The sequence below is a fragment of the Mya arenaria genome, chromosome 5 (genome assembly GCF_026914265.1).
Source record: "Mya arenaria isolate MELC-2E11 chromosome 5, ASM2691426v1".
Lineage (NCBI taxonomy): Eukaryota > Metazoa > Mollusca > Bivalvia > Myida > Myidae > Mya > Mya arenaria.
The window spans coordinates 43,847,943-43,908,853 of record NC_069126.1 but is presented as its reverse complement, the minus strand read 5'-3'; the positions used below and the strand labels follow the sequence as shown (position 1 = coordinate 43,908,853).

General features: G+C 33.9%; 3 protein-coding genes across 7 annotated transcripts in view; all 3 read left to right on the top strand.

Moving 5' to 3' along the window:
• The window catches only part of LOC128235732 (uncharacterized), a 7,380-nt gene extending 716 nt beyond the window's left edge, over window positions 1–6,664 (top strand). The window contains exons 2-11 of the mRNA XM_052950534.1: window positions 1–83; window positions 532–732; window positions 1,680–2,093; window positions 2,371–2,418; window positions 2,979–3,101; window positions 3,336–3,360; window positions 3,521–3,585; window positions 5,458–5,482; window positions 5,617–5,717; window positions 6,307–6,664. The exon at window positions 1–83 is cut by the window's left edge and continues 158 nt beyond it. Coding sequence (XP_052806494.1) covers window positions 1–83; window positions 532–732; window positions 1,680–2,093; window positions 2,371–2,418; window positions 2,979–3,101; window positions 3,336–3,360; window positions 3,521–3,585; window positions 5,458–5,482; window positions 5,617–5,717; window positions 6,307–6,338 — 1,117 coding nt within the window. The 3' untranslated portion in view covers window positions 6,339–6,664. The remainder of the gene's footprint in view (window positions 84–531; window positions 733–1,679; window positions 2,094–2,370; window positions 2,419–2,978; window positions 3,102–3,335; window positions 3,361–3,520; window positions 3,586–5,457; window positions 5,483–5,616; window positions 5,718–6,306) is intronic.
• Window positions 6,665–16,022: 9,358 nt separating this feature from the next.
• Window positions 16,023–28,677, top strand: LOC128236016 (uncharacterized). 2 transcript variants are annotated; one of them, XM_052950807.1, is made up of 12 exons: window positions 16,023–16,353; window positions 16,746–17,056; window positions 18,588–18,722; window positions 20,451–20,475; window positions 21,107–21,183; window positions 21,433–21,457; window positions 21,703–21,779; window positions 21,955–21,970; window positions 22,277–22,338; window positions 22,633–22,657; window positions 23,413–23,504; window positions 27,037–28,677. In XM_052950807.1, exons 2-12 carry the CDS (start codon window positions 16,984–16,986, stop codon window positions 27,048–27,050), a joined length of 621 nt encoding a protein of 206 aa, XP_052806767.1. In that variant the 5' UTR covers window positions 16,023–16,353; window positions 16,746–16,983; the 3' UTR covers window positions 27,051–28,677. The 2 variants fall into 2 exon arrangements, with proteins under 2 accessions (XP_052806767.1, XP_052806768.1); XM_052950808.1 differs by lacking the exon at window positions 18,588–18,722.
• A 6,290-nt stretch (window positions 28,678–34,967) lies between these two features.
• Window positions 34,968–52,354, top strand: LOC128236014 (uncharacterized). 4 transcript variants are annotated; one of them, XM_052950806.1, is made up of 12 exons: window positions 35,007–35,093; window positions 35,987–36,161; window positions 38,561–38,785; window positions 39,380–39,583; window positions 44,428–44,652; window positions 45,239–45,439; window positions 48,866–48,988; window positions 49,265–49,289; window positions 49,453–49,517; window positions 51,181–51,205; window positions 51,345–51,439; window positions 52,015–52,354. In XM_052950806.1, the coding sequence occupies exons 3-12, from the start codon at window positions 38,596–38,598 to the stop codon at window positions 52,044–52,046; spliced, it is 1,185 nt and encodes a 394-aa protein (XP_052806766.1). In that variant the 5' UTR covers window positions 35,007–35,093; window positions 35,987–36,161; window positions 38,561–38,595; the 3' UTR covers window positions 52,047–52,354. The 4 variants fall into 4 exon arrangements, with proteins under 4 accessions (XP_052806764.1, XP_052806765.1, XP_052806763.1 ...); XM_052950804.1 differs by lacking the exon at window positions 35,987–36,161 and having other exon boundaries at window positions 34,968–35,093; window positions 51,184–51,205; XM_052950805.1 differs by lacking the exon at window positions 35,987–36,161 and having other exon boundaries at window positions 34,968–35,093; window positions 52,019–52,354.
• Window positions 52,355–60,911: the final 8,557 nt, after the last annotated feature.

Genomic DNA, 60,911 nt, shown 5'->3' with positions numbered 1-60,911 from the left:
GTACCAGCCGTGGTGGAGGGTGGACCTTCATCAAGACTTCTACATCACCAGTGTCGTTGTATATAACCGACTGGACTGCTGTAGTAAGTGTATAACGCTGAACCAGTATCTCAATAAATCTGATCAGTGGAATCATTGTCAATATATTCGCGATAAGAGAAAAACGACAAACATATAATCAGTAAATGATAAAGACGCCATCTATTTAGAGGGTAAGTGAACACTTAATAAGTAACAACTGAGGGCATTTACCAACTAGTGAGCACTAGGCCTCTACCTTGAATTAGATGACAAACTAAAATGGCGAGTTCAAAGCCTCTCCTAAAAGACTAAAAAAGGCCTTTCAAAATGTCTAAATTTCATTTATGTCTGTTTTCTTAATCAAGCATTTGAATTAAGGTCGAGATTTGTTTTTGTTTTAACCCTTAAACACCCCATATCTATCATCAAGTTTAGGTGCATTTAAACACAATATGTTGTCGCGGGTCCGGGCTTTGGACGTTCTTTACGAATTATTATTTACATTTGTAGGTACACGGGCAAGGAACATTACACTGACAATCGGTAAAAGTTTGGACTCTATGAGTAAGGCTGGATACCTAGATGGCGGGTTGACCACTCATACGTTCACCGTTGACCCATCATTGGTAGGACGTTTCGTGCAATTGCAGCTGAAAGAGATAACGGAATTTTTCCATCTATGTGAGGTAGAAGTCATGGCATATCCCTCAGGTGAATATATAACATTACAATATGATATCGTTCATGTATGCATATGTAAGAAATTATTACCTGAAATGAATAAGTAATTATCTATAAACGAATCTCTCGCCTCGATCACAAGTTAATGCTTAACACACTGATTTATTTTCAAGAATGAGCGTTAAAAATAAAAGTAAATGCAAAAGTCATGGCATGGCATTTGGTAAGAAAACAGTTGATGTAATGACTGACAGTCTGCTGGGTCTTTGTTTCAATGTTTAACCTCCGAGTGACCACGTGATGTTTGTTTATATTCTTGGGTCAGACTCACACAAATTATAATAATCATAACACAGTTTTGTAGTTCTCTATAAAGATTCAATAGTGATAACTTTTTTTAAAAGTATTCTTATACAGCTTTTTTGGGCTTGTATATGGTTCGATGATTTGACCATAAATGGTTAATGATTAAAATACAGTAGTTTCGGAGTTTTAAAATACTAGACTACTAAAATTCTCTAATTCAAATGGGGATCCCATATTCGTCATATGTCATTGCGACATTTCAGTTTTGTTGAATTCTTAGCAAAATACCATACGTTTATTTGTATTCAGATGAATCTCATAAAATACACTTGTGTTTGATAAACGATAGGATAATTTGTGGCGTTTTCCACAATGAAAACATATATTGTTATGTCGCTAGGTACCTTTAGGCATTCACCCCACGATGTATGGTTTTTATTTCTGACAGTCTCTTTTGTTCACCGATGTCGTCAGTTCGATCATATATGGGCACATTGCCACTGCATTTGACAAAATTGCATATAGTTAGTTCATACAGTCATTGCATGTATGCGCAAATGCTTTGTTATATCATTCTCCTTTTTCCATTTTGCCCTTAGCTAACACCCGCTGGTTTTGAATATAAATATATTATTTTTTTACAAATAGATAAGTTGTTTGTATGCATTCAGTAACCCATTCGAAAATCACAAAACGAATCTTTGATGCAAGCAACGAAGAGGATGGGATAAGTTCTGAATTAACAAACTCAACTCCAATTGTTCATGTGGGTCAGAAATTGAGGCTACAATGTACGGCCAACACTGGGACTTTCAACACATCGGTGCAAATTGTTTGGATGAAAAGCAGTCTTGAGAACGGTGGCCATCTTGCCCCTTTTTCCTCGGATAAACAAATAATCGGAGAACCGAAGGATTTTGGCTTGTGTGAGTTTAAAAAGACTGACTCGATAATATACGAAGTTAGTCAAGAAGACGCTGAAAGAACGTCAGAAAACGGTCTGCATTTTCAGTGCTACGTTCATATTACGTCGATAGACTGGGAAACACCTGAACAACAAAGACGAAATTTCAGATTTGTTGTCTGTAAGTCATTGTCATGATATTTTTTTTAAAATGCAATTTAATCATTTCTACGATTTATGTAGTCGTTTGGTTATATGTGTGTCATACATTGGAACACAGCTTTTTATTCTCGAAATGAGACTATTGAAAAGAAAATAGTATATTTAACCAAGAAGTATTCGTATTTAAACAACGATATTCAAATTGAAAAGAAAGAAACAAATGCATGCTATGTATCACATGTTCCACTAATTCCACAGGTTTGTAACTATCAACATACTTCTTTTCACTATTTAAGATTCAGTCGACGGAAACAGAGGTGTTTTAAGTAAAACGACAGCTAAGGGTAATTGTATGCATAACTTCTGTATCCAAACACACATCGCTTGATTCATGATTGCAAAGTATAAAATAACAACCATCCTGAACTAATAAGACTTTTATTAACACTACAATTTGATGCCGGGTGTCCCAATATTATTGCATTTTCAATGACATTGCAGTAGGTGAATACATATTGATTGGCCTTATTTTCAAAATATGTTTTTGTCTTGCAGGTATACATTCCAGTTTTGTTCCATTTTCTTTATTCTTAATTCTAAGTGGCTAACTTATACCATTTTCGGTTAGTGTTGCGTTGTCTTATTTCGTATTGGCATTTAGAGTTTATCACGAACTGCTTACTTTAATCATGGCCTAAATGGCCTAAATGTTGTTTTGATCCCGGCAATGGATCGTTAAAAAATTGTGAAATGACAACAAAAGGATTATAAAATGTTAACTTGAAGGAGTTGACAAACGCTTATCAAAACACACGCATTCATGTTGATACATTAGTATTGTGATAAAATTGCTCAATGGAAAGCAAATTGAAAAAAAACGTAGTTCTACCACCATTTTTTTCAGAGTTTCCTATAAATACGACAGTTATATCGGGAACTATTGGAGGTGTTTGCGCTTTGATTATTCTTGGAGCCGCCGGGATTCTCCTGAGGAGAAATATCTCCAATGGCTGCTGTCATAGAGCTGGTACTTGTTCATTGTTTGCAGGTTTTATTTAGGAAAAAAACAACACTTCTAAGACAAATAACATTTTAGAATATATTATCTATGGAAAGTGATATAACTTAATAAGATTTTATAACAACTATGCACTCAGTCATCTGTAGTGATCACTGCACTATCAGAAAATTGTTATGTATGATTTGTTTTTTATTCTGCTACTTTTGCTCGTACATATTTTGTAAGGGTACTCTATTTCAGATGAGAAGTCTGACGAAACCAGTCGGTGAGTGGTACTAATGTTAATTTACTTGGAATGTTTATTAAAAGTTTTATTAATTTAAGTAACACATATATTTTATCAATAAAAAGGCAATATTTGAAAACACCAGATTTCTTCAATTATAATTCATGCATCACGCTTTAAGATACCATTCACTTTTAAGTAACCCGGATGCACCAGTTGACACCGTCCCGTCTGCAAGAGACTCAGAAATATACACAAAAATAGGTAACGCCGAAAATTAAAACAAATTCTTGCTCCTTATCAAACAAGATGTACTAAATGTTTCGGAACGGCAAAACGTTTACTTTTAGGTAACAAAGTAAAGTTTGGGAACGGCAACACGTTTACTTTTTGGTAACTAGGTAAAGTTTGGGAACGGAAAACGTTAACTTTTGAGTAACAAGGTAAAGTTTGGGAACGGCAACCCGTTTACTTTTATGTAACTAGGTAAAGTTTTGGAACGGCAACACGTTTACTTTTAGGTAACTAGGTAAAGTTTTGGAACGGCAACACGTTTACTGTTAGGTAACTAGGTAAAGTTTTGGAACGGCAAAACTTTAACTCTTAGGTAACTAGGTAAAGTTTGGGAACGGCAAAGCGTTTACTCTAAGGTAACTAGGTAAAGTTTGGGAACAGCAAAACGTTTACTCTTAGGTTACTAGGTAAAGTTTGACAACTGATAGCTATCAAACAAATGTACCGAATCCTTGTGGATAAAATTGCTTTCTTTTCAATGGTGTTTCTGTTATTTTTCATGTTAAGTAGAAACCATTCCAAATGACTATCAAACATACGTTACGAAATTTATAACATACAATGACAGTAAGTTATGATCTCTACAACAAGGTCATAAACCATTTATAAATGCTTTACGTGATAATAGTTAAAGGAAAATCAAATAAATGTCCATGATAGACTTTATCATGTGATATAATTGTGTAGACAGTCATAATGAAAGCAAAACAACCTTTGAAAATGGATGATTTCCTCCATGATATACTGGTATCAAACTTTTTCATGTGATATAATTGTGTAGACAGTCATATTGAAAGCAAGACAGCTTTTTAAATGAATGATTGCAAGCTTAATTATACTTTTATTTAATTAGTTTACGTTTATTTACACTGATTTTTGATGGCGCACATTACTTTGGCATTATCGCCTGATTCATATCAAATGGGTTAGTTGGGCATTTAACATAAATCGAAGTGAATGCAAGTGTTTGTTTTCAGCATTCCATAATGGAAACTCAACGCATGTTTAAATATTAAATGAAAGGTCCTTTTTATATTGCAATTCTGTTGTCCTTATATGCTACTCTTGTTACGTCGTCATTTTTTGCCTGTTTGTAAAAATATGATATGTCAAATGTTATATTGAGTACTTTAACATAGGCCCGCATTTCTGTTAGGTTTAGGCGACAATCCGGGAGCATACTCTGTACTTTTATTGATATCGACGAATTTGATACAGTCACTTGGTAGTTATTAAATACGATGTGATATTCATCAGTGCATGCATTATTCACGCTTGAGATGTAAACAACATTTTCTATAATATTACAGTTAATGGTTTGTTATATACTTTGTGTAACATTTCAAGCATAAAATGTACTTAGTTTAACAGTCTTAATCGAAACCGAACGTAAATTTTCTAGGATTCTATTTTAGAAATCTAATTTATCATTTTACTTGAAATAGGTTTGTTTTCAAAAACAAAAACCTTTCTCTCAAAACAATCCCATCGACCTTTCGTCAAAAGCATAAATTAAATTATTTAAATAAAGTAAAACAACCCTTGTTGATTGATAATTTCAAAATGGTGTGAAAAATTTTATCTGTAAGAAAGGGCAGGCAACTCTGAGCAATTGAGAACGTGTGCATTGTTAAACACACCTATTGGAAAAACATTTGAAACCGATCCGAAACAAATTAACCTTTTCTCAAGTGATATTTTACTCGGAAAACCCAAAATCTAGTACATATTACAATAAGCAACTTACTAAGATCATAGTAGGGTTTGTCTTTGTTGTTGTTGTTGTTGCATTTGTAACATATATTCCATCTGGCCAACTTACAGACGAATTCATAATTTCAGAGGAAACCTCTGACCGTCAAGCAAAGTAAGTAATAATAACTTACTCTAAGAATTGTTAATTTGCAATTACTTTAACCGTAGGCTTTCAATGATATTTGTTTCTAGTGGGCTAGTTCCATTGTTTTATTATTGACCAATTTTACATTCCTTTCACTTCAGTTGTAGCCGCACAGGTGAATCGAGTTTCACCGTTCAGACAACGGAAACATCACAATACGAAGAGTTACGCGCGAGAGAATCAAACACATACACAGAATTAGGTAATGGTTGACAATGGAAATATGTGTAAGTTTGTTAACTGGTTTCGAATTGTAGTATATCATTAAAATATTATCCGTTCTAAAAATCTGTTATACGCGTATGTGGTCTTCCGATACGGTATCAGCACCGTAGCGTAGTGCTGTGGTTCACAAAGAGCAGTTTAGTTAAGTATTACTACTAATATGTTTATAAAGAAGTATTATGTTTGCTTTAGAAACAATTTCAACATATTTCAACTATTAAGTTATGATCATATGAAGACAACTCACTAGATCAATAATGCAAATGATTTTGACGTTGTTTCTGGAGCGAACATTCCGCTAAATATTTTGTGTAAAAATTAAGTACAATTATGGTGGAAAGAAATAAATGAGCGTTTTTCTAATCGCATATATCAAGTCTCGGCGGTTTCTAGCGAACTTGACGTGTCACGAGTCGTCAGAGAAAAAAACGTCTTATATAAATATACTTTAATTATCTCTTACCGTGTATTACGTTTGAAAGTAAGAATATAATGTGTTCAGCACATCATGTTTTCAAAACGTAATCTATGATGAAAATTAAAAATAATACATTGTTCTGTTTCAGATAGTCCGATGTACGAAAACATTTGCAAGTGAAGACTATAAAAAGCTGCATCAGTTTCTTGTTAATGTTATTTACCACAAGTGGGACAATCACATGTTTAAATCAAATGTTGAAAAGTATGACCAGACACCAACTGGTCGACACAATTTCTTAGAATAATTGCAAATGTGGTTTCAGAATGTTTTTGTCGTAATACAGAATGTAGTCAGTAATGTCCCGGCTAAAGTATTTGTAATCGTTCTCTTGCAGTTCTTTACATTCATTTTGTCACTTAAATTTTTTTAATGAATTTTGCAATATTGTATGAATCCGTGCATTGTTTTTTTTTTCCATTGTATTCACTATTATTGCATGCAATAAACAGTTATCCATTAAAATGTATAGGTTTTTAAAAGTCCAATAAAAGAGTGTAGGTTAATAGAGTCTAACGAGATGCTTGCCACTCACAACATAGTAGTGCAGTGAGTTTTCGGCACTTTTTTCTACGGTCTTCATGTTGTACGGTGTACTTTGGTATAAAGCTTCACGGGGCAAACAAAAGCGTGCTGCGAACGGTGTGGACGGTGGGTATACAAGTCCAATATATAGTGGGGTTCAATCGTTCAACGCCAGTGACAAGGTCGCCCTAAAGTTAAAACATCCTATTAACTAATTAGTCGAATATCTTCTGTTTTGTGAAATTATCAGTCAAAATTAAAGATAGACGGTACGAAACTACACAAACAAAACATCAAGCCATTCATATCTACATGGACTGTGTCGAAATCAGTATGAAAAAAACAGGAAATTATCAAAATTGTTCAATTGATTAAAGTGTGTTAAATTTGTTAACATTCATGAAGGCAAGTAACACACACATATGGTTAAATATAACTGCATAGGTTGTACATTGAACTCCCTACTCTGAAATGTATTTCATTATTTAATCTTACTGTCTTTTAACATGGCATTAACAATAGCATACATGCTTCTGAATAAATCGCCAGACGGAAGATGATCAAAACCATGAAACGAGCTTTATTGAGCTGTTTATGTGATTAATAAATTGTCATTGTTACATTTTCTGCATGATGCTGGGTCGAGACGATACATCTAGTTGCTCTATAAACATAAGGCCGAACTCATTTACTTCGGTGGTGCAATAAAACTGTAATCGTACGGCATACCCTGGCGTAGATATGTTGACCACCTTCACTACGCTGGGATTATGAAATCAATTACAAAAAGGTCATGAAAACCTACATAGAATGATTGAGCTTCAGATGCAGTTAATGCAAGAATCACCACCAAGGTTGGTGTTTGGTTTGAAATACTTTCATATTTGCAATGTGTAAAGTTTGAAAAGCATTTCCGGTGAATTATCAATATCACTTCTTATAAAGTTGATACAGCACACATTGTTGTAGTAATATACGATTATCTGGTTAGCGCATTGATTTTCGCATGTTTGCGTGCTATCTCCGATTCCTGGCTTGAGCGTATGTGGTCGCCAAGCCGGAAACATACATTTACCGCGGAAACATGGAGTAAACGAACACAACTTAACAAAAGTTAACATTTCCACAAAATCGCCTAGCGGTACATGAAAAAGAAACAATAAATAAACAACATATCCTTTTCGAAAAATCTCAAATTAACACTAACCCGACATTGCAGTTGTTGTAAAAATAGCTGAACATTCACGATACCTAACAACTATAAACACATAGGGAATGATACGTTAACGAAATGAAATAGATACTCAAAGTGCTGATGGACTAGGGTTTCATTTAGGGACAAGTTGACAACTGTGTTCTAAGCATTGAAAAACAAAATGGCTCACACCACAAGGGAGCACTGTAGAATAGGCTAGTTTGGGCATTAGACTGAAAATGCTTGCAAGCTGAATAGAAAATGGTTAAATCTTCATAGTTCTTATGAAGTTTTCAATAACGTAAAATCAGACTTATACCAAATTATTTACACGTCTGACGTATGAGTAAGTACACATAGTAGTATATTTCCAAACAAAAGCATTTTAATATATGTATGTTATTACATTAGTTTCACATATTTCAAAACACATGCATACATTAAATGCCTAAGAGTGCGGAATGCGGCCGTGCCTTTATTTAACTGACAGGCATAAACTCGAACGTTGGCATTAACAATGAAGTTTCTAAACTAAATTATTGGTTGCTATGAATGAAGGGAGTATGTAAGGTATTCATGGCTGCCAATGACGTCTTCGGAATGCTAAGGAAGCTAGGTGTTGCTAAGGAGGTGATTGGTAAGTTTGAATAAACGTATTTGCAAAGGTTGTCATTTGTAACAATTGTAGACATGGGTTGCTGTGAAAATCATGGTTGCTATGGATGTAAGTTGCCGCTAAGGAAGTTAGTAGTTGCTAAGGAAGTTATTGGTTGCTAAGGAATGTATTACTTGCTACAAAAGAAAGTGAAAGATAAGACAATCAAGGTTTCCATGGAGGTCATTGCTTGATATAGATGTTGTTTGTAAGGAAGAAAATTATTGCTAAGAAGGTCATTGGTTCCTAAGGAAGAAAATTAATGCAATGAAATTGATAAACTCGTTAGGAAATCATTGATTTAATAGTAAGTAAGTGGTTGATGATAAAGAAATTAATTGCTAAGGAAGCCATTTGTTGTTATGGAGGTTGCTGGTTGATAAGGAAGAAAGTTGTTGTTAAAGAAGTCATTCATTGCTAAGGAAGTCACTGGTTTCCAGGTAATTAAAACTACTACAGGAGGTGGCATACCAAATGGCTACACATGAGAATACATATTAAACATCAAAGGTAGACGCCTTGTCAGTTCAGTCAAAAATATTTTCAAAGACTTTACTACATCAATATAAAAAAGAGAACCCACAGGGTCAGGAATTTAACAATATAGGTAAATAACCACTCGATATATGAGGCTACATGAATATACACAATGTTTAATGTATTTGCCTTGCGGATTGGGAGACATTTTTTAAAGCATTAAGTATTTAATTATATATAACAAACTTGGGCGTGGGGCTGGGACAAGATTCAACCCAATCCTTATAATTTAAACAAGCTTGGTAGATAGCCACTTAATGTTATTATACAGCATTATATCAAAGGTCTGTGATATACAGAGAAGAAGATTTTTAAAAAAAAATGTAATTATATTCTATATTGAAACCTGTCACGCCTTGGGCAGGGTAGCTTTAGACCACAGGGCCATACTTTGAACAACATTTGTAAAGGACCACCACATGTATGTCAGACTGCATACAAAATGCTAAGGAAATAGTTCCGAAAAGTGAAGAATTATTTTCAGCGTCTTAATTTGTATGCATATTAATATTGTATTGTCTTCTGTAACTGTACCGATAGCTCTGAATCTCATTGGTTGCGAAAGGTTCATGATCCTCCTGGTCAAGCGTATCATACAGAGAGAACAGGTTTAAAGTAGAATACAGTAGCTTTCTTTTCTGGCTCTCTGAATTAAAAAGTACTGTGTCATTTGGAGTGCTCAGTATTTCTTCAATTCCCAGGAAATGTGTATCAGGTGATGCAATACATTGGGCAGCTACAGTTTCGCAACAGTAATTCATTGTATTTTGCTAGAACAATGTTTCAATACTTCTGATATCGAGATGTGGCTGGAACTGCTGCATTTTGAACTCAAGTCATGATGGCATCTCAGGTGGTAAAGCCATTCTGAAATTCCTGGGTGTGGGAATTGCTTTATTTACTTTGAATAAACAAACTGTTCTTGCATTGGAAAGTACAATGTATGAACATGCAATTTCCCTGCCCACTCCATCCAAGTCGCTAGTCTTAGATCTACATGTACTCAGAATTTCAAAAAGCGCTCATTCACGTTTTGTAATTCGAATTATTTCAAAGATAAAAAATAATTCAAATTAGAGTTCTGTTGTAAACAATTTTATCCTGTCACTAGCATACAAATCGATCCAATAACAAGGTGCAGTGTAAACTTTAGTTTATTAGGTTAGTAGACCACGTGATGTTTATCTACAGTCAGTTGGTCACGTGACCGCGAAATACGGACTACTTTTTTCATGTACATGTTGTATACATGAACTAAATTAAATAATAAACATGACATACTTTATATAATGATTCATGAGTTTGTTATGATTTTGTTTCTCTAACTCAATACATCTTTCAGTATTAAACCCGTTTTAAGAAAGGGCCGTTTTGCTTCAATATTTGTCACTGAATACATGAATGTTTGTAAACAAGCTGTTGCATCATCACGATCAGCTGTCGGCTGTTTCAAAGAAATGGACGAACTCAGCCAAGGAACATTCGATGTCATATGGGATGACTTGTTGAAAATTAGCCCACCACTAGCTCCAATTCGAGAACAACAATTAATTAAGGAACTCTCAAACAAAGAGTTTAACGAAATAAATGGCTTTGACATTTCTAAAATTGATACCTCCTTTGAAATTTCAATTGTTAACACTGTTTCCATGCAGTCTGCTGAACCTAGCAGTAAACAGGCCAGCCCTGCCCTGAATTTGTCGAACTGACCAGCGATGATGTAAGAAAGCTGATTGAAGATGAAGAAAACAAAAACACAATGAAAAAAACACTTTCAGATGTCCAAATATTTGAACGCTTTTTACTCAATAAAGGTGAGAAAAAGGCAATATATCAGATTGAGCCAGATCTGTTGGATGAGTATGTGGCATACTACATCTTATCAGTTCGTAAAGCTGACGGTGCCGAGTATCTACATCTATCCGCAAAATTGTCTCCAGTCTTGACAGAAAGCTGAAGAGGCACAAATATCCATTTCGCCTTATCTCAGAGCAAACAAATGCATTCCAACTCACAAGAGATGCACTAAGGGCCAAAACAAAATCCTTAAAAAGGTTGGGAAAGGGAAACAAGCCCTTAAAAGCAAGTCCAATCACTGAAGAAGAAATAAATATGCTTATTGAAAAAAAGATCCTCGGCCCAAGCAGGGCAGCATCACTCCTCAACACAGTATGGATCAACAACTGTATCTAGTTTGGGCTACGTGGAACGAAAGAAAACCATGATTTGAGGTGGGAAAGAAATTTAAATGAGATTTTAAATTTAGAGTTAATGTTTTGCTTAAATACTTAAAAGTAGAATCGTGAAACGCACAATATGACAAATAAAAGATTATAAAAAATTGAGTTTGAGTTAAAAATGATAATAAATTTGTACGGTTACTAAGGCCCTTGCTGAGAGTCGAACTCAGAACTCCTCAGTGCCTCAAGAACTGATTTAACATGAGGTGTTTTGCCAATTAAACTACAAGGGCCATTTCTTACACAATTAATAATTTATTTTTTTATCTTCTTAATAGTTCATTTCATTTGTCTTGTGTTGCCGTATAAGCTATTAAAATATTGCATAAACATAAATTTTGTTGTGTTTATATAGAACATTTAAGCATCCTTTTATTAAAAAATCTAAAAAAAACTCAATAAAAATGCAGCAAACTTCAATTTTTTGATACTGACATATGAATGATAATCCATTCTTTTGCAGATGGGGTGATGTCGACCTTAAAACATCATCCAGTGGACTTGAATACCTGAGCGCCAGACAAAAACGCGAACAGGGTCAAACATAAAAGATGTGAGGGATGTTACGCCAAAAATGTTTGCAATGCCAGAGGATATAGAACGCTGTCCGGTTCATGCTTACAAGCAGTATGCACTGCAACGACCAACTAATTTTTGCACCTCGGATGACCCTTTTAACATAGCGCCGAGAACCTCCTCACAATCACATGTTTATGACCATGAATAATGGTTTGTGAAAATGAAATTGGGAGAAAAGAAGCTTGGAGGACTTCTGAAGAAAATGGCTAGTGATGGTGGTCTTGACAACAACAAAAGGATAACAAACCACCCGACAACAAAACACCTAGTTCAAAAACTAAGAGACTCTGGAATTGCCCCAACAGATATAATGCAGATTAGTGGCCATAAAAACATTCAATCTGTCTTGAATTATTCTGAAATGTCTGAGGAAAAACACCAACAATGCTCAAGAATATTATCTGAAGTCCGCCAACAACCCATATCCACAATCACTGGTCCAGAAAGTTCTGTCAGTCAGCTTGGCAATGTCATTGACAAAGAAAATCGTCAAGAAAATCTTTACTTACCCCACACACGCCTCCCGCAAATGCTGGAAAATGTGCAGCCGCCCTCTTCAACGACTGTTAATTCCATTTCTGTCGTTAATGACAACATCTCGCTTAACACACAAATGAATTCTTTGTTCGCCTGACCAGTTTTAAACAGCCAGCACTTTAATATCAACATGAATTAATTCCATTTTATAACACGAGGCGATTGTTCACAATCACACACTCTTGACAGCCGTGACCTGTGACTTGCGGAATAATTTGTTACGAGATTAGATAAACTTGTTTATTGTTTGTTCCATGTTTATGTACTTTAAAACGTGTTCTCTTTTAAATTCATAAAAAACATATTGCCTTTTATTTCACTATATCCATGTTGTTCTAAATTTATAAACAGTTTTAAGAACTATTTTGTTTGGGCGCATTTAAACACTGCACGTATATTCTGGCTATGTCAATCGGGGAAAAACTGTTGTCCCCCTTTTTTAAAGGTACGTGTTAAAGGTGATTTATCGTGTTTAATAAACAAAGTAACAGGATAAATATAATACTAGGTTAGTGCCGTGGATGAAGAAAGTTTATCTGGCTCGGCTGCGGAATTTATCGGGTTCGCCTTGCCAGATAAACTTCCTCCATCCACGGCACTAACCTAGTATTCTCTATATATACGTATGTCACACACATATTTTGTTCTGTCGAACGATTAGTAACGCACATGACAACTGAACTATTTAAGGCTTTGATTTCTGTTTAAATGAATATCTGCCAGTTGCTGTTTGTTTGCTTTTTGTAACGAAACAAAGTTCTTCTCTTTTTAATTCATTAACAGATTTTCAAATATGTTATTGAACCTTGTAAATGGACAGCTGGTGTAGTTCTCAGATATACCTTATTCCATCGTTTCTTAATCTTTATCAGTAATAGAACAGTTCTTCTTTCATCCAGCAATTCGAGTGCATGTGACCTGGTATATATGTTTTGAAAACGAATATTTTTAAGAAAACAAACATGTTCATATGCACGCATTTTAATGATTTAAAACTTAAAAAATAATTTTTAAAAGTTTAGTCTTTAGAACTGCAGCCGCTAACCTAACTTCTCCTCAAGATGCTGAATGAAAAAAACACAACACATTAATGAAAGCACTGCTTAGTTTTAATTATATTATATTATTTTGTAATACTTTCAAAGGATCTGAACAAAAATATCATAATTTCTCTTCCTTGACAATTACCATAAGGCTAAACCTTTCTTGTCTTTCAGAAGCGACTTTCAAGAAAGCAGGGCAGTTAGTAATTATACATGTAACTGAAACATGAATGCGCATATAAATACTCCGCGAAGAAGTTACTGTTTTGATGTTACGATGTGAGCATTATTGTTAAACGCATGTACATTGCGTTGTCCCTGCATTGAACGTGTTTATTGTAAGGAAAGGCACCTTGCATGTGTTTGTATATGAAGCAAGTGCAAACAAATGCAGTTCCCATCTGTTACAAAACGATACCTGTAACAGTAACAATATTATACATACATTTGTATGTTCCCGCGTCCAAAAATAAAGTGATAAGAAAAACGTTAAAATACATGTAAATCAGCACTGTCTTAGACGACACCACTCCAGATCAGCATATAATAGATGCGCTTAGTATTATATATAATTATTAGTTGACAACTATAGGTGTTGTTTTAAAGTTTAAATATATAATCTTAATACTGAATGAAAACAAACAATACACCTATCCGAACAATAACTTGTTTTAAACTTTGTTACTCAAGTGTACGTTCCAAGACGCTAATCCCATTAGCTAGCGGTTAAGCTGTTTTGGTTTGTGTGTGGACTGTGTTTGGAGTTTAATTTTGTGTTTGTGGTGTTTTGGTCTTTGTGCAACTTAACAGTTTTCTTGTTTCACCTGTTAATGTAATACTATATCCAGACCGAACAGCTGTAAGTCCTATTAGTTGTTTATCTAAATATATCGTTTGTCGACAATATTTAAGGATAACGTTCGTTATCAAATAACGTTCGTTATCTTTTCTCTGTTCTCTGTAAACGACTTCAACTGTATAACATTTATCTCCCCCCCCCAATATTTATACTTCATAGGAGCTCAGCTTGCATTTTCAAAACCGAATAAGGTTCATTAATAGTTTTCAATAAATGTTGAACTTTATTCCGATAATTCTTTAAACAATACGAACGGCTAAATATGTTGTTTTCTTATTTTCGCGATCTGAAACATTATGTCAATGCATACCTTCGTACACGTTTGTAATCATTGCTGTATAAACAGAAGAAAAAATGATGAATATCTATGTTCTTTTTGTTCTGCTTCATCTTCTTGGGATAGGAATAAAAATTAGCCTGTGCTTCAGCATATTTTACAACAGGTGTATTCCATTAATCCAAATATTGTCATATATATTGTTTTGCTAGGGTCTGGAAGTTATTATTTCATTTTGACTAATTGTTTCATTGAATTGAAAAGATTCACTTTTCTCTGTAAGAAGAAATATGAATAGCTCCAATAGTTTCAGGGTTGAATAATAATTTGGGCATTTATTATAACACAAACGTAAAATATTTAGTTGTACAATGGAAGAGCGTTTACTATTTATTCTAAACTTTTAATAAAGTTGTACTATCATAATTAGTATTGAATATTAAGTTTAAATTAACAATATTGACTATACTTACATGTCTATTTTCTCTTTTGTTTCCCTTTCATTGCAATCATCAATATTGTTTTCAGCGTTTAAAGCGATACAATATAAAACTCTTTATAATCGAATGAAGATTATATCACTCAGTCATAAGATCATACACTAACGTTAGAGGAGATAGTTGTATGTCTATGTCTTCTATTGTACTATGATAAGGACAGTACATGTTCAGTTTTTAATGATTCTAAAATCGACTCAACTATTTATTATTTTTAAAATAGAAATACCAAATCAAAATTTGTACCTATAAATATAACTTTGCTTGGTCTGTATATGCTTTGAACTCTATGTTTAAATAAATGAGATGTCCATAAAAACACGTTTGCAATATGTCGCTGGAACAGCTTAATCGAACTCCAACCCACTAATTACTAATTATTATGATATTGGCTAAATCGAACCTCATATCGGAATCTCCTTTGTACAGCGAAAGTTAATGCGGTATTATATTGTAAGTGTAATTTACCTATACCTATTGTTTATATAAATACATTGGTAATAAAATTAAAACAATTCGGTACAGTTACAATTAATAACATTAGTCAGTACGCAAGTTTATTTATAAAAAATCAAAGATGTAAACTTTCAGATATTTAAAAGTTCCAAAATACGCATACATGAAGACCATGTAAAATCAGAAATTTTATATATTCATATTGTCCTACTTTAACAGAATTTAGATCAGGAAGTTTAAGCTATTTTGCCATTGAAGATATAATTATGGTAGGGTATACTGCAAGTATAAATTGTCAATAGATTTGCTCACACTAAAGATTTGAAGTTGTGATAACACACTGAACAATCGAAGTTCATTTTAAAAAGCAAGCGCTTCTGATTAAATATGTGGTAAATCAACGCCTTAATATGTCACTACTGAAATTAGTTTTTAGCAACATTTTTCTATGTGTCGCGTTTGCTAGCTCAAAAATCGCACTTGAAGTTGGAAGATGTGGCGAAGATACTAAAATCGTCTGCTCAGGGACGGATACATTTGCATGGAACATTCGTAAAAATGGCTATCAAATAGCCGGGAAAGGCAGTTTGCCAGACACTACGAAGTATTCAGTTAGAGAATATCCGACAAATGTGGTGCTGACAATCCACAACACTAGTGTCAATGATGGCGGATCCTACAACTGTGAGGTAGCGAATGACGGCAGAAGCGAAACAAAGGACCTACAGCTTAATTGTAAGCACTTAAAAATGTTTTTATATTTACGTTTACAATGTCACGATTTACGTTATTAATACTAACAAATTGGTAAGAAAGAGGACATATTTATCGTAATTTACATACGTTTGCTAACAGACTTGTATTGTTAGCAAGTCACACTATCAGAACGTTTGCTATAAGTTGCGGCGAGTGTATAACTCCCGTCTTAATGCGTGAAGGTTGAACCGTATGTTTTCGTTTGTTCTCGGCCATATGAAAACTATTCCGAAAAAAACTTAATGAAAATCATTCAGTTGATCATGCAGTGATACTCAATATATAAGATTAGGCAATCGTGATAAAGTATTGTTCATAACAACTATTATCAACTTATACACCTTTATTTAACGTGGATTATTTTCTTTCAGGCAGTTTATCGTTTGTGATATCATCTCAGATCCTTTTAAACAAAACTGTTACTCTAAAATGCTATACTGCAATCTGACAGTTGCATCTTGCAAACATATTTCGGGAGTAAGTTAGTCGGAGCCTACGACAGTGTGTTTAGAGAACTTTCAAACCAGGATCAAACCAAGTATGAGGTTTTTCGAGAAATTTCACAGAGCATAACTACCTTAACCATAAATATTCGTCAGTTTACCTCGAATGATGTCGGAACGTACACATGCAGGAACATCGTTACTTCGGAGACGAAAGACAGTTTTCCTTAGTCTTTCAGGTAGGGTATTGATAACTTTAAATAAATATAACATCTTATTATTTTATTCAAAATAAATATCTCAAATTACAGTTACGGAAAGATTTAGAATTTCGATGTAAAGTATAATGGTATAAAAACCGATACTGTGAGTTGCTAAAAGCATTATACATGTCCCTTCTGTGCCTTAAACCATTTAACTATTGGTGTTTACCCCACGGCGCTCTTGATCAATTACTGGCTCTCGAAAGATGAACAGTAACACCACTAAGAGCGTCTCAAGCAAATGTACCATAGTCACACATTGGGCATAACTAAATCAATATTTCATCAAGCCCCACCGGGTACGAGACTATATTCATAAATGTGTTGTATTTTGTATAATAAGGTTCTGAATTCAAGTGTCTGAGTGAAGTTGTGAAGCAAATAAAAATAAACGAACAGGATTGACAATAACGAATTGACAAAAAGTTTGTTCTAGACATCAGAATTGATTATTTTATTTTATTTATTTTAGTTGTGTACCTTAATGTATTCATATTTGGCCAAGTGATTAAAACGTAAGATTCTACATACTTGTAATTTGGACTTTTAAACTGATCAAACCCTTGCGTCTGAATGATTTAAACCCAATACTGTATTAGTTCTACCTCTACTAAGTGCGTCATTAAATTGTTTATGTCATTGTTAAACTCTAACGATACGATCAAGTGTCATTTTAAGTGAAAATGGGAAAACATTAACTTTTATATATCCAATGCAGAGTTCTATCTTACAAGATTATTCAGGACCAGTCATTAGTACTTTTGATCTATTTGAATGGCACTTGAATTTTAGTGATATAACTTTTCTATGTTATGCTGTACAAGAAACTGATTTTGTTTTACCTTGTTTTGCAGGAGTTAATTATTTATTGGTATATCGATGTATAATGGTTTATACAGTACTGTTTAAGAGTACATATAAACGTTGTAAATTAAATAAGTTGGAGTAGTGTCATAAATGAAAAGCTTTGAACAATGAAACAAAGTGACGATTTTATGCTATCTAGAGCTGTTTATCATGTTGAATACTTATATAAGTATTGTTGTCATCATTGTTGATACGCATCAAATGTAGAAAACCTGATAGACATACAATAATTATTTATATTAAGTGATTGTCTTCAGATGCTTTGATTACATTCCAAGCTTTAAACATTATTCTTAACTTGCGCTCTTTAATCAGTTCAAACTGATAGGTTACAGTAATGACTCAGTTGTTCCCCTATTTAAATATAATTGTAATTGCATTTGAACTCCTTTTTTGTACCACTATGCAATTATTCAACTCGAATAACTATCTCTGGATATATTGGAGATTCATAAACTTTATATATATTTCTCGTTTTTGTGTTGTTGTAACGGCGTGTTATTCAGGCGTTTAACACTGCCTCTAAACCGAACTGTCGTTAATTATATGGAGACTGAGCTTGTCATGGTAGTGTTCAATGAGATATTAGAGGTTTATTTGATTATGATTTTTGACTTTTGTATTTTTAATAATATTCCAGAATCTAGCCGAACTAGAAGAGTAATCGTCGTAGTAGTTGGTGGAATTGTTGTTGGAGTTGTTGCTCTAGCTGTTGCTGTTATGGCTTATTTTCAAATTCCGAGAAGATATCGGTTTCCTTGTAGGCATACCTCAGGTATGCTTATTACTACAATCATTACAAAATATGAAGTCCATGGCCCTTATTAAATAATTGCTGGAGTTACAAAAAGAGCTTTAGTGTAATAATATATGTCAAAAATATGCAAAAAGTTGAAAAAAAATGCCATTTCAGCCAAATATATCCAAAGTAACCATTTCTCTCTTTTTTATTTTCAAATTTATAATGAAAGAAAAAAAACGCAGAATTATATGCTAATGTTTACATCTAGTACCTAAACGGAAGTAAATACATTTTTTTCTACCTTATACTTGACCAAAATTATGTACTGGTTACATCGTTGGAAATAAGCACTCTCTCTAATCTATCTTAAAAACAACTAAACGCATATACATCAATAATTTGAGAAAGAAATATCTAATACTTCACTTGTATCCCTTATATTAGTTAAGTTTGAAGGATTGATGTATAAATCCGATGTAGTTACATAGCAGTCTCCTTTGTTTTTAGGAAATATTAAACAGCAACGTTTAGAGAAACACTGCCAAAGCCCTCTAGTCCCACTGTTAGCAACACATCCACCAGATACTATGCCTACTGCAAGCAATACTGCCAAATCTCCCTGTGCCCTTTTTAAGCAACATTTCCAACGCCCATTTAGCCCACTTTAAGCAACACTGCCAACGGCCCTTTTTCGCACTGTTTGCAACACTGTCAACGCTCCTTATGCCGTTTTTAGCAACACTGCCATTGCCACTGAAGCCTACTGTTAGCAACACTGCCGACCTGCCCTGGGTCGGCTGTGAGCAACACTGCCAACGTCCCTTTTTCGCATTGTTTGCAACACTGTCAACGCTTCTTATGCCGTTTTTAACAAAACTGCCATTGCTTCTGAAGCATACTGTTGGCAACACTGCCGACCTGCCCTAGGCCGGCAGTGAGCAAGACCGCCAACACACACTATGCCCCTCTGTCATTCTGTTAATAACGCTGCCAACGTCTCTTACAACCAGTGGTAGCAACACTTCCAACGTCCCCAAGGGCAACTATTTGCAACAATGACAATGCCCTTCTTGGCCGAATGTAAGCAACACTGCATACGCCCCCTATGCCACTATTATTATTGTTATTATTATTATTAGCTACACTTGGTAGTGAAAATTAATGCTTTTCTGGAGAAACAAGTATAAGCATTTGTTTTATTCATCCACATAACTTTCCCTTAAACTTTATTATACATAACACAAATAGTTATTTGTGATTTTGTTGAAAATTATTTTTAAAAGTCTTAAACTATTCTAATTTACTACACAAGTTATAACAAAGCAAAAATAGCAAACCTTCTAAATCCTGTTATAAAGGTCTGAAGGAGTTTTGAGAAATTGTTGTCAGCATAAGATACACCAAGTCAAATCAATGATGTTTGTTCGAATAAATAACTACACGTCAATAATTAATAGTTCTGCAATTGATCTGAACATTTCTTGTGGCCTAGTTTTAAATATGAAATTCGGTAAAATGTTGGCTGATAGTAATGCCTGCGTATTTTCGACTTTATTATTGACAAAGGAAAGAATTGTGTACTGAAATTAATATAATTTAAATACTGTTCAATAAGAAAGGCATTTCAAACTTCTATATTTCTATATTTCAAAATGTGTCTGTCAATATCCAAAACAATTTGTACTGTCCGTCAATATACATCTATTTTAAGGTAGTGTAAAATTCTAATTTGTCACGATATATGTTTCTTTTCCTTTTCAGACAGTGCAAGTACTACCGTAAACCAGTAAGTATGATTCTGCAATTAAAGCAATGTTTAAGTTGTTTTACCGAAGTTTGTGTTTAACGCGTAACCGTAATGAAAAATATAACAAGAGGGCCGCGGAGCGAACACCAAACATTCATCACAACTTATTTTTTCGAAGAAGGGACAAAACTGGACAATTATTATTTAGTCAGAGTTATGGGCCTTTCTTCACATGTGCATATTGTTTCTGGCAAGTACAAAGGCAAAGCTTAATATTTTGCATCTTATTCGGTCAAAAAAGAGGCACTATTCATGTCGTCCCGTTAGCACAGTGGTAAGAACATTTGCTTCTCATCAAGGCGACCCGGGCTCGATTCGCGACCTGGGCTCATGTGTTTTTTTGGTTGGCTATCACCAAGACAGAAAATTTGGTTTTCTTCGGGTTGTCTGTTTTCCCAAACAATACCAGGTCTTACTCTTGCGCAATATGGTGCCAATTAGAGCAAGAGTAAATATATATTTTTTCACAACCTTTATAAAATATATAATGTTTAAAATATTTCTTAAAGTCCGTGTTATTGGCCTTGCTATATGAGTGTGTACTATTGTTAACAACATGTTTACCGAGTTTCAATTCGATATATTGAACTGTTTTTTGTTCGTCAAATAGATCAAATCCAGTGTCACAGGAAGCGTCATCTAACGAGCACCTCACTACCAGCGAACAAACGGAATACACAGAAATAGGTATTGTGTTTACTTAACATAAATGCTTAACCAAATGGATCATACCAAACAAATAATACGCCTGTTTATTAGCATTTTCTTTAACATTAGCATGTTTTAAAATACTGATTGATTTGTTCTGTACCAATGATTAAAGACATCTCCCAAAAGTAAAACGACTATAATAACATATCCAAAGGAGCTTGGTCCGGGATCAGTAAAGAAATCCACATACACGTGGCCTAGATTAATCTACATTACCATTTTCAGGCATGACTGCTGTTGGACCATCTAGGTATGTAATATATATATATACATGTATTACTTGATTTTATCAGTGAAGTAAATCTTTCAATCGGCATTAATATGGTGAATAGTTTATTATTATGCGTGTGCTTTTACCATTCTTAAACCCATGGCTATACATAGTAGTAACCATTTTATACTGAATTCTTAATTATGCAAAATCCGATAGAATCATTTATCGAAACTCACTTAGAAAGGTGAACCTTTCTGTCATCCTTCTATTAACCGATTTAGTGCTGGCAGTCTCCTCAACGAAACCACATCGTACGAGCGTCTTCACAACAGAGAAAATGCCGCATACGTAGACCTGGGTAAATAATATTTCACACCTTTACAACGACATTTAGAATCAAGAAGTAAAATTATGTAAATATCAAGCGGAACACTATGAATTTATAACAAACGTTTTGCTTAATCGATAAGTAATATAAAACATTGACCTCTTTGTATTTAGTCCTCATAAGTCATGTGTGTCTTTGATTTCAGAAAGTTGCCAAAGGCAGTGAGTATACATCGTCACATTAATTCTTAAATATTTATGTATTACACATCTTACACATCAAATTTTCTCAAGGTGTTACTGATCATTCTAATGCTGTTACATGTTCTACATGTATTGCCACAGTATACTTAATATCGCACTCGTCTGATGTTGAACCGTTGTGATTTGTCATGTTTATATATTAAAATAATTGGAAAATATGTATATAAATATCATTATTTACTAGTGTTAGAGGTTACCGCATTGAAACGGTAATTAAACTGATGTTAAAGACATAACACCCACGTGTGTGTCATACATATTTAGATATGTGAATCAACATCCACACTCGCAAACAGCAGGCAGTAATTATGAAATTCCGGACAACCGTAAGTTTTCAAATATTCTTCATTAATCGAATGCGAATAACTCTGAGCTTTACAAGTAGACAAAAGAAATGGTATATGTTTATGCATTCTTCCTCAGTGATATGAAGGCATTCGATGATCACTTGTTCTTTCTTTAATTATGTAACATAGCCATGAAAACCATTATTGCATTTAACAAGACTTCTATGATCCTAGTTTACAATTAAAATCAAGACGATTTCAGTATGTTCTCAATGTTATAAGGTTAATTGCTAAAGCAATATTATGATATTGTACCAATTCGTTTTTTTTCAGAAGAATCGTCAATGGAACCAAGAGAGTAAGCAACATTTTTCATATTGAATGTTCAGTTATGTACAATTAAAGCAATGTAAACACTTACAACCTATATTTATTTGAACGGTTCACTTAAATAGCATGTATAATAAAATCCATATTCTAAAAGTTATTTAAAATGCACAAAGAAATAAAACCACTTGATTGTATCGTTAATCGATAGAATACAATAGGGTTATAAGTACTGCGTTTTGATCCTAGAGATTGTATTCGACTCGAATGTTTTTTGCAGATTCGGATTTCACGAGGCACAAGCCGAGTAAAAACAAAATCTGCAAAAATCCACGAGAGTCGAATACGACATTCCGGTTTACCCTTTTATTATATACATAACTGGTGAGATCACTTAAAAGCCACATGTATTCATAATATGATAAATGTCATTTTAACGACGCACTATTTTGTTTTATCGTCATTTTAACGTCGCGCAACGATACTTGTTATGACGTGACGTCACAAGAGTGGAAAACAGTCGTATTACACTGGAGTTGAATACAGACTACTGTATTTTGCGATATGTATTGCGTGTTGATTTATGATGGGTATATAATAAAAAGACATATAGTAGGAAACCATAGCGATATCTGACGTGGATCAACCAGGGCCGCGCTTATATTTCATTGTGCCTGCCTGTTTATTTCACATTTGTCTTAAGGTATACATATTGTTTTGCTCCAAGGAACACAAATATAAATTGCTTATTACAAAATGTTACACACTATTGTTATTGTATTTTAGTTATGATAACGGAACAAACCCGAAGCATACTCAAGTCAGTACGTATGACCATGTATATACAGCTCCGATTGAACATCAGTATACGGCGCTTGGTATGTAAATGTTTGTTATGAATTGAAACAAAATAAAGGCTCAACATAATAAAGTCACTGCATTCAAAATAAAATAAAATAAAGTTGTCCGGTTAGCGCAGTAATAAGCGCACACCATTTTCATCAAGGCGACCCCGGTTCGATACCCGGCCTGGACGCATGTGAGTTTGGTTAGTGGTCAGCAAGCCAGACAAGTTGGTTTCCTCCGGGTACTCCTGTTTCCTCTACAACACAATACTACACCCTCGCATACCATCGGGCCAACGCAAGTGACTTAGTATACGTAATGATAACGTTCTTCACAATCGATGCAAAATATATAATGTTTAAACTAATAAAGTAAAATAGCTAAATTAATTGTTCACAATAAAGTAACATAGATGTTTATTGTTATCAATAAAGTTAAATAGATGTTAATTGTTAACACATTTTTTTTCAATGAGACACACTTATACACCATTTAGGTCATTGTGTTTATGAAATCTAGTATGAGTTCATTAATTTATCACGCAGATGACTTGTAAAACATATTATGCGAATGTGAGTTAACAAAAAAAACACATGTCTCAACTCGCAACAATTGAAAGATCAGTCATACTCCTGCAAGAAAGTCATTGACACAATGCCTCGAAAGGCGCCGTGAAATAGTTTGGAGTACAGAATGATTCACATCGAATATGAAGTAAGAAATACAAATATATGCTACATTTTGTAGCAAAAAACTTTTATAACATGAAAATGTAAAATAATTATAAATGTGCATATGAAAGTGTTACTATCAATTTTCTCTTAATATTGTCAAATATAAAAATTTAATAAACATCTGTTTATACAGCACGATATTTAAAATTTGTCGATTAAGCATCATATCAATTGCATTGAACAGAATTCCACACACAATAATACATAAAATGATTCTCAGTTCTATAAAATGAATTGCACAAACTGAAACACGGCAGAGTGATAAGTATACACGTAAAAGTGTTGTCAATAACTTGTGTTTTTTTTGTACAGGACAGTTATCAACTTTTCATTCAGAAAAGGTCGATTGATCGATACAAAAGGTTTCTTAAGAACCCTATACAAAAAAGGATAAATCACAAATATAAATTACAAAATTATATTGAATTCGCAAAAAGTAACCTATTGATACAGCAGCGATTCTGGCAGGAATGATAAAATATCTGCCTTACATTAATATCACGTGTTTAATAATGCCTTCCGTTCAAGTTTGTATCAACGTTTCATTATTTCGGTTAAACTCGATCAGAAGCGATATATGACTATCGTTGGTGAAGTTTTACATTGGTGATTTTATCATGCTCGTGCTCATTAGCGGATAGTTGTTGGTTTATGTGTTGGTTAATTTAGTTTTATAGAAAGAAGGATACCCAGCTAATATAAAAACAGCCTACTAATCTCATTATACAAAGGCAAGAGAAAACTCAAATCCAAATCTTGCAGCTATAGACCCGTATCCCTTATGTCATGTTTTAGGATTATTTTCCAAAGAGTCCTATTCAATGGGCAAAATGACCTTTTATTAGTAAAACAACAACTTTTGCTTTCAAACCAACAACAAGGTTTTCAGAAATACTTAAGCTCTGTCACCGCCTCTTTAAACTTCCAAGAAACTGTGTACGGCCAGATGAAACGTAACAGTGTATTTGAAATCTGCATTTAATGCGGTGTGGAACAAAGGCCGTACTTTCTTAAGCTATTACGACTAGGAAGTACAGAACAATTGTTACGTGTTTTGGTATCTTATTTTATGGCACTGAAATTTAAAGTGTGACTGAACGAGGAGCATTCCGAAGAAATACCAGTCCTCAAATCACTGAGATAATGAGGCGTATTGACAACTTTATATGATCTCGTGTATATAAAAGAACTCAAAAAACATTATCTGGACAATATAAATATAGGATATTCCTTGTTTTCAACATAGGACCGTAGGTATTCAGTCGCTGATGAAATTTCACTCATTGCATTACCTCCCTTGAATTTGCCACGCATGCTTCACGTTGTGTATCCCTAGTGGAACATTGTCATTAACGTTAAGATATTTACCGTTTTGATATTCAGCAATATGCAAAATGTACCGCTAGTTGGTATTTTGTACGGGGATAAATGTCTTGAGAAGCCCAAAAACGCAAACCATTTGAACACTAGACAGGATTCGAATTTAAGATGTAAAGTACATATTGAGGAACGCATCCAAAAAGCCAAAAATAAAAAAAAACGCTTACTTTTTACATCTGCCAAAGACTAACATCCTTATGGTTTAAATCCAATTGTGCCTTTCAATAGGTACAAGAAGAAAAACATGCATATCGCGGTAAACTGTGGGATTATATTAATAGCCATGATTTCTTCACTATCAATAAATATCAGCAGTTTATTGTGAACAATGCAAGGGTGTCATTAAAGGACTATATATGATATGTGTGGATCCATGCTTGGCGTGTTCAACCTGTTCTCACATGTTATTATAAGAAAAATGATATTCCTGCATAGACTACTGTCCTGACAGAAATCTGTTCACAAAACGTTACATCCAGTTTACCTTGAACAAAAATGTGTTACGGTAGTGTTTATTCCCAACTTTTTTAAAAGACTTTCATAAACAATGTGCTAATTGATACAAATATCCTTCCGTCTAAGAACCAGTGGAAATGAAATGTTAAAAGTATTGTCTACACGAGTACACTGTGGTACAGGAGACGACAAACGAATGATGGCTTTCGTTACTTTCGAATGCTGCATCCCCAAATAGCATAAATAGTCATTTATGAAGTGTTCGACAGAAACCAGATCATTGAACTAAGTGTCGCAAAGCTATGGACTAGGTTATATAAAGTAGCTTACCAGTGCACTTCCTACTCACATATGTTTTGCGGGAATGGGAACACATGTTACAGAAGCGCTGTTGTTAATGGACGTAGAAAGGTTCTACCTCACCTTACTTGGTGCCGTTGCTTCTTTTAAACGTATCATGGACAGAAGTCTACAATCCAGTTTTATGAAAATATCCCTTTTGGTTCCCTTTTGTGAGAAAATGTTTAAACAATATCTAAACTTTATTTGGTATATATCACTGCGCCGCGTGTTGACGATATGTTTCCTATTCCAACAGACTACTGATATTGATATAAAATTGTATACGACAACTTAAGGTTATTTGAACCTTGTGTGTATTTAAAACATAAATAATAGCGTGTGTACTGCACATATATAACATTATATAACTGTTTGTTAATATCTCTGTACACTGAAAATGATTTGGATGATGGGTTTTTGCTAATCAATATATTTATGTTTGATTGTTCCCCTCATTTTTTGCATATCTGTGTTTATGTTTAATAATCATCAATTATTGTTGGAAAAATGAATTGAATTGAACTTATGTGTGAATTGACCGTGTGTTTGAATATAAGTAGGTCAAACCATGAATCTTGGTACATGTCCCATCCCTATTTGATTGGTTATGAACACATGCATCTTTGTTTAAGCGTTGATTTTTCACTTCCAGGTGCCACGAAGTAGACAATACAGCTGCTTGTGAGTTAAAGAAGAAGAAGAAGATACAGCTGATTGTGATATATAAAATAGACATGCTTGCGATTTATATCATATAATTTTACTGGAGATTTATTGATGAAAACGATACATATGTTTGTGATTCATAGTAGAGGAAGATATATTTTCTTTTGACTCATAGAAGAATAAACATTTGCATGTAACTTCAAAGAGGTAGAGGATGCATTTGCTTGTGACTCATAGAAGTAGAACATACATTTGTTTGTGACTCACATACTAAAACGCTGTAATATACATTAAAATTTCAAAGCAAGAACATTATATCGAAACATTGAAAACAGTTTGAAGCATATATACAAGTAACTACATTGTTGTAGCACAAGTCATTCATATGAGCACGGTAATTTGAGCAATGTTGCATAGTTGAATATATAGCCAAGAAAACACATTGGCGTGAATGCCGATACCTTAGTGATCTTTAATTGGCAAAGGCATTTTAAATTACGAAGAAATGAAATTTCTGATGTCTCTTGTGTAATAGTCAGTTATTTTAAATTACGGGGACTTTTATGGTACCCGATGATATGTTCCTAAAAATCATATGGCGTGGGTGTAGTGTATTGTCATCACATCACACCTCTGGCATTATTGGCAAATCGTTGTAAAAACAAGACAAACAAAACAAACGAATCGACTTTATGCACAACAACAGAGTAGTAGGCAAAAGGTGTCTTTTTATTCTATTTATTGAACTTTTTTCGAATATTCGAATGCCGATCATAACATTCGAATACCAAACGTTTGATCGAATGTTTGAATATTTATTTTTATTTACTTTCTTGTCAATCAACCCACTCGGTGAGTTACTTTTGTAACAATACTTAAAGTTAAAATTGTCCTCCTTTTTTATTATTCTGTTGCTTATGCAATGTTTTGCCCTAATTTGACCTAAACAATCGTCGTTTAATTTAACAAACTTGTGTATATAGAATAAGAAGTCGATGTCTAAAAGTTAATCGTGCTAGTTGGTTAAAATATTTTTATTTTACATCGACGTATTTTCACTAAGAACAAATGTCTTGTTTAAAAACACTGCTGAGAAGTAAGTGAATTATACACCTTTAAAAATGAACAGATGTGGTAAGCTTTTTACGAGTACGTTAAACAAATTCCCTAAGAACGAGTGAAATGCTGTATATTATATTACGGAACGAAAAGTCCGAAACACGCTGTGTCGAGGGAAGGCTGTTTTAGGCGGGTCAGTTACTATAAATATGTAAACACAGCGTTTAAGTCGTGAATGGCATGACACCATTGTCAACTCATTGGACCCCGACTAAAGGAAAGAAGCCCAAGAAAAATTAATTGTTTATCAAATGTTATATTTTTACAAAAATATGTTTTACTGATGTCGTCAATAATTACTATGAAAAGATACATTTAAAAGGGACTCGCATGTTGTAAAGGTTCGGAATTTAAACACCATGTATCTATATATTTAATAGCTGCTTGTTGTTTGATGTGCAAATAAATGAAAACATAGTTCAGTTTCAAAACCTTTTTAATATATTCGTGAATATTATGAATATTTGTTTATTGTCACTTCTAAAAGGTTAAGATTGAAATGAACATAAAGAAAGTGTGCATAAATAGTTTTGTATTGGCGTTTCTTTTAAAACCGAAAGTGATTTCAATCGTATAATTGGATTAGAGGGGTAAATATGTATACAGGTAGGAAATAAAATGGATACCAAATAATTGTTCTACGATTTTTATAGTTCATAGTAACGTTGTTTCAACTGAATGTCAATTACTAAACTAAACTTCTTAACACATAGAACAGTCTTTTTTCTTAAAATAATATACAGTTAGTAGAAATAAAGTAAATTACACTGTCCGATGAACCATATAAATAAAAAAACGACCAATGGATGACGTCACATTCATGTTTTGAATGTTAAGCAAAAAACATGCCATGGCAAACTATCACTATATTTGATTATTTGAGCATCTTTGTTTTGTTTTATGCGTGTGAATACAGCAATATATGTAGGATAGACAAAACCGCAATATTACGTTTGCATTACTCAGCATATAGCTATTTTTTAAAATGATAATCCCACCAATACAGACACATACCAGAAGCCTGTGTAAGATTCCAAGAGCAGGTCCTGGCTAGGCTATAAATGGAAATTTTTATACAAAAAGTAACGGAGTGGATAGTACCTTGGGCGTATCTCGTCCGGTTTCTTCTATAACCTTTAATAATGCAGTGGAGTACAGATGCCATATTTCCTTAACAACGCATTGGCTTTATTAAAGTACTATAACTTGCATTATTTTAAAGAAAAGCTTGATGTTCAAGGTAAGTTCATTCTAATTAAAGCAACAATTTATTATTGTCTGACACTAGAGTGCTTTTGATTTTCACATTTTTGAAAGCAGATAGGAAATAAAGCATAAAGATTATATACAATTCTGCATATCAAGAGACCAAGTAGTGGTTGATTCTACTATGTCATCAACTTTTAGCTTGTAATCGAAAGCTCGGTTTAAAAGTTACAGTTAATGTTAAGACGAGTTTCTTGTTATTGCCTGTTTTTCGTCGACGACTAATCCAATCAATATTGTGAAAAAATACCTTAAAACGCCTTAAAAACTTCCGCTTAATGTCTATTCACATAAGTCCTCTAGTTTCCGTCCAGAGTAATTAGAAAGTTCAGACATGAATCATTCGTAATGTTTCTTTTTATATACAATTATAACTCTGACCATTAAAACGTCGGATATTCATAAATAGAAAATCTTTACAAAATCATTCAAAGCAATTTCTCACATCATCAGAAAACAATATATTGAGTATCTTTAAAAAGCATATCTCAATCAATATCAACATACTGATTTCATATCTGAGATAATTTTAATAATGAGAGAAGTCAACTTAAGTATTTATTTTCCATTAAAAATACTTTGGTCTAATTTGCAGTGTTACACTGAGATTGGATCGATTAAAATATATATATATATTTATAAGGGGTACCAGAGCATGCTTTTGATGCCTTGTAGTTCTCGAGGTAAACCTTTTCCATGCACTGTTTTGAGTGCTCGGCCGACATTGGTACTACAACATTAGCGCCCAGATCCGCTGGTTAAAGAGCAACATGCATGTTTATGTCAGTCCTCCCGCACCGTTTTACAGTCCTGATACAGACCTTAGTGATCCTCAGTTCACGGCCCACTGTGTATATCAACAGATGGAGACTGTGACCTACAATATGAAAACACAGGATGCTTTAAGAACGGCCGAAAAGGAGTACGTTTCAGTGCTACGTTTTCATTTATAGCAACTGGGAAACACCTGATGACCTGCGACAGAATTTTAAAGTCATTGTGAGAATGCTCAGATACTTCTACCTTCTTGCACACGAGTTAAACAGTTTCAGTTACTTACGAATAAAGATATAACAAAGTTACACTTTTTCCTTTTTTCGATAATTATATGTTATAAAATAACTTAAAATGAATGAATGCAAATAGCTAAATAAATGTTCAAAAGTTAAATTAAAAAGACATGTAAATCAAGCTTAATGGTATGTGACCGCTTAATCCAATGAATTTATACTAAAATGGTATGTAAGCTTTCAAGTTTAATCTAATTCGATACAAGATGCTTCAATATCGGAAAATGTTCGAATTGTAAGCTCGAAATAATGGTAAACATGGTTATGGTGTCCTTTGCCACATTGTGAAATACAGTTGTATTATGTTTTTTTTTCAGGTTGAATATCAATTTAAACGACAATGCGGTGATCTCCATTTTCAAGTCGAAGTACAAATGGGAGCTTTCTTTAAGAATTGATCTCAAAATACGTTAAAGCTGCCATTGAATTCAAAATAAGAATATTTTTTATCTTAAAGTGCAAAGCAAAAGCCCATAATTAGACACTTTAACAGTAAAAGCCAAGCTAACCATCGTTTAGCATAGGCTTCTTAATGCTCGAAAAGAGATTTTATAAGAACACACTATAATGCTCTCTAATTCTTTACGTTGGCCTGCGGGAGCAACTGCATTGATAACTTCGGTTTCACTTTTTTATTTTTTAAATAACTCCGATTTTAAAACAGTTATCAATCTTGAATTACATATGCCATATATGCTTAATGTAGCATTTCCTGTCGCCGTTTTAAGTTGTAGAAATGTCGAATGTAAACCGATTATGACAATACTATAGAGATGCACTTGCAAGTCGTGGGAAAACTACGTGTCAACAGAAACGTGTTTGGTCACGTTTTTTGTTGCCTTTCCTAAGGTCAAATCATGTCGGATTTCAAATTTGCGTATTATTGAATGCCAAAACTGTGTTGCTTTCAACAAACAGGATGTGTCGCAGATCGTCCAAGATCTGGCAAACCACGTGTAATTAACGCAGGAACGGACCATTTCATAACATAGATGCTCTAGTACGGCATGGGGTAACGGCATCAGTAATTTTACCAATTTGGGACATCCTCAACAAACTTTATGACAGGCCGTATGTTAGACAAATTATGATACGACATCATGCCATCGAGTGGCTCGTTTATATATCATGAACATATTTGAAACATGTTACCGTGAACGACCCAGATATGATCCCCTTTGAGCATACAAGGTGAGCTCAAAGTGTCGACATTAACAACATGCATGATATAGCAAACGCTCTTAATTAGAAATTGAATAATATTCCTTCAGACGTTATAAGACGTTCTGTTCGGTCGATGCGCAAACATATTCTGACGTTTATCAGAGGTGGTCATACGCGAAATTATAATAAAAATCAACCTTAGAGCTCATCAATGGAATCACTTAAATCTTTATGTATTTCTTGAAACTATATGTATGCAGCATTATCTATGGCTTAAGCATATCAAATGTCACTTAATTTGTAAGTCATCTGAACAAAAATCACAAAAAAACACTAAGTAGAAACTATCTTCCTCTCAACATTTTGATATCAAACATAACACATTTATCACAGAAACAATATATTAATACGTTACAAAAGTAAATAAATACTTTCGTGGCACTCTGGTATATAAGTTAAATAAAAAATGCATCCATTTAATAACAAGAATAGAAGTGAGACCCAATGTGTAGACATCTTCTGTGATGACACATGTGATGCCAAGTAAGAGATCATGAACGTCAATGTCAAGTTCGCTATTATTCACTTAAGAATATTGGCTCTGCTCAATAATTTTAGTTTAGTTTGAAATACATAATGTCGATGAAGCTTGGTTTTTAGCGAGTTTCATTTAAGATGTACTTTGGGGTTGTATTTGGATCTGTCGGGTAAGGTTAGTGTCAACGTATTCTTTAAAACATCTTGAGTTAAAATGTGCTGATGGAACTAGACACATTTGAAAACGTATGAAATGGTTTAAAGCGCAAGTACAGTCATAATCAAAGATGTAGTTGTGACAAATAGAAAATATTTCTCTGGTTTATAACTTAAGTAGGGGTGTGTATATTCACGCAATTAAACTTTAAATAAAACAGGCTCATGCGAAGATAACCATTGTATTGCCTTGCCGTGTTTGGGTTAAGGTAAAGGTCACTGTAACTAAAAATGAGTAAAATAATCAATACATTGACGTTTTATGATTAAGTTTTGACTTAGCCTCATATTGGGACATTAAGCGGGATCATAAATGGGTTGCTTTTGTAAATGTCTAAAAACAATTGGATCGTTTGTCATCACAGCGCCTGGTTGTACTTCGGATGGTCACTTGACTGTTGGGGTACTACCAATTTACCCACTAGGTTTCCCTAGCATAGCACTGGTCTAGTTCCCCTTATAAAAGATTGAAGCTCTTCCCCTGAAGTTCATTATATGTCCATCTTCGTGTTATTCTAGATTGCTGCACTGTCGGTTTCTTAGCCCTTCAGAAAAGTCCCAGTTTTCTATCCAAAACCGTTCGGGCAGTGTCACAGGTCAGCAGTGAGTTGTTTTCCGGCTACTACACAGGACTTTTCCGAGTTGATTGTTTTATTTAGCCAAAGTCAATGTTGCAAAGTTTTGTTTAGCTTAAACGCATTAATAATTGTGGAAGATTATTTCTAGCTTACATACATAGGATTTATGTTTGGTTGAAAGAAGCTGAAGGCCAATGCGTATGTTTTAATACCTAAACTGTACATTTGTCACGTGACCTAAATTTACAAATTATTAACCTGGTTACGTCCCTATATGGCGTTTAAAGTTTGCATTTGTATTACGTCGAATGAGGCGGACGCGTGATATTGTTTATGCTAAAAACATGTTTAGTTAAGAAGATAAAGAGAACGACGATTCAAGTTTAACTGTCTGGTTAAGCTGCTAGAAATCGAGAAAAAAATCATTGGTAAAATCCTGGTTTTTAAATTCTCATATGCTGTACTTGTTTACTCAAAGTATAAGTTGGTTTGAACATTTGGCATTAACGTAAACTTGTGTTATCCCCTTTACCATTTGAAATGTATAACGATGATGACCTTATTACAAATCGATTGTATTTAAACATCACCAAAATATTCAATAACTACTTAAATGATTTTATATTTTAAAGGTTTTGCTGTATAATCGAGACTGATTATATTATTAATAAGCAATAACAAGAGTGTTAGACGATTGCCTCAGTAAATATTAAATACAAGTATTATTTTTAATACGGACGCCTTTGGGCTACCTAGTTTTGTGTCATTTATTAGATTGTTGCCGTTAAGCAAGTTAAAGATTCATTGACGTATTACAAAACAGAAATAGGTTATCACGTTTATTTTTTCCTTATACTGTGGCAAAGTCAAAACACCCAATCTTAAGCCCGTAGCCGTAACAAGCAAATTGAAAGTTCTATTTGACACATTATATGGAATAATTCAAAATTGAGACTGTCACAGTAGAACACATCGTCACCTTAGTGCAAGAACGCAATATCTGCTTCTATTTCTTCATGCAGTTATTGAGTTCTTGCACTAAGGTGACGACATGTAAATTCTGATGATAAGGCATTTAAGCTATACATTCAAGGATATAACTTTATTGCTTAACTTAAATACGATTGTTGTCGTCCATAATTGCTGCCATAGCAATGGTATTTGCACAAGGACTCACGAATTTATTGATGTTTACGTGAAACATATCCCAACCAATGCACTCCAGAATATCTAAAGTGATTACTGAACTAGCTTGACAGCCATAGGTGTATGTGTCTTATAAAGGTATGTTATGTTATGCATAGGTTATTACTGTTATTTAATTTGTCATAATTGAAATATACGAGGAGAAACCATAAGATTACATAAACGTTACAGTTCATCTACGGCGAATGGGTCTTATCAAATAAGCTAAGAACAAAAATGAAGAACACATTTTAGAAGTTTCTGACTATGTTTCTATCCATTTCAACACATGATTTAAATGTCTTCGTAATAGTTATATAAAACTACAATTAAAATAAAATCGGTTTGGTCTGGTTATATTTAACCCCAATGGTATTTTTAATTGGTCACTTCCGACTGGATATACATTTAATATTTACTGTTTTGATATCAGATTGTCGTTCGGACTGCTTTAATTATTTTTCTTATTATTAGACTTGTTTGTTTATTTGCTTTCATTTGGTATGCATGGTAATGTATTTTAAAGAGGCACCCTTATTTCAGTTTACAAATCTGTTTCTTAAATGGATTGATAAGGGATGACATCAATGTTGTATTGGTGTAAGCTTAAAAAAGGGGATCGTTCCTGTTATTGTTGTTTTTAATTCAGTTGCAACAGTCAACGCACTTGACATAAACAAGCAGACGTATGTAATTACAATAAATCAGATCGCATATCCTTGATACGTGAGTGATACGGATATCATTGTACAAGTGAATCCGTTTTTGCCTGATAAATATAAGAAGCATTCAATATGTTGTAAACAGTGTTAATAATATTGCTCACACATTGGTTTATTTTTATATGGATACCTTATTATTTACACTAAATTTATGTGTTCTTCTTGTTGTGGCTGTTTATGCTCATGGTAAGTAACCACTGTATATATTTTAAGTCTAGGTCTTGAATCATAGGAACAACAATACTAATAATTACTAAAATTACTGTACAGCAGTTTCGTTGATTAATTTACTCCGATTCGAGGACTGATTGTTGGTGCTCCTATATACTATGAGGATTGAATCGAATGAATGACAATACTTTTAGTACAGTAGGTTTTCAGTTTCTATGTACTATGAAGATATAATCATACGTTTTTAATAATATCAAAATTCAGTAAATTCGTTGTTTTTATATGCACATGAAATTGAATCTAGTTATAGTACAGCAAATTTGATGTGTCTACGTTCTATGAGGATTGAATTATATAATTATGATAAGTCTAGTAAAGAAGTTTTGATGTTTGCTAATTAATCTGCGAGTTAAGTCATAACTGCTTGATGATTTGACGTTTGAAACATAAGGTTACCGTTTTCCTAAAAACGGTAAACTTTGATTATTATCAAAGTATTCTTTATTTAAACATCAGTAAATGTTGATAATAGCAACTCTTTATTGACATTCGCTGTTGTAAGTTAACAAAATTTATTTATAATAACACATTCAAATGTTCACAATTGGATCATAAACACGGATTATTTCAAGGGTAACATAAATGCAAAATGAACACGATTGTAACTACTGGAATTTAAACGTCTCTCCTAAAAACAGGTGTAAACAAAGATGTAAGTTGTACGAGAGAAAAGCAGTGCCACTGTTTTTGCTGGATAAAATGATACAAACCACCTTTAGTCCACCTTTCAATATCATCAGAAGGGCAATAACAGAAGGGTCATCCACAACAATAAATAAGGTAGTGTCATCCGTAAAAAAAGAAAATGAGATCGTATTTCAAGAACAATTTCATTGATGTAAATATAGGTAAACGCCAGGACATCAGAAGTGAGGCTGGAGGGGCACCCCAGCAGATGTTGTAACGGTATCTGACTTATTTCCAGACAGAGCAACGTATTCTTGTGCTAAAAACAGTAATCAACAAAATAAGGATCGGGAAACGGCACTTTTACGAAGCTTGAACTCAGGAAATCGCTGTTATGTAAGAAGAAAGAATATATATTTATGCAACATTCTTTCTAAAGCCTTGCTAAAAATACTCAAAAAAGGATATCGGTCGGTAAAAACCGACGTCTTGATGATCAGACTTCTTATAAATAGCGCATTGATGAGCATCTATGTGTCAGTACTTAATCGGAACGATTAGAATAATTAAATAGGTCTTAAATAGGCTGCGATATTTCGGATGCAAATGTCCTTTTTAACTAAGTTTTTAACATAATCGGGTCCAGTTGCCTTACCGGGTGTTATGATGTTTACGGAGTTGAGAACAGCTTGGCGGGAGATATAAATGTCTAGCTATGAAGAAACTTCAGAATCAATAGAATTCGGAAGAGGTATTTTCGATACATTAAAATAGGTATGACATCGGAGGAATATTTTGGGATAGTTTGCCTTACAAGTGTTTGATTTAAAAACAGTGCCGTCGTAAATGAAAGATGGGAGGTCTTTAGATGTAGTTTTTTGATAAGCAAAATTATTTATAATTTTTTTAATTTCTGATTGAGATATGGTACTTTCCCGAAGTTTAGAGGCCAGATCTTTGGCTTTTATTTTTTCGAATATCTTTAGAACTGCACTCTCACAGATTTACCGTTTTGATAAAATTAATACTTCTTGTCTTGGAATGATTCAATTTTTTAGTAAATATTTGCAAACCAGTTACACAAGACTGGTGACAAAAAAAAATGTTGTCAAAGCGTTCAATCTGTAAGAGTGCAGATTTAAGAGCCATTTCAAATTTCGTCAGTGTTTGGTTGAATAATTTCAGAGTACATTATTTTGTAGTATGTAACTTCTTCGTTTGAAATATGTTTTATTCCTCTTATTATTTCATCTCTTACTTTAAATTCGTTAACCGTGTTTCCTAAAACACGTTTTTTCTCAAGGTTTTTATTGTATTTATCATGAATAGATTGAGCGCTTATTCCGTTATTAAACCGTTCACTTGCAACTGCGTTATTTCATCTAACTTTTGTTTCTTAACTATGACATTTTCATAATTTGACAATGGTCTGTTGTTTGGACAAGGATTGTGGACATTACTTTTTAAATAATTACTATGTTTTCTGATATTAGAAAGTAGTCAAATTAACAGTGCATATGAGATGTTGTGTTCGATCGTCATGCATATTGTAAGTTATGTGAGTGTTTGTATGTATATATATATATATATAGTGTGTGTGTGTGTGTGTGTATTTACCGACTATTAAAACTCTGCCTTCAAGTAGTATTTAATCTTCGGTAAGCATGTAATAACACAATTCTATAAAAGCAGTTTACTATGTAATGAATCATAAACTTAACAACTAATCCAGTATAGCAGTGCTGGTGTTTCTTTAAACTATACAACTTAAATTATAAGACTTATAAGAATCATAATACAGTAGCTTTGGTGTTTTCATATAATCCGAGGCTTTACTAATCAGGTTTAAGATAACTCCAGTACAGCAGTTTCCGAATATATATATGTATATATATATATATATATATACATACTCCGAAGATTGAATAACAATATTAAAGTAATAAAGTACAACAGTTTTAGTTTTTCCTTAGTTGTTTGGGTTTAAGGCATAAGAATCACAATAGTTTTGGTACAGAAGTTTTCGTGTTTCTAGAGGCTCTTGGGATTGAATTGTATGAACGCATTCTATGAATCATTATTTAACGCACCATTGTAGCTTATTAGTATCTTCCATGGCCGCTCGTGTAAGATAGGTGTCGTCCCAACCCGAGAATAGGGTGTTATGCGGAAACGAGGTTTAAAGATGATTGGGATGAAACTATTGTAGACGAATGGCCAACGAAGGTTTTTTTTAGTTAAACAAAATCATGTTAGCATGTATTTTTCACTGGAAATGTTCTATACGTTATGAAAATATTTCGCGTGTTGATATGTAATCATTGTGGTTGTCATAGATATGCGTGCAGTGATTCAAAATGTGTAAATAATCAAATCGCTCTTAAAATAATTCTGAGGACAGTACAAATTTGTTTCTTTTTCCTCCATCTGAAGCGAGAAATGATTTATTTGGATTTTAAAAACGAAGGTTTTTTTTAGTTAAACAAAATCATGTTAGCATGTATTTTTCACTGGAAATGTTCTATACGTTTTGAAAATATTTCGCGTGTTGATATGTAATCATTGTGGTTGTCATAGATATGCGTGCAGTGATTCAAAATGTTTAAATAATCAAATCGCTCTTAAAATAATTCTGAGGACAGTACAAGTGTGTTTCTTTTCCTCCATCTGAAGCGAGAAATGATTTATTTGGATTTTAAAAATAACCATAAGATAAGGTTCCATACGGGTACTTTTTTATCTTTAACCGCGAGTTCAGCATATAAGAACGTTATGTTAGTAAGATACATCTTCAGGTACTAGGAATGTCGCCATCGTTAAAACAGCTTCAATGAGTAGCAATCACCGAGAAGACAAATGGCTCGCCCAAACAGCGGTTGATGGTGATGTCGGGAACAACTCTATGTTGAGCGATACGTGTTTTCACACGACTAAAGAGTACCAGCCGTGGTGGAGGGTGGACCTACATCAAGACTACTATATCACTAGTGTCGTTGTTTATAACCGACTTGACTGCTGTGGTAAGTGTATACCACTGTACAAGTATCTTAATAAACTACTTAATAGTATCTGATCAGTTATATCATTATCAATATTCGCGATGAATCAATAGGAACTACATTAATAAAAAGTAGAGTTATAAAGGAAATATGTTCCTGCTTAAAGGCACAATATTCGAGACTGAACATATACTTACTGAGTAACATACAGCGTCGGCAGAAAAGACACACACATTATCGTTGAATGTTGATGTTACCACCTATTAAGCAGGGTAGTGAACACTTAGTAAGTAATAACTGGGAGCATCAACCGATTAGTGAGCACAAGGCCTCTACCATTAGTTTGATGACCAATAAACATGGTGAGTTAAAATACTATCCTGCCGGGAACCATTAACAGTGTGCATAGACTAAAGAAGACCTTTCAAAATGCATAAATTTCATTCATGTCAGTTTGCTCAATCGAGCATTTCAATTAAGCCTGAAATTTGTTTCTGTTTTACTCCTTAGAACCCCATATATATTATCAAGTAAACAAGTTGCTTTTAAATACAAAAAAATCGTTGCGGTTTCGGGCACTGGACTTTCTTTACGAATTATAATTTATATTTGTAGAAAACCAGGCAAGGAACATTAAACTGACAATCGGTAAAAGTTTGGACTCCATGAGTCAGACAGGACATCTAGATGGCGAGTTCACCACTACCCATACGCTCACCGTTGACCCACCATTGGTAGGACGTTTCGTGCAATTGCAGCTGAAAGGGATAACAGAGTTTTTCCATCTATGTGAGGTAGAAGTCATGGCATATCCCTCAGGTGATTATACAATAGTTCAATATGCTTTCACAGGCGAGACATATTTTTCCTAATTACTTGGTTAAACCCTCACTTTGATAGCGGGTTTATGCTAATCACACTGATCTATTGTCCAATACTGATATGAAGAACTATAAAAACAAGTCAAGTAGTCGTAAACTTAAACATAAACTTCGTTCAATGACACAGGGCCAAGGCCAACAACATTGAACAGTAACAACACAAATATCTTCAAACCGGAAACCAGGAGCAACAATTTAAAACTCCACTAACAACACACAACATACAATTATATATATTAAGCTAGGGGTATTCATCAAAACGTGCGTCATTGCATACAGTTTGGTTATAAATGGTCAACAATTGATTGAGTAGTTGAAGGCCATCAGAACGAAATACATAACATACAACTAGAAAAAGCATGAGTTGTGACACGGTAATTAATCGATAATTGATACAAGCATAGTATATTTATAAAACATGGTTACTTCTCTATAAGTTTAACTATTTATTTTCAATAGTAAGCTAGTTTGCTTAAATCTCAGACTGATTTGTGTTTAAAAATATTCTTATTCCGTACCATTAGAATACCAGTTATATAAGTATTGCGTTTTTATATCATTATTTATGCTACACTCTCACAGATATACCATCTTTACATTTTCTTTTGTCTTGGGAAAATCAAATTTCTGCCTAAATATCTGCAAACTAATGATATAAGATGGCTGACAAAAATATCAAGTCGTAGATTTTCATATTTCCGTTCGAAAATTAATATTTTATGGCTTAAGGTATTAGCCATGTAATAAACCTCGGGAAACATCGAGTAACATCGAAATATATCGCCACTCGCCGTAACAGATCGCGACGAACATCGGGCGCATTCGGCCTGTACCGGATGTTGCTATTTTTAGAAACAGAAGGTATTTCCCCGCTATTCATAGGTCAATAATGGAATTTATACATCGTTGTATTTGGAAACTCGGTGATGTTTTCTCATGAATATACGTTTAAAATAAATAAATATTAAAAGTGCACGCTGACAGTTGATTACGATACATCTAACAATTTTAGTCATTACAGTAAAACATGGATTATAAGTGAATTATACGCGTAAGAGAATATTTTCTGTCGAAAGAAACAACTGTCAACAAACAGCGAGAAACTGGGATATTCGGATATTCGTATCAAAGCGCTATGAAAGTAAGTATCATTGAGTAGTTTTGTACGTTGATGTGTTCAAAAGCTTTGGAATTCTTAAATTATTTGTATTAGCTAAATGTTAAGACAACATGTTCATATTTGTACATGTACTTATGTACCAGGTACATGTTACATATTTTACATGTACTTATGTACATGTTACATATTTTAATATGTAATTATGTATATTATGTATGTTTATGATATGAGTATGTAATCTTTAATTTGATTGTTTTATCTTAGAAAAAATATTAGACTGAAAATTGTGTTTAAAAAAATGATGTGTTTTGGTACGTGCCCAATTTTAACACACCCATTATTTGTTTACGAAATGCATATTCTTATAATTAACCTGTGAGAAAAAGTTGTACATGTTTTGGGGCTTGAATCCACGACTGCTTGGACACTTGCGACATACATTAAAAATGTTACATTTGCTTGGTGTAGGTCTTGTTAAAACCCCAGACTGTCGTGAATCATTATTAACCATACATGTATGCACAACAACTACACACCCCTTACTCTTGGCTAATACGGATAGTGCAGAATGTATAGTACTTGTGCATTTGTATTTTACAGTCGTAGTTTCTGCTGGTTGATAATCAGAAGTTCAATTTCTTTCAGGCAGGAAAATGACTGAATATTACTAAGTCAACAACACTGGGTTATGAAGAATTTCAGTCAGCATTAAATACTATGTTGGATCCTTGAGAGCGGATTTGACAGCCATGTCTATACACAAGGCAGTCGCATCTGATAAAGATGATGTGAGTATTTGATATAAAACACATTTGACTTTGTTTTTTGTTTTTTAAACATACTGTATTCAATAAATAAGTGGTGGTGGTGGTGATCAATTGGTGGTGGTGGTTGTTGTGATGATGATAATGATGATGATGATGATGATGATGATGATGATGATGATGATGATGATGATGATGTTTGATAAATTTAATAATTTTCTTTATATATACATGTATGTATCAGCTTGTTTTTGCTTTATAAATAATGTCGAGAAATATCAAACTGTTTATATTTTATTTTGTATATGTATGGAAGTATAATTATCTATACTAATTAGTTAGAAAGGCTTTAAAGTACAACTTTTTTCCTTAACAGCACTAAAAATTATAGATGGGTTAAGTACCTGAAGGGGCATGAAAACCAAATCAGCATTGACTCAGCATTGAGTAGATACGGATGGGAACAGACCAAACTTCAAATGTTAAGGAGAGAAGAATTACTGTGAAAAATCTATATGTTAGAATACCAATGCCAAAATAAAGGTTAAAGGTTTTATAAAAGTGTGTATAACGCGGCTAATACCTTAAACCGTTACTAACAGTTTAGGGAAAATGCATAATAGATCATATTTTTAACTTAAATATAAAGTTCTGCGATCAAATATTTTGGCAGCAGTCTTATATAACTGGTTTCCATGGATTTTCGCAAAATATGGCTCGTTCCAAGACAAAAAATATATAACAAGTTGTCAAAACGTTCAATCTGTGAGAGTGCAACTTTAAGGACATATAAAGATAACATGGTATTCATATTCTAAAACAGACACATTTATTTATTTAAGACAATAACCACAAGAACGTTCTTCTCTTGGGATTTGATCATGCCTGCCGGTTTCAATTAATCATTTTTGATTTGAACACCGAAATTGGCTAAATCCTTATTTAAGCTTAAAAGGTATCTCTAATAATTGATGACGTTCTACATTTGACAAAGTTGCATAGTTTCTATAATCAAAACATCGACTCGGACTGTTCATAGATTTACGACATTTTTTTTAAAACATATATGTTTTTTTCTTTAAAGATATTAAGAAATAAATTTATGTCGCGAACATCTTGTGATATCCAGATATAACCAGAGCCATGCATAAAAGGCATAATCTTAATATTAATATCCCAGTAAGTATGCACAACTTCAATTAAAATAACTTTCCTAAGAGTGACAATCATTAGAAGCTTGCAGTAATTTGCAAACATATTTCATATATTGAGACAAAAAAGATATACCCGACTGAAATCTTCAACTTCTCTAAGAACTATGCATGTATTACTTATCTTATATGCGTCCTGTAAAATTCTTTCTGTATATTGTAGCGACCTACTTTCTTAAAAGTCAGGGATATGTTGGAGCACAACACACCCCGAGTTGAACGTTTAACTGTTTATTGTGTATTTTTTTGTATCTTCGAATCATGATTATCAAACAAATGTATAGTTATCAGATAACAGTTTAAGTTGCATTGGCTCTCAAGTTTTCTATAGTTGTTTACAATTACTTATCTATCGTTAAATCAACTTGTACTTCATGTGAGGTCAAACTACAAATCTATAGTTTAGGTTAAATAGTAGTATCAAACATTATAAACCATTTCCTGTTTGAAAATAGCCAAAAATGTTTTGCTATCGTTCGATACCAAAGAAAATTGAGCTTGAGCTGCCAATTCGTCTGAATTTAGTGTTCATAACATTTTAGTACTAAACAGAAGCCCCATGAATTTAAAGAAGGTACCATTTCTAATCATTTAGTAAGGGTCGCAATTTCTAAAAATAATAAGTTCAGTATAATCAAGGTTTACCTCCATATCTGTATTTAAATAATAGTAAGCAACGACATCTGCAAATATTAGGCATATAATATCTGGTTTTTAATTAAGCTTGAAGATGCAAGAACCACAAATCCCCCGTAAAAGGGCTGATATCTCATTAATGTATATGGCAAAGATTGTCGAACTTGTATTATTCCCTGTCTTTTAGCGATATTACATTAAATGACAAGGTATACCTGTTTTTCGAGAATGATTGGATAGTTAAACGTGGTTAATATGCCAAAAGCTTTACGAAGTCTACGTGTGGACAGTAGAAGCACTCCCGTTTCTTGAAAGATATTTCTGCTTCAAAGCCGAGCTTGACTCTTATCAATCTTACTGTTGTTTTCAGCCCAATCGCCTTTTATTAAAGGCATAGATATTCTTACGTATGTACAGTTTTATGTCCAGATATGTACACATGACACGCCCCCAAGACTCAGGAACAATGCAAGTTGGCACAATGCTATCAAAAAATGTAACAAAAAATGGTCTGATGAATTATGAACAAATGAACAACAACATCGACTACTACTATTACTACTAATACTACTACCACTACTACTGTTACTTATACTACTACTACTACTACTACTACTACTACTACTACTACTACTACTACTACTACTACTATTACTACTACTACTACTACTACTACTACTACTACTACTACTACTACTACTACTACTACTACTACTACTACTACTACTACTACTACTACTACTACTACTACTACAACTACTACTACTACAACAACTACTACTACAACTACTACTACTACTACTACTACTACTACTACTACTACTACTACTACTACTACTACTACTACTACTACTACTACTACTACCACTACTCTTACTACTATTACTACTACTACTACTACTACTACTACTACTACTACTACTACTACTACAACTACTAAGAGAATTTCAAAGAACATCTCTATAATATGTTAAAAAGTATAGCACGTTAAATGCTACGTGTTTTTTTGCGGAAATAAAGAGCACGTAATATTAGCCAGATACATATACAGGTACATACAATGTCGCCTTCGGTAAAACTGCTTCACAGAGCAGCAACTACAATACATCCAAATATAACGCAACAACGGCGGTTGATGGCAATGTCGGGGACAACGCTTTTGCCAGCGATTCGTGTTTTTGTACGGCGAAAGAGTACCAGCCGTGGTGGAGGGTGGACCTACATCGAAACTACTATATCACTAGTGTCGTTATGCATTACCAATTGGACTGCTGTGGTAAGTGTAGACTCGTGTATCATTATCCTAAAAATCTCCTTAAACATATCTGATCAGTCAACTCATTATATTCGCAATTAAATATTGGAACTACATTGAATTAGCGTTCTCAAGGTAACATGTTCCTGCTTAAAGGCACAATAATCGAGACTGAACATATACTTACTGAGTAACATACAGCGTCGACAGAAAAGACACACACATTATCATTGAATGTTGATGTTACCGCCTATTAAGCAGGATAAGTGAACACTTAGTAAGTAATAACTGGGGGCATTAACCGATTAGTGAGCACAAGGCCTCTACCATTAGTTTGATGACCAACAAACATGGCGAGTTAAAAGACTATCCTGCCGGGGACCGTTAAAGGTGTGCATAAACTAAAGAAGACCTTTCAAAATGCCTAAATTTCACTCATGTCAGTTTGCTTTATTAAGAATTTGAATTAAGCTTGGAATTTGTTTATGTTTTACTCCTTAGACCCCCATATATATTATCAAGTAAACAAGTTGCTTTTAAACACAATAAAATTCGTTGCTGTTCCGGGCACTGGACTTTCTTTACGAATTATAATTTACATTTGTAGCAAACCAGGCAAGGAACATTAAACTGACAATCGGTAAAAGTTTGGACTCCATGAGTCAGGCTGGATACCTAGATGGCGGGTTTACCACTCATACGTTCACCATTGACCCACCATTGGTAGGACGTTTCGTGCAACTGCAGCTGAAAGGGATAACGGAGTTTTTCCATCTATGCGAGGTAGAAGTCATGGCATATCCCTCAGGTGATTTTGTAATATTACAATATTATTTCGTATATATATGCTTCGTTAAGACATTATTATCTGAAATAACTAAATAATTATTGATGAAAAAACTCTCTCCTCAACGCCTGTTAATGCAAAACACACTGATTCATTGTCCAGAATGAGCGTTTAGAATAAATGTAAATGCAAAAGTCATGGCATATTGTATGGTGAGAAAACAGTAGATGATGTAATAACTGGCAGTCTACTGATTTACAGTTGATAATTCTTTGTTTCAGTGTAATCACCGAATGACCATGAACATATGTTTCATGAGTGCCACAAGTGAACTATTTACTTTTGTCGTTCACCATTTCAATTACATTGCCATTTTTAACTGAAACAAACACCTTGTTTTCCTCTTTATATTATGGCTAAATTGGATATAAAATGATAGTGAATTGGAGTGTTTAAAAAAGAAGTGCTAAATCGACTGCGAACGTCGCGTCCATTCAAAAATGGAATCATTGGGTTTGTGTCAAACCCTGTTTGTGCTTAAGTTTGATTTGGAAGTTTAAGCGGGCTAAAAATTTAAAACAGTAGATACTATCAAAATGTTATTTTTCACTGATTGATATTGTCATATGTTGTTTACTGATAAAGCTCAATAAACCACTATTGAGGCATTCCATTAAACTTTCCTAGTACTTCAGTTTGGATGTTGCGATATAGTATGACGATTAAATTATAAATATCGCAAGTTACTTGATACTTGAATCATGATATTTATACGAATCTTAATACAGCGGCAAAGATATTATATCAGGTTATAATGATTCGATCCACAATAATAAAAATACAGAAGCTTTGGTGTTTTAAATAAAAAACAATCATATACAGCCGGTTTAGTGTTTCTATAAATTTCGATGCTTGAATCTTAGTTACTTTAATGGATATAGTGAAGCAGTGAAGTTTTATTTAAAGTTAGATTGATTGATTGGATATATAGTTGTTCTAATTCACCAGTTTTGGTGTTTCCATATGATATGTGGTTTGTACCATAAGAATATCAACTACTATGGTAGCAGTTTGCGTGTGTTTTTTAACTTTTGAATCACAAACATGTAACAAAAACGATGCTGTAGTGTTGGTGCTTTATATGAGGCTTAAATCGTTCGATGTAATAATTCCAGTTTAACTGATTTTGTGATCTTATATACTCCAAGGTTTAAGTTATATAAAAATGTATCATCTAGTTCAGCAATTTTTAGTTCTTATAATTATACATTTAATAATAATGTCAGCATTCAAGAACAACAACTTTGATTCTTATACACCCCACGTCTTGAATAATACTGGTACAACAGTTTTGAGATATGAGTTTAGTCCGAGTCCTGAAGAATGAAAATGTAACAATTCTAGTACAACACTTGTGATGTTTGTTTTTATACCGGGGTCAGACTCACAATAATTATAATAATCTCAACACTGCACTTTTAAAGTTTCTCTATAAAAACTAGTTATGATAATTATAAGTATTATACAGCTGTTTTGGGACGATTGAACAAAAAGTATCACAATGATTCAAATACAGTAGTTACAGGTGTTTTAAAATACTTCTAGGTATTTTTACATATTCCGTGATTTCCCTCATGGTAATTATAAAAATTGAAATACAGCAGTTTCAATGTATCTTTATACTCCGAAGCTTGAATCGAAAGAAATATAATGAATTGTTATGTGGCGGTTTCGGTGCTTCTAAATAATACGAGGCTTTTATCATGAACATTATAAAATTTCTACTAAACAGTCGTTTTAATGACTTTATGTAATATATATTTATAGGAGGCTTGAATCATGACAGTTTTAATATCTGCAATAAAGCAGTTTTGGTGTATATTTATATAAAAGATATATATGAACCAGTATAATCACACTATATCTTGTTTTATTGTCTTGGTGATTGTTTATTCTCTGAGGCTATTATCACTGACAAAACTTACAAACATTCTAGTACCAAACATTTTAATATGTTACCCATGACACATGTTACTATTTCTTTTAGATAGGTTTGTAACTATCAACGCGTTCTTTTCATTATTTAAGATTCAGTCGACGACAACGATGGAGACAGCGGTGATTTAAGTAAAACGACAGCTAAGGGAAATAGTATGCATAACGTCTGTGTCCAAACACACAACGATTGATTCATGATTGCAAAGTATTAAGGAACAACATTTTTTAACTAAAAAGACAAGACTCTTATAAATGTTCCATTTGGATGCCGGGTGTCCTAATATTTATGCGTTATCGTTGGCATGGTTTGGTTGCACAGAAAACGAACATGTTAGACATAAAATAAAAAAAATAATAATGTAATATAATATCAATAATATACAAAAATAATTTACAATAAATATGTTTTTATCGTCTCCAATTATTGCCAAACAATGTTATTTACGTCCAATTTCAATAGAAATTAGGCTTAATTGTACAAACTGCTGAAATAACTGATATCTGTAATTTTACATATTAGTTATGAGCAAGCAAAGTTCATTCAAATGGTAAGAACATTGAAACGGTTCATCTAGCATCAAAATTTAACATTTTGAAGTATGAAGTTTTCAGAAAACTGCTTATTGGTGAACCGATTTCCTTAAATGCTCTTTTAATTTTGTTTGTTACTTGATACTTTAATACTGCTTATTCAATTGCAGTAAGTGAATGCATATTGATTGGCGTTATATTTAAAATATGTTTTTGTCTAACAGGTATACCTTCCATTTTTAATCCATTTTCTGTATTCTTAATTGTAAGTGGTTACCTAAGACCATTTACAATAAGTCTTATTCCTTATTGGCCTTTAAAGTATACCGCGGCACCGGTTGCTTTTTCCAAGGCCTGATTGCTGTTTGGATCCCGGCAATGGATCGTCAAAAAGTTGATGTGTGAAATGACTACTTGTAAAATGATTATAAAATGTTAACTTAAAGCAGTTGACAAAAGCTAAATGACTTGTTCATGTTCGACTTGAATGCCTTAAAATATTTATAATCCTTTAAACCCATGAAATATGCGTCGAGGATATATACGAATATTCAAACCTTTTAAGTATTTAGCTTGTAATTATGCAAATGTATAATACCTACTTAAGACATTATCGATATCAATTTATACATACTGCGTTGTAAAAGAACGTCTATTACATTAAGACAAGAGCGACTTATATAAGTCTGCATATGTGTACTTCAAACATTTATAAATCACACTTTAAAATTTTAACTTACAATTGGATTAGATAGATGATTATCATATATGTAACTACTACTTGTTGACCTTTAAAAGAAGCACCACATGCAACATATCTGATGATACATTATGTTGGTGATGATATTGCTAAATAGAAAGCATGTATAACCAAACGCCTTCAGTTCTTCGTTATTTGTCTACCACCAATTATTTCAGAGTTTCCTCTTAATACGACAGTTATATCGGGAATATTTGGAGGTTTTTGTGCTATGGTTATTCTTGGAGCCACTGGGATACTCTTAACGAGAAAGTACTCCAAAGGTTGCTTTTCTAAAGCAGGTACTTGTACATTGTTTGCATATTTTATTCAGGAAAAAAACAATCGAACTTCATAGACAATTAAATATTCATATGAATATAATTCCGCAAGCACTGCCCTCAGTTGTACATCAAGAGTATATTATCCTTGAACAGTCATACGACTAAATAAGGTTAAATACTAACTATGCACTTAGTCATCTGGATTAATCACTACACTCAGAAGATTTTTAGGTATGATTTGTTTTATTCTGCTACTTTTGCTCGTACATATTTTGTAAGGATACTCAATTTCAGATGAGAAATCTGAGGAAACCAGTCGGTGAGTGGTACAAATGTTAATTTACCTAGGTTGGAATGTATATAAATGCGTTATTAATTTAAGTAATACATATATTTTATCAATGAAAAACAATATTTAAAAACACCAGATTACTTTAGATATAATTCATGCATCAAGCTTTAAGATGCCATTTACTTTTAAGTAACCCGGATGCACCAGTTGACACCGTCCCGTCTGCAAGAGACTCAGAAATATACACAGAAATAGGTAACGCCGATAATTAAAATAAATTCTTGCTCCTTATCAAACAAGATGTACAAAATGTTTGGAAACGGCAAAACGTTTTCTTTTAGGTAACTAGGAAAAGTTTGGGAACGGCAACACGTTTACTTTTAGGTAACTAGGTAAAGTTTGGGAACGGCAAAACGTTTTCTTTAAGGTAACTAGTTAAGTTTGGGAACGGCAAAACGTTTACACTTAAGAAACTAGGTAAAGTTTGGGAACGGCAAAGCGTTTACTCTTAGGTTACTAGGTAAAGTTTGGGAACGGCAAAGCGTTTACACTTAGGTAACTAGGTAAAGTTTGACAATTGATATCTCTAATCAAACAAATGTACCGAAACCTTGTGGATAAAATTGTTTTCTTTTAAATGGTGTTTCTTATTTGTTTCATTTGAAGTTGAAACCATTCCAAATAACCATCTAACATATGTTTGTTTCCTTTCAGTAGAACTGTATAATATACAAAGACAGTGAGTTATGATCACTAAAACAGGGTTATACACCATTTTAAGAGCTTTACGTGATAATAGTTAAAGAAAATTCATATAAATGTCCTTGATATACTGGTGTCAGACTTTTCCATGTGATATAATTGTGTTGACAGTCATAACGAAAGCAAGACAGCTTTTTAAAACGGATGATTGCCTGCTTAATTGTACTATTATTTAATTAGTTTACGTTTATTAACACTGATTTTCGATGGCGCACATTACTTTGGCATTATCACCTGTTTCATATCAAATGGGTTAGTTGGGCATTTAAAATAAACCGAAGTGAATGCAAGTGTTTGTATTCAGCATTCCATTATGGAACCTCAATGCATGTTTAAATATTAAATTAAAGGTACATTTTTATTGCAGTTCTGCTGTCCTTATATGCTATTCTTGCCACGTCTTCAATTTTGACCCGTAAATATGATTGGTCAAATGCTATATTGAGTACTTTAACATAGGCCCGAATTTCTGTTAAGTGTAGGCGACAATCCAAAAGCATACTCTGTACTTTTATTGATATTGACGAATATGATACAGTCACTTGGACGTGATATTCATCAGTGCGTGCATTATTCACGCTTGAAACGTAAACAACATTTTTTTATAAGATTACAGTTAGAGGTTTGTTATATTTTTTGATGTAACATTTCAAACATAAAATGTACTTTGTTGAACACTCTCAATCGAACCCAAACGTACATTTTCTAGGAATCTATTTTAGAAATCTAAGTCATCATTCTACCTGAATTAGGTTTGTTTTCAAAAACAAAAAACTCTCAAACCAACCCCATTGACATTTAGTCAAATTAAAATAATGTTAATAAAGTAAACAAAACTGATTGATAGACAATTTCAAAATAGTGTGAAAACTTGTATCTGTAAGAAATGGCAGGCAACTCTGAGCAAGTGAGAACGTGTGCTTTGTTAAACTACCCTATTGGGGAAACATTTGAAACCGATCCGAAAAAAACTTTTCTTAAGTTGAAGTGATATTTTACTCGGAAAACCCAAAAACTAGTACATATAACATAAGCAACTTACTAAGAACATAGTAGGGTTTGTCCTTGTTGTTGTTTCTGTTGTTGTTGTTGTTGTTGTTGCATTTATAATATATATTCCATCTTGAAAACTTACAGACGGTTTTATTTATTTCAGAAGAAACCTCTGACTGTCAAGCAAAGTAAGTAATAATAACTTACTCTAAGGTATGTTAATTTGCAATTACTTTAACCGTAGACTTTAAATGATATTTTTTCTACTGGGCTAGTTCCATTGTTTTATTCTTGACCTATTTTACATTCCTTTTACTTCTGTTGTAGACGCACAGGTGAAACGAGTTTCACCGTTCAGACAACGGATCCATCACAATACGAAGAGTTACGCGCAAGTGTATCAAACACATACACAAAATTAGGTAATGGTTGGCAATGAAAATATTTGTAAGTTTGTAAACCGGTTGCAAATTTGAGTATATCATTTAAATATTGGCCGTTTTAAAATCCATAATACGCGTATGTGGTTTTCCGATGCCGTATCAGCACCGTAGCGTAGTCTTTGGGTTCACACACGGCAGTTTAATTAAGTTTACTACGTATATGTTTAGAAAGAAGTATTATGTCTGCGTTTAAAATAATTCTGATACATTTCAACTATTAGGTTATGTTCATATGAGGACAACTCACTAAATCAATAATGCAAACGGTCTCGACGTTGTTTCTAGAGCGAACATTCCGCTAAATATTGTGCAAACGTTAAGTACAATTATGTTGGTAAAAAATAAAGGCGATATACATAAATGAGCGTCTTTCTGATCGCATATATCAAGTCTCGGCGGTCTCTACCGAACTTGACGTGTCACGAGTCGTCAGAGAATGAAACATCTGATATAAATATCGTTTAATTATCTCTTACCGTTTAATACGATTGGAAGTTAGAATATAATGTGTTCAGCACATCTATGAAAATTAAAAATAAGCTGTTCTGTTTCAGATAGAACGATGAACGAAAACATTTGCAAATGAAGACTATTCAAAGCTGCATCAGTTTCCTTTTAATGTTATCATTGACACGTGGGACAATTACATGTATAAATCAAAGTTTGGAAATTAAGACCAGATAGTCGCCACAATTAGGATTATTACAAATGTGTTCTGAGAAAGAATTTGTCGTAGTACAGAATGTATTCAGAAATATCCCGGGGAAAATAATATATTTACTACTCGAGTATTTGTTATCGTTCTCTTCAACTACTTGCCATTCATTTTATCGGTTAAATACTTGAATGTCTTTTTAAATATTGTATGAATCCGTGCATTGATGTTTTTTCCATTGTATTCACTATTATTGCATGCAATAAACGGTTATCAAAATGTATAGGTTTTTAAAAGTCCAATGAAAGGGTGTAGGTTAAAAGAGTCTAACGAGGTGCTTGCCACTCACAACATACTGGTGCAGTGAGTTTTCGGCACTTTTTTTTCTACGGCGCTTTGTGTCGTAGCTTGTACTTTAGTATAAGGCTTCACGGGGCGAACAAAAGCGTGCTGCGAACGGTGTGGACCATGGGTATATATGTCAAATATTTAGAGAGGATCAATAGTTCAACGCCAGTTACAAGGTCGCCATAAAGTCAAAACATCCTATTAACAAATTAGTTGAAGATTCCGCCCGCTGTTGTGTGAAGTTGCCGATCGAAATCAAAGTAAGACGGTACATTTAACCTTTTTATGTCAACTATACATTAGCTGCCACATTTATCGATCTGAGCATATTTAATGCATGCATTTTTAAACCCTTGAAATTATTATTACTTTGACAATGAAAACACTAACGTTTAAACAAGTTATAATAACGTCTGCAATGCTTTCAGTTAGTCTACACCTAGAAACAGACAGTACCTGTAAGTGAATAAATATGTCATAGTAAAAGTGCTGGCTCCTCCATAATAAATAGGAACAGACAGTTCCTGTAAGTGAATAAATATGTCATAGTGACAGTGCTGGCTCCTCCATAATAAATAGAAACAGACAGTACCTGTTTGTGAATAAAAATGTCATAGAGACAGTGCTGGCTCCTCCATAATAAATAAAAACAGACAGTACCTGTAAGTGAATAAATATATCATAGTGACAGTGCTGGCTCCTCCATAATAAATAAAAACAGACAGCACCTGTAAGTGAATAAATATGTCATAGAGACAGTGCTGGCTCCTCCATAATAAATAGAAACAGACAGTTCCTGTAAGTGAATAAATATGTCATAGAGACAGTGCTGGCTCCTCCATAATAAATAGAAACAGACAGTACCTGTAAGTGAATAAATATGTCATAGAGACAGTGCTGGCTCCTCCATAATAAATAGAAACAGACAGTACCTGTAAGTGAATAAATATATCATAGAGACAGTGCTGGCTCCTCCATAATAAATAAAAACAGACAGTACCTGTAAGTGAATAAATATGTCATAGTGACAGTGCTGGCTCCTCCATAATAAATAGAAACAGACAGTTCCTGTTAGTGAATAAATATGTCATAGTGACAGTGCTTGCTCCTCCATAATAAATAGAAACAGACAGCACCTGTAAGTGAATAAATATATCATAGAGACAGTGCTGGCTCCTCCATAATAAATAGAAACAGACAGTACCTGTAAGTGAATAAATATGTCATAGAGACAGTGCTGGCTCCTCCATAATAAATAGAAACAGACAGTATCTGTAAGTGAATAAATATATCATAGAGACAGTGCTGGCTCCTCCATAATAAATAGAAACAGACAGTACCTGTAAGTGAATAAATATGTCATAGAGACAGTGCTGGCTCCTCCATAATAAATAAAAACAGACAGTACCTGTAAGTGAATAAATATATCATAGTGACAGTGCTGGCTCCTCCATAATAAATAGAAACAGACAGTACCTGTAAGTGAATAAATATATCATAGTGACAGTGCTGGCTCCTCCATAATAAATAGAAATAGACATTACCTGTAAGTGAATAAATATATCATAGTGACAGTGCTGGCTCCTCCATAATAAATAGAAACAGACAGTACCTGTAAGTGAATAAATATATCATAGTGACAGTGCTGGCTCCTCCATAATAAATAGGAACAGACAGTACCTGTAAGTGAATAAATATGTCATAGAGACAGTGCTGGCTCCTCCATAATAAATAGGAACAGACAGTACCTGTAAGTGAATAAATATATCATAGTGACAGTGCTGGCTCCTCCATAATAAATAGAAATAGACAGTACCTGTAAGTGAATAAATATGTCATAGAGACAGTGCTGGCTCCTCCATAATAAATAGGAACAGACATTACCTGTAAGTGAATAAATATGTCATAGTGACAGTGCTGGCTCCTCCATAATAAATAGGAACAGACAGTACCTGTAAGTGAATAAATATGTCATAGTGACAGTGCTGGCTCCTCCATAATAAATAGGAACAGACAGTACCTGTAAGTGAATAAATGTGTCATAGTGACAGTGCTGGCTCCTCCATAATAAATAGAAACAGACAGTACCTGTAAGTGAATAAATATGTCATAGTGACAGTGCTGGCTCCTCCATAATAAATAGGAACAGACAGTACCTGTTTGTGAATAAAAATATCATAGTGACAGTGCTGGCTCCTCCATAATAAATAGAAACAGACAGTACCTGTAAGTGAATAAATATGTCATAGTGACAGTGCTGGCTCCTCCATAATAAATAGAAACAGACAGCACCTGTAAGTGAATAAATATGTCATAGTGACAGTGCTGGCTCCTCCATAATAAATAGAAACAGACAGTACCTGTAAGTGAATAAATATGTCATAGTGACAGTGCTGGCTCCTCCATAATAAATAGAAACAGACAGTTCCTGTAAGTGAATAAATATATCATAGAGACAGTGCTGGCTCCTCCATAATAAATAGAAACAGACAGCACCTGTAAGTGAATAAATATGTCATAGTGACAGTGCTGGCTCCTCCATAATAAATAGAAACAGACAGTACCTGTAAGTGAATAAATATGTCATAGTGACAGTGCTGGCTCCTCCATAATAAATAGAAACAGACAGTTCCTGTAAGTGAATAAATATGTCATAGTGGCAGTGCTGGCTCCTCCATAATAAATAGAAACAGACAGTACCTGTAAGTGAATAAATATGTCATAGTGACAGTGCTGGCTCCTCCATAATAAATAGAAACAGACAGTACCTGTAAGTGAATAAATATGTCATAGAGACAGTGCTGGCTCCTCCATAATAAATAGGAACAGACAGCACCTGTAAGTGAATAAATATGTCATAGTGACAGTGCTGGCTCCTCCATAATAAATAGAAACAGACAGTACCTGTAAGTGAATAAATATATCATAGTGACAGTGCTGGCTCCTCCATAATAAATAGGAACAGACAGTACCTGTAAGTGAATAAATATGTCATAGTGGCAGTGCTGGCTCCTCCATAATAAATAGGAACAGACAGCACCTGTAAGTGAATAAATTAGTCATAGTGGCAGTGCTGGCTCCTCCATAATGAATAGAAACAGACAGTACCTGTAAGTGAATAAATATGTCATAGTGACAGTGCTGGCTCCTCCATAATAAATAGAAATAGACAGTACCTGTAAGTGAATAAATAAGTCATAGAGACAGTGCTGGCTCCTCCATAATAAATAGAAACAGACAGTACCTGTAAGTGAATAAATATATCATAGTGACAGTGCTGGCTCCTCCATAATAAATAGAAATAGACAGTACCTGTAAGTGAATAAATATGTCATAGAGACAGTGCTGGCTCCTCCATAATAAATAGGAACAGACAGTACCTGTAAGTGAATAAATATGTCATAGTGACAGTGCTGGCTCCTCCATAATAAATAGGAACAGACAGTTCCTGTTAGTGAATAAAAATGTCATAGTGACAGTGCTGGCTCCTCCATAATAAATAGAAACAGACAGCACCTGTAAGTGAATAAATATGTCATAGAGACAGTGCTGGCTCCTCCATAATAAATAGGAACAGACAGTTCCTGTTAGTGAATAAAAATGTCATAGTGACAGTGCTGGCTCCTCCATAATAAATAGGAACAGACAGTTCCTGTAAGTGAATAAATATGTCATAGAGACAGTGCTGGCTCCTCCATAATAAATAGAAACAGACAGTACCTGTAATTGAATAAATATGTCATAGTGACAGTGCTGGCTCCTCCATAATAAATAGAAACAGACAGTACCTGTAAGTGAATAAATATGTCATAGTAAAAGTGCTGGCTCCTCCATAATAAATAGAAACAGACAGCACCTGTAAGTGAATAAATATGTCATAGTGGCAGTGCTGGCTCCTCCATAATAAATAGAAACAGACAGTTCCTGTAAGTGAATAAATATGTCATAGTGACAGTGCTGGCTCCTCCATAATAAATAGGAACAGACAGTACCTGTAAGTGAATAAATATGTCATAGTGACAGTGCTGGCTCCTCCATAATAAATAGGAACAGACAGTTCCTGTTAGTGAATAAAAATGTCATAGTGACAGTGCTGGCTCCTCCATAATAAATAGAAACAGACAGTACCTGTAAGTGAATAAATATGTCATAGTGACCGTGCTGGCTCCTCCATAATAAATAGGAACAGACAGTACCTGTTAGTGAATAAATATGTCATAGTGACAGTGCTGGCTCCTCCATAATAAATAGGAACAGACAGTACCTGTAAGTGAATAAAAATGTCATAGTGACAGTGCTGGCTCCTCCATAATAAATAGAAACAGACAGTACCTGTAAGTGAATAAATATGTCATAGTGACAGTGCTGGCTCCTCCATAATAAATAGGAACAGACAGTACCTGTTAGTGAATAAATATGTCATAGTGACAGTGCTGGCTCCTCCATAATAAATAGAAACAGACAGTACCTGTAAGTGAATAAATATGTCATAGTGACAGTGCTGGCTCCTCCATAATAAATAGGAACAGACAGTACCTGTTAGTGAATAAATATGTCATAGTGACAGTGCTGGCTCCTCCATAATAAATAGGAACAGACAGTTCCTGTTAGTGAATAAATATGTCATAGAGACAGTGCTGGCTCCTCCATAATAAATAGGAACAGACAGTTCCTGTTAGTGAATAAATATGTCATAGTGACAGTGCTGGCTCCTCCATAATAAATAGGAACAGACAGTTCCTGTTAGTGAATAAATATGTCATAGTGACAGTGCTGGCTCCTCCATAATAAATAAAAACAGACAGTACCTGTAAGTGAATAAATATGTCATAGTGACAGTGCTGGCTCCTCCATAATAAATAGAAACAGACAGTACCTGTTAGTGAATAAATATGTCATAGTGACAGTGCTGGCTCCTCCATAATAAATAGGAACAGACAGTTCCTGTTAATGAATAAATATGTCATAGTGACAGTGCTGGCTCCTCCATAATAAATAGGAACAGACAGTACCTGTAAGTGAATAAATATATCATAGAGACAGTGCTGGCTCCTCCATAATAAATAGAAACAGACAGTACCTGTAAGTGAATAAATATGTCATAGTGACAGTGCTGGCTCCTCCATAATAAATAAAAACAGACAGTTCCTGTAAGTGAATAAATATGTCATAGTGACAGTGCTGGCTCCTCCATAATAAATAGAAACAGACAGTTCCTGTAAGTGAATAAATATGTCATAGAGACAGTGCTGGCTCCTCCATAATAAATAGAAACAGACAGTACCTGTAAGTGAATAAATATATCATAGTGACAGTGCTGGCTCCTCCATAATAAATAGAAACAGACAGTACCTGTAAGTGAATAAATATGTCATAGTGACAGTGCTGGCTCCTCCATAATAAATAGAAACAGACAGTACCTGTAAGTGAATAAATATATCATAGTGACAGTGCTGGCTCCTCCACAATAAATAAAAACAGACAGTACCTGTAAGTGAATAAATATGTCATAGTGACAGTGCTGGCTCCTCCATAATAAATAGAAACAGACAGTACCTGTTAGTGAATAAAAATGCCATAGTGGCAGTGCTGGCTCCTCCATAATAAATAAAAACAGACAGTACCTGTAAGTGAATAAATATGTCATAGTGACAGTGCTGGCTCCTCCATAATAAATAGGAACAGACAGTATCTGTTAGTGAATAAATATGTCATAGTGACAGTGCTGGCTCCTCCATAATAAATAGGAACAGACAGTACCTGTAAGTGAATAAATATGTCATAGTGACAGTGCTGGCTCCTCCATAATAAATAGGAACAGACAGCACCTGTAAGTGAATAAATATGTCATAGTGACAGTGCTGGCTCCTCCATAATAAATAGAAACAGACAGTACCTGTTAGTGAATAAATATATCATAGTGACAGTGCTGGCTACTCCACAATAAATAAAAACAGACAGTACCTGTAAGTGAATAAATATGTCATAGTGACAGTGCTGGCTCCTCCATAATAAATAGGAACAGACAGTACCTGTTAGTGAATAAATATGTCATAGTGACAGTGCTGGCTCCTCCATAATAAATAGGAACAGACAGTACCTGTAAGTGAATAAATATGTCATAGTGACAGTGCTGGCTCCTCCATAATAAATAGGAACAGACAGCACCTGTAAGTGAATAAATATGTCATAGTGACAGTGCTGGCTCCTCCACAATAAATAAAAACAGACAGTACCTGTAAGTGAATAAATATGTCATAGAGACAGTGCTGGCTCCTCCATAATAAATAGAAACAGACAGTTCCTGTAAGAGAATAAATATATCATAGTGACAGTGCTGGCTCCTCCATAATAAATAGAAACAGACAGTTCCTGTAAGTGAATAAATATGTCATAGTGACAGTGCTGGCTCCTCCATAATAAATAGGAACAGACAGTACCTGTTAGTGAATAAATATGTCATAGAGACAGTGCTGGCTCCTCCATAATAAATAGGAACAGACAGTACCTCTTAGCGAATAAATATGTCATAGTGACAGTGCTGGCTCCTCCATAATAAATAGAAACAGACAGTACCTGTAAGTGAATAAATATGTCATAGTGACAGTGCTGGCTCCTCCATAATAAATAGAAACAGACAGTTCCTGTAAGTGAATAAATATATCATAGTGACAGTGCTGGCTCCTCCATAATAAATAGGAACAGACAGTACCTGTAAGTGAATAAATATGTCATAGTGACAGTGCTGGCTCCTCCATAATAAATAGGAACAGACAGTACCTGTAAGTGAATAAATATGTCATAGTGACAGTGCTGGCTCCTCCATAATAAATAGAAACAGACAGTTCCTGTTAGTGAATAAATATGTCATAGTGACAGTGCTGGCTCCTCCATAATAAATAGAAACAGACAGTACCTGTAAGTGAATAAATATGTCATAGTGACAGTGCTGGCTCCTCCATAATAAATAGGAACAGACAGCACCTGTAAGTGAATAAATATGTCATAGTGACAGTGCTGGCTCCTCCACAATAAATAAAAACAGACAGTACCTGTAAGTGAATAAATATGTCATAGAGACAGTGCTGGCTCCTCCATAATAAATAGAAACAGACAGTTCCTGTAAGTGAATAAATATATCATAGTGACAGTGCTGGCTCCTCCATAATAAATAGAAACAGACAGTTCCTGTAAGTGAATAAATATGTCATAGTGACAGTGCTGGCTCCTCCATAATAAATAGGAACAGACAGTACCTGTTAGTGAATAAATATGTCATAGAGACAGTGCTGGCTCCTCCATAATAAATAGGAACAGACAGTACCTGTTAGTGAATAAATATGTCATAGTGACAGTGCTGGCTCCTCCATAATAAATAGAAACAGACAGTACCTGTAAGTGAATAAATATGTCATAGTGACAGTGCTGGCTCCTCCATAATAAATAGAAACAGACAGTTCCTGTAAGTGAATAAATATATCATAGTGACAGTGCTGGCTCCTCCATAATAAATAGGAACAGACAGTACCTGTAAGTGAATAAATATGTCATAGTGACAGTGCTGGCTCCTCCATAATAAATAGGAACAGACAGTACCTGTAAGTGAATAAATATGTCATAGTGACAGTGCTGGCTCCTCCATAATAAATAAAAACAGACAGTTCCTGTTAGTGAATAAATATGTCATAGTGACAGTGCTGGCTCCTCCATAATAAATAGAAACAGACAGTACCTGTTAGTGAATAAATATGTCATAGTGACAGTGCTGGCTCCTCCATAATAAATAGGAACAGACAGTACCTGTAAGTGAATAAATGTGTCATAGAGACAGTGCTGGCTCCTCCATAATAAATAGAAACAGACAGTTCCTGTAAGTGAATAAATGTGTCATAGAGACAGTGCTGGCTCCTCCATAATAAATAGGAACAGACAGTACCTGTAAGTGAATAAATATGTCATAGTGACAGTGCTGGCTCCTCCATAATAAATAGAAACAGACAGTTCCTGTTAGTGAATAAATATGTCATAGTGACAGTGCTGGCTCCTCCATAATAAATAGAAACAGACAGTACCTGTTAGTGAATAAATATGTCATAGTGACAGTGCTGGCTCCTCCATAATAAATAGGAACAGACAGTACCTGTAAGTGAATAAATGTGTCATAGAGACAGTGCTGGCTCCTCCATAATAAATAGGAACAGACAGTACCTGTAAGTGAATAAATATGTCATAGTGACAGTGCTGGCTCCTCCATAATAAATAGAAACAGACAGTTCCTGTTAGTGAATAAATATGTCATAGTGACAGTGCTGGCTCCTCCATAATAAATAGAAACAGACAGTACCTGTTAGTGAATAAATATGTCATAGTGACAGTGCTGGCTCCTCCATAATAAATAGAAATAGACAGTACCTGTAAGTGAATAAATATGTCATAGAGACAGTGCTG

Bases quoted from the DNA above. Each gene is read 5' to 3' on its own strand.
- LOC128236016 (XM_052950807.1), top strand. From the start codon at position 16,984: ATGATGTCGGAACGTACACATGCAGGAACATCGTTACTTCGGAGACGA. The intron at 17,057-18,587 runs GTAGGGTATTGA...ATAATATTCCAG, and splicing joins AGTTTTCCTTAGTCTTTCAG to AATCTAGCCGAACTAGAAGA. The intron at 22,339-22,632 runs GTAAGTTTTCAA...GTTTTTTTTCAG, and splicing joins TTATGAAATTCCGGACAACC to AAGAATCGTCAATGGAACCA.
- LOC128236014 (XM_052950803.1), top strand. From the start codon at position 35,030: ATGGATACCTTATTATTTACACTAAATTTATGTGTTCTTCTTGTTGTG. The intron at 48,989-49,264 runs GTACTTGTACAT...ACTCAATTTCAG, and splicing joins AGGTTGCTTTTCTAAAGCAG to ATGAGAAATCTGAGGAAACC. The intron at 51,206-51,344 runs GTAAGTAATAAT...CTTCTGTTGTAG, and splicing joins ACCTCTGACTGTCAAGCAAA to ACGCACAGGTGAAACGAGTT.